At 38.9% G+C, this 72,089-nt stretch overlaps 1 protein-coding gene across 1 annotated transcript; it reads left to right on the forward strand.

Annotated features, from left to right (window-relative positions):
- The first annotated feature begins 15,118 nt into the window (after positions 1 to 15,118).
- Positions 15,119 to 47,850, forward strand: LOC103677335 (T-cell receptor-associated transmembrane adapter 1). Its single transcript, XM_008706606.2, has 6 exons — positions 15,119 to 15,319; positions 26,621 to 26,731; positions 33,531 to 33,567; positions 40,589 to 40,650; positions 42,692 to 42,780; positions 46,028 to 47,850. Exons 1-6 carry the CDS (start codon positions 15,313 to 15,315, stop codon positions 46,283 to 46,285), a joined length of 564 nt encoding a protein of 187 aa, XP_008704828.1. The 5' UTR covers positions 15,119 to 15,312; the 3' UTR covers positions 46,286 to 47,850.
- Positions 47,851 to 72,089: the final 24,239 nt, after the last annotated feature.

Raw genomic sequence — 72,089 nt, forward strand, 5'->3', positions numbered from 1 at the left:
GTAGCATGGAACTCCTGCCTTACTCTAGTGAAAAACCACGCAAATGCTGTCGGTGCATTCATTGTAGATGAAATCACAGGGAAAATCCCTTCTCTCGAACTGTACTTGCTATTCAATCTAGAAAATGTGTAAGAGAATACAGTGTGAAAACTTTGAGCTGGGCACACTGAGAGGTACAAAGACAAATAAGGGAAGACCTGCGAGGTGTGGCCAAGGCTAAAGAGAAGGCAGTGGCAGCGGGACATGGCGCAACTGGCATAATGTAGACAAATTATGGTTTTGCTTTTTTCTCCACCCCTCTCCTTAGTGAACAGATGACATTTTGTCTAGTTCCACAAATACCCAGTGACCACACGGTCCACAACTCTCTACTACGGAGCCACATCCAAGCCCAGTAACACTGAGCTCCAGAAAAGTCCTTCATCTCCAACTGCTCCTCTTTCTCCATCACTAACAAGACTCCTAATCATTGCAAGAAACACCAGTTACTTTAACCCAGCTTATAGAATGCTTCAGCAGCATCTATCAATCCAGGCCGAGCTCTACAGAACAGTTTCCACTGGGTCTTGGAAGGCCTTATGCTGACTACTTTCACCCTGGGGTTAACAGCAAAATTCTTGCTGAGTCTTCCAAGGCGGTCGTTCCTGATGAGTAGGGTAACAGGTTGGGGAAATCTCAGAATGGTGTCTCTTTAACTTTCAAGGTCTCTTAGTCAAATTAAGACAATGATAATCACTTCTGCCTAATGGCCAAGCCTATTAAATCCTGTCTCTCCCCACCCTTCCCTCAGATGGCAATCACTAAATATTTGTTCAATGAATAAATGCATGAATGAATGAATACAAAATGCAACTGTACCACCTCTCGGAGTGGCAGTCGTAATACCTATTGTTATCCTCTCATGCATTCTAGGCGGTATTGAAGGGAAAATTTCCTGTGGGAAATTTTTACTGGATGTCAAACTAAATGAGGACTGTCATTCAGGGAAGTTGGTTAATAACAGTTACTTTTTAAAATCGACAAATATTTGCTGAGCGCTTACTGTGTGCAGTCGCTTTCTAGACATTGGGGAAGCAGTGCTGAAGAAGACAGACATGGGGCCTGACTTCCTGGAGCTTAGAGTCTTGTGGAGGAAAGTAGACCATACAGAAAAACATAAGCAAAGTCATTTCCATTCTAATGTGTTACACAGGAAATGGGATATAATAGAGTAGGGTGCACCTGGGGAGAGGAGCGCCCTACTTCAGTCAGAGTTCTAAAGGAAGGCTGTGCTGAATATTTAAATTTGAGCTGGGCCACTGAGGAGGAGATCAAAGAAGCTTTACAAGGAAACATTTTACCCTCTCCAAGCAGGGCAAAGGCTGGAGGTGATAAAGATCTTATCTTGATCAAGCGGGTAAAAAAAGGCTACTGAGGCTCCAGAGGAGGGGTTGGCACATTTTTTCTCAAACTTGACAGTGACTATTTTAGGCTTTTCAGGTCAGGTGTTCTCTGTGGAAACTACTCAACTCTGCTTTGCGCACAAAAGCCGCCATAGATGTCCATAAATGATTGAGTGTGGCTGTGTTCTAACGAAACTTTATCTGCAAAAACAGGTGATGGGGGGATTTGCCCCATGGGTTGTAATTTGCTCTGCTCTAGACAATAGAGCAAAAGGAAAAACGTTACATGTTGAAGTACGAACACTGCGCACAGCCCAGACCCTGCGGGGCCTGAGGGCACAGTAAAGAGTTGGAATTTTATTCTTAGTGCAACATAAAGCCATTGAGAGCATCCATGAAGCAAGGGAGTGACTTGTTCTAATTCAGTTTTTAAAATATTATTCTGGGGGCGCCTGGGTGGCTCAGTCGTTACACGTCTGCCTTCGGTTCAGGGCGTGATCCCGGCGTTCTGGGATCGAGCCCCGCATCGGGCTCCTTCGCTGGGAGCCTACTTCTCCCTCTCCCACTCCCCCTGCTTGTGTTCCCTCTCTCAATGGCTGTCTCTCTCTCTCAGTCAAATAAATAAAATAAAATCTTTAATAAAAAAAGAAAAAAGAAAATGGATTGGGTGTGAGGGGAGTGGGGCCATGCCAAGGCAGCAAGGAGGAATTCTAGGTTTCTGGGTGATGATAGTGCTGTTATCAAAATGGGGCAGATGGAGAAGGAATCAAAAGTTCAGTTTTAGAACATTTTAGTTTGGCATGTCTGTGAGACATTAAGTCATCCCTCAGAAGAGGAATGACCGAGTAACTACAAGATGGACCATTTTGAAGCAGGTCAAAGAGAAGCAAGGTGGGTCCCCAGTCAGTCCCGCTAGAACGACTTTGGGGGGAGTGTCCACAGCCCTTTCTATAGGGGCTGGCGTGAGAAACGACACGAGCGAGCAAGCGCAACTCAGGACATTTGTTGAAGTGGCCACAACCCTGACTTCCTGTGTCAAAACAAAGGACGCCGTCCTTCAGCATAGGATGCCGGGTGTCTCCACACTGTGTCTGTTTCCGCACTAAGCAAGCCTACCTGAGTGAAAGGGGGCTGATTGCAGGCAGATAAAAATAATTAGCGCACAGACACAGGATGTTAGTTGTGACCAACAAACAAAGTTTGCAGCTTGGTTGTGACCTGCAAATGTGCTGCCACACGTGTTTCTCTGCTAAGCTTCGACCACATCCTAAAACACAGACATGTCAGTATCTCACAGCTAGTTTGTTTGAGTGATCCAGTCATAAGCACAAGAGGAAAAAAGTCACCATGTTTGACTGCTTTTGCTTAATTCAACTTGAACTGGATGCTCCTGAGAATGCTGCTGCAGAGAGATGCCTGGGAGGCTCAGTCGGCTGGCCATCTGCCTTAGGCTCAGGTCATGATCCCAGGGTCATGGGATCGAGCCCTACATCGGGCTCCCTGCTTAGCGGGGAGAGTGCTTCTCCCTTTCCCTCTGCCTGCCGCTCCCCCTACTTGTGCTCTGTCTCTCTCTGTCTCTCTCTCTGTCAAATGAATAAATAAAATCTCTAAGGAAAGAAAAATACTGCTGCAGAAAATAATCACAGAAATAAGGAGCAGGGTAGTGAACCAGGGGTCAGAACTCGTGCTACCTGATTCCTAATCCATTCCACAGAAGTCGGTGAAGGGATTTTATTACGTATTTTTTGGTCAAATACGTGTAAGAAGGATAAACATTGGAAGAGATATATGGCAGAACAGCATAACACTAATAATATCACTCTTGCTAATATGCAGGATGCAACCCCCGAAGGAAAATACCGTACTACGGTGTTTCCAAACTTAACTGAAAATACACAATTTGGTAAACACACACGTACATTAGATCTATCCATTCTAGCTTTTCAATAGAGTCATGATCCCATCTTACAGCTCAACACATTTTCGATTACGCTTTGTTACCAGTGACAGAATATCCAATTTTAGCTACTTAAACAATTAGGGCTTGTTTTTATTAAAGAGCAAGAAACCCAGAGGTAGGTTTGTGGCTTTATTCAGTGGTTCATAAATGTCAGAACAAACTCATAAAAATTCTCTTGACCTTTTCCTCTCAGTTGCAAGGTAACTTCAACAACAGCTACAAGTACCACAGCCGAGTATGAGAAAAGGAAGAGGGAACTGGGAGGTCATGAGGGGACATCAGCATCATTCTTTCCTTTTAACAACGAAAACAAATATTTTTCAGAATTCCTGTAGCAGACATTTCCTTGAGTCTCATTATCTTATCATCGTCAGGCTATTTGACCACATCTAACCGCGGCAGAGGGTGGGAGAGCAGGTGAAACTCTAGGAAAGCAGAGAAGAGGATTCTTAGAATTGGTTTAGACACGCGTGTCATTTCCCTTGGCCTCGGCGCATCGTTGCTTCAAACAAATTAGACCACAGGAGAATCTTGCAGCTTCTTGGCTGGGCAACTAAGAGTGTCTGCTGTCCAAGACTGTGTTACAAGACACACCGTGCACGTCATTTGTCACTTTCAAATCGCAAGGGCGCACTGTAATATACCGTCCAGGTTGATCACCTGCTGCTAGGAGGCTTGCTCCGAGGAAGACAGGCCTCGCTATCAGCTCCCTTCAGGTATCGCCCCAACTGAAGGAGTCACCTCACCAAGGCCTCACCCCCTTCCCGAGGCCATCTTCATCCACGTGCGCCTGCAGGGGTGCTACTCGCTCCTCCTCCCCTTCACGCCCCCACCCCCTTCTCCTACCTTTTCCCGCTCTCTCCCACGGTTCTTCCCACACTCAGAACAGCCCTGGAAGGTCATCTCCTCTTCGGAGCGGTGGTCGGCTGAAGCTTCAGCGGAGACCGCACTGCGGCTCCGCCCTCCCGTCTGCCCGATCCTGCTTGGGCAGGTGCGCTCAACGCGCGGCGCACCGTGGCTGAACCTCCCGCCTGCCAGCGTCCGTCTCCGCGTCTCCTCCCGGGACGGCCCGACCTGCTGCAAAAAATGAAACGGGAAATTAAATGTACTCAAAACATGTTCCTTTCTCTATTTTAGTTTTAACGCCTCTATGGAAGTTTTTAAAGATGTAATTTTTAAAATCAGAGTTAATGAAGTGAAAATGTAATATGTAAGACTACCACATGCCAATGAAATTCTGTGTCATTTCGGCAAGGAACGGCAAACATGAAAATATTTGCCGTCGGCACCGACTGTTCATTTCCCCAATTGAACAGACATGTGATTTTGTTTACAAAAATTTTTGGAAATAGCTTTATTTTTCTGAATATAAAATGAATCACTGCTCATTGTGAAATTACAAAAACAAGTAAAAATATAAATAAAAAAGAAATCACCTATAACCTTATCACATATCTGGTATTAACCTTTGAGCGATCTCTGTCCAGACTTTTAAAAGGAGTTAAGGTAACTGGGCGATGGGCGTTAAGGAGGGCACGTGATGTAATGAGCACTGGCTGCTATAGAAGACTGATAAATCACTGACCTCTACCTCTGAAACCAATAATACATTATATGTTAATAATTGAATTTAAATAAAAAAATAAAGAGAAAAACAACTCATTTAAAAGAAGGAGTTAACAGCTGTTTCTTTGACATTTCCTTTAGTCTCAAGGAAAGTCTGATGATCTGAGCCGTGTTCAACCCTCCCTGCAATATTAACTGAAGTAATTTTTAAGAATTTAACTAGAGCAGATCTGTATTTAAAAAGAATCTGACCAAGGACTAGGTACAGGACCAAATCCCACCTCCTTGTGCCGACCAAGTAACAAATCATTGGTATTTATGAGGCAGAGCTGTCCCGGAGACTTGGGGCTGGTTGCACACACCAGAGAAAGCGGGCTGACTAAATCAGGAATAAAAGCTTAAAGGATCCGGAGCTAACGAGTCCCCGAGCTGTGGCGGCATGCACATTTTCAGCTTCATTTCTTATGACCATGCGTGCTCTCTAAGCAGCGTGGCAGGAACATCGCAAGCCGCGCCTGGGAGGTACAAGGCCATGGCTGTGTTGTTTCGCATGCTGCATCTATCCTGTTTGCTTTTTTAAAACGACATACATATGGTGCTGGGTCAAGCCTAATGTGTGCTCAGCTGAAATGTAAAACAACTACAGCCAGCAGAAACAGACGTTTTCATTATCACATAAACAACTGGGGACTATATTCTCCTTGTAAAAGCTTCAAATAATATATAGAATTTTGCAAAGTGAACTCTACACTGCAATTTCCCTCCTCTTGTTTTGAATCACTAATTTGCCTTCTTTACTTTGCAGAGATCTATTCAGATTTTCCATTACTTCTCAGGTCAGTTTTGGTAATTTGTATCACTCTAGGAATTTATCTATTTCTTCTAAGTGTTAAATTTGTAGGCATGTAAAGTTGTTTATATTTCCTTATGATTCTTGCAATTCCTGTAAGGTGTGTACTCGAGTCTATCAATTTTATGGATCTTTACAAAGAACCAGCTTGGGCTTCCACTGATATTTTCTCATGTTTTCCTTTCTTATTCTGTTGGTTTCTGCTCTGGTCTTTATTATTTCCTTCTTTCTACTTTGAGTTTGATTTCTTCCTTCTTGCTTGTCAAGGTAGAAAATAAGTTTTGATTTAGATTTTTCATTTTTAACTGTCTAAGCATTTTATGACCTACATTTCCTCCTAAGCATTGCTTTAGCCACATCTCATACATTTTGATATATTGTATTTTTATTTTTATTGATTTTAAAGTATTGTACAATTTCCCTTGTAAGTTCTTCTTTAACTATCAGGATTTTTTGGAAGTCTGTGGTTTATTTTCCAAATATTTAGGCATTTTCGAATAGCTTTCTCCTTTATATTTCTAATTTAATTCTGTTACAACAAAAAATACTTGTATTATTTCAGTCCTTTTAATTTTTTTAAGACTTGCCTTATGGAATAGCATATAGTCTATCCTGAAGATTGTTCCGTGTGTGATTGAAAATATGTATTTTGTCTTTGCCATCTGGAGAGTATTCTTTATAGTAATATTTTTTTATTATATTATGTCACCATACAGTACATCCCCAGTTTTTGATGTAAAGTTCCATGATTCATTACTTGCGTATAACACCCGGTGCACCATGCTATATGTGCCCTCCTTACTACCCATCACCAGCCTATCCCATTCCCCCACCCCCTCCCCTCTGAAGCCCTCAGTTTGTTTCCCAGAGTCCACAGTCTCTCATGGTTCATTCCCCCTTCTGTTTACACCCCCATTCTTCTTCCCTTTCTTCTCCTACCGATCTTCCTACTTCTTAGAGTATTCTTTAAATGTCAATTAGATCCTTTTGGTTAATAGTGTTCAATGCTTCCCTATTCTTACTCATTTTCTCTCTGCTTTTACCAATTACAGGGATAGGAGTAGCTAAATCTCCAACTATGGCTGTTGTATTTTCTATTTCTCCTTAATTCTGTCAGGTTTTGCTTCATTTGTTTTCGGACTTTGTTGTTATTAACATATATACTTAATATATCTCTCTCATGTTTTGACCCATTTATCACTATGAAATGTTAGGAACAAAACCATCTCTAGTAATAATCTTTGTACTGAGGTCTATTTTATCTCATGTAAATATAGTCACTCTAACTCTGTTATGATTACTGTAGGCAGGCATTTTTTCCCATACTTTTACCCTCACTTATTAGTATCTTTGAATTTTAAGTATTTCTTTTGTAGACAGAGAGTAAGATTTTGCTTCTAGCTTTTTTTGTTTGTTTTTTTATCCATTCCACCTCTGCCTTTTGAGTAGAGTGCTCAGCTCACTCACATTTAATGTAATTATTGATGTAGTTGATTTCTATCTGCCGTTTTCCTATTTATTTTCTATATATCTCATTTCTTTTCCGTTCCTCTATTCCTCCACTGTCTTTTGTATTAAACAAAACTTTTTGGATACCATTTTAATTTCCTAATACTTTAGATGTATTGTTTGAGATTTTTTTTGCTGTTAGATGCCTCTAGGGGTTAAATATTCCTCTTTAACTTTCACAATTCACTTGAAGCTAACACACGCTTGGTTTCAGTAAAATAAGGCATACCAGCACAGCTCCATTTCCTCTCTCCGCATTCCCTTTTGTTACTCACACACATAAAACCTTCATGCATATTATAAACCTAATAATACTGTGTTAGAATTACGGCTTTAAACAATCTTCTGACGTCAAAGAAATTAAGGGAGGAAAAGGAAATATCATACATGCGCACACATAATCTTCATTTGCTCACATATTTCTGGTGACCTCTACTGCTTCCTGCAGATTGGAGTTACTGTCTGGTGTCATTTCCTTTGGCTTGAAAGACTGCCCGAGTTTTTCCCTGTAAGTCAGGTCTGCCAGCAATTAATTCTACCCATTTGTGTTTCTCTGGGAATGTCTTTATTTTGCTTTTTTTTTTTTTTAGATTAATTTCACTAGGCTATAGAATTCTTGGTTGCCTTTTTTCTTTCAGCACTTTAAATATGTCATTCTTCTTCCTTGTGGCCTCCACTGTTTCTTATGAGAAGTTAACCATTAACCACATTGTTGTCCCCTTCTATACAATGAGTTGTTTTTCTCTTGCTGCTTTCGGGATCTTTTCTTTTCTTTGGCTTTCAGGAATTTGAATATAACGTGTCTAGTTGCATTTTCTTTAATGTGTGTATCTACTTGATATTCATTGAGCTTCTTGAGTCTGGAAATAAATGTTTTTCATCAAGAGGGGGAAGTTTTCAGTCATTACACACACACACACACACACACACACACACACACACACATTTAAAGACTTATTTATTTATTTTAGAGGAGGAGGGCAGAGGCAGAAAGAGAGAATCTTAAGCAGGCTTCATGCCCAGCGCGGAGCCCGACACAGAGCTCAATCCCATGACCCTGAGATCATGACCTGAGCCAAAATCAAGAGTCCGTCACTCAACCAGCTGAGCCACCCAGGCGCCCCTCAGCCATTATATTTTACAATAATTTTCTGCCCGTTTCTTTCCTTTTTATGAGTCCCAATAAATAGATGCTGGAATTCTTGAAATTGTCCTCCAGATCTCTTTTTTTTAATCTCTTTTATTTTTATCCTCTGGATTAGATCATTTCTATTGATCTGTCTTTTAATCCACTAAGGTTTCTGCTATTTTAAATCTGCAATTGACGCCACCCGGTGAATTCTTTATTTCAGTTGTTATACTTTTCAACTTTAGAATTTCCATTTGGTTCTTTCATCTGGGTTTCCAAAAGTCAGTTTCTATTGATTGCTTTTGCTCTGTTTTGTTTCTCTTGAGTATGGGTTGCACTCTTCTGTTTCTTGGCAATCTTGCAATGGTTATGTGAAAATAAAACTTCTAGAGAACATATTGTAGCACCTGTGCGTTCTGTGTCATTTTTCTAAGGCTCCCCATATTGTGGGCTTTTGTTGTTGTTGTTTCTTTCTTCCTTTGTTTTAGTAACTTGCCTGGATTTAACTTGCAGACTTTCTCCTCTTCTGAACCAACAATGTGTCTGCTCAGTTTTGCTGTTTTTTTTTTTTTAATTCTTAGCATTCCTTCCTAGTACCCTGCCCCCCATGGCCTGTCTACATAGTTTAGTAGTCAACCAATGATTTGAGCAGACATCTGAATTTTCTAGGGCTTCTCTGCTTGAGGTATGTGTGTGTTGAAGAACACCCTCAGAGTTGCAACCCATCTCTCACAGCTACCTTGGCTTTCATTTTTCCCAGGTCCTTCTTAGGTCTCCCCAACACCATTCATCGTTAAGTGGCAGGCTGGGATGAGTGGAGAGTTTCTCTCAGCACTGGTATGGCTCTCACTATTAAATTTTGTCTAGAAGCTCATTGTCCTAAGCCAGGCCTGCAACCTTGGACTAGCAATGTTGTGGTCTTTCCCCATTTATTCTGAAATGACACTCTACTTTTAGCCAGCAATGTTGGGGTTTTCACACCTATCCTTCCCCCTTGCTCTTTTCCTCCCCACCCCAATCAAGTCTGCCGCCTCTGGTTTTAAAGCTGTTGGTTTTTTTGCCATTTTTAGGCTAATAAGCTACCAAACAACAAAGGGTGAAGGAGAAGACAGAGGATGAGAGCGTTCGAGGCCAGAAGACCACGGGCTGCTGCCATTCTTATCTGAAACTGTAGCCATGTTCCAGGAAGAGGCATTTCTTCATTTTCAGATGGTGGTTTTAGGCATTTTCCCCCTTTATACTTGCTTGTATACTTAAATTTTATCCTTAGTTTTGTTTTACTATGGCAGAACCAACTTAGTATTATTTAGGGTATCTCAAGTGTTATATTGGGGTCAAGAAAATTGCCCTGATGAATATAGTGAAAAATCTCAAAATTAATTGCTCTTATTTACTCTTCTGCGCTCTGGAGAATAAGTCGACTTATAAAATTAGAAAGTGCACGTCTGGCAGGACAGGAAGTACCTGTCTAAAATTAAGTTCATTCTCAGCACCGCGTCTTCGCCCATTCATCACTCCAGCTCCATTCTCTGTTCTCCACCTGCTCTGTGGCCCATGGGAGGCTGACTTCTATGGACCGCATCATGACTTCCCTCTGACTTTGTTGGGCGTGACTAATGAGGAAAATGGGTGGAAGACTGGAGGACAGAGAAGAACAAAATTGGCATGTTTTCCCATCACTCCCTTCTTGCCTGGTCCCAACTGGCGATGGCTGTGTTTTTTGTTTTGTTTTGTTTTGTTAACTGAAAGCCAAAGTTCTTGTCCAGCAGCCCCCTCTCACAGCTATTTATCTCACCAGGTTCCAGTGGCGGACATTCCTCTAATACCTTCAAGCCTAGGAGTTGTCAGGGCTCCGTCTGTAGTTAATCTGGAAGGGCTTCACCATCCCTTGTTCTTCCCATTAGCCCAGGGTGCGCCTCTCTAAACAGTCCCTTCTTTAAACTCATTCAACTCACCCTTTTGTCTGTTGCATCTGTTTCCAGCCAGGACCCCAACGGGTGCATCCCTTTTTGGTGTTCCTGGTCCCATTCTATGTTTCTAGTCCCTGCGGTCCGGCAACTAGAGCTTGCCTTCTAAAAATGTCCTAGTCCCAAATCTCGTTCTGATCAAAATTTAGTCTACCATATGTCTTATTTGGTGGCAAATCCATGAGAACTAGTCTCACTGGAAAGGCTACTCTGAGGACGCTGATTGTGTTACCTGTCCCGGGACATCTGAATTTTAAGGGCTCATCCCTTTACAATCTCAGGCAAAACATTCCTAGAGATGGAAATTCATATATAGGCGGTAAAGTTGACAGTTCCTGTGGTGACCATCAGGTAAGCCAGGCCCCAAATGTGGGAGGAGATCCGAAGAGCCGGTTCCACTGGAAGAAAAGTCGCTTGATCCAGTGTTTTGTGAAACACACACATCAGAGTGGTAGTCCTGCAAAGGCTTTGAAAAATAATACGGGAATGTTTCTCTTGTGAAATAATTTTTAGGAATACTGAATATATCCTCCTCTTGAAAAGAGGAATTGTATATCAGCTTACTAAAGCTAGGAGAAGTTCTATGACAAATAAACTGGATTTACTTTGAACCAGTTGTGTTTCAAATAAGATCAAAATTTTTCAGAATGCTTTGACTTTACTAATAGCACTCTCTCTGGGGCATTACATAGACATTAGGAGACAAATTGTTTTCTCCTAGAAAATTTGAATACTTAACACCTTTCACACGTAGGAAGATGGACTGTATCTACTATTAGCCATTACTCTCCCTTGTTTCTGAATTTTACCTACTCTTTTATTTTAGTATTTGATTTTCCAAGAATTCTGATCCTAAAAAGTTATAATAAGTATAATAAAAAGAGCTGAGAATCTTATGCCAAATCCATGCATTGTTCTATTACTTTTAACTTGCTTTTTCTTTTCTACTTGAATAATTATGTCTTCTGGAGGATCTTGTGGCATAAACTCAATGAAAATATGAATCATCAATATAGTCTAATCAGATGTAATTGTAACACCATAATTAATTTTGAATAATTTCCTATTTTAAAACCACATAATTGGAAGCACAGGGTCCCTCCCCTCCTGTCTTTCATAAAGTTGTTTGCATACCCGCTTCGGTCTTACTAAAGAATGATTTACCAGAATAAAGAAAAATCACACACAGATCAGTTCTGCTTCTATAAAACAAAGGTACTCCAAAGATCCTTTAAAATAAGGAGGCATCTTTGGTGCCTGGGTGGCTCAGTCAGTTAAGTGTCCGACTCTTGCTCAGGGTCCTGAGATCAAGCCCTGCATCGGGCTCCACGCTCAATGTGGAGTCTGCTCCTTCCCCCACTCCCTGGAATAAATAAATACAATCTTTAAAAAAAATAAGGAGGCATCTTTTATTCCAACTATTTTATTTAGTGCATGTTATTGAAAATAATTTAAACAATGGACAAATTTATAAAGTGTAAAGCCAAAGCTTAAGGTAACCCCAGTAACTACTGTTAATGCTATGAAACCCCTTGAACTTTACAATACATATTTATATATATGTGTATGTCGTATATATATTTGTGTGATATATACAGATATAAATAAATATACTATGGTGATAAGGATTAAAATAAAAATAAGAGATGACCATCAAAAAAGAGACTTGAAAATTGGGCTTCTTTCTATAAACTATGACCCATTTTTCTGAGTGTGGAAGCTTGGCATGGTGGCTGCCATTTTGTTATACTTTTCATTTTCTTTTGGCAACAAAGCCTCAAGTTTGTTGGCCTTAAAATTCTCATTTCTTGACAGGTGTCCATCAGAACCACACACCTTCCCCCAAATTTCCTATATCTTTAACGGCTTCAGGCTTGTCAGCACAGATCTGCTTAGTCCAGCCATCTGCTAAACTTCATTTTGATAACTCAACTCATTAAAAAGTACTACAGAAGACTCATGTTTATTTATTATTTTGAACATGACTCACGAAGCCGTCATTCAAATCCCCAACTGTACTCACTAGTGTATTTCATAACAAAAATAAATCCATAGGCTTTTTTATATTCTGATAATGTCTCCATGTGCCCAGCCACCTATATTTAATGAAAAGCTATTTTTTTTCTCCCCCTGGCAAATTTCAAACGTATGTGGAGCTCTCCAGGGCACGGGCGCAGACTTTCTGTGTGACCTTGGACAATCTTGCTCTATCTCTATTTTCTAAATCTACAGAATGGGGAACATTGTCATGCAGCTCACTTTTCAAAAGTATTATAATAATTAGAAATTGTGAAGTGGTTCAGACCTCTCAGCCGAAGTTTTACCATTTTCGAAATGCCGATCATGCGTCATGTTCAGTAAGTGAGTGAAGCCATTAAGTAATCATTCAGCACAAACCACAGGCCACCTTCCTGACCTGAAGGAGTAGCATATACCCTTTCTCGGTCCCTGCCTGTCTCCTCTGCTCTTGCCTTCCCCGGATTTCTGCAGACTGCTACGTGTCACACAGACCTGACGCAGGGAAGCCCTCGGGTAGCTTTGGGCACTGGCCCAATTGGTTCACTTGGTTTGAGTCTATGTCCCTGTTGGGCTGTCCTGAAACATACATATCTTGGGCTAACAATAGGATTCCTGCATTTTCACCTGAATTATTCTCACTAAAGCTGACCTTCTCCGTAACCAAAGCCAACCACTGAAAACCCTTGTTTCTATGGATCAACCAGGGCATCCTTGTTCCTTCTTTCCCCATCCTCTCCACTATTTTCGCTCAAACAGGGGATGCCTGCACAGAAATCTGCAGTCCTGAGACCCCTTCTCTCTCCCATGTCCTCTGTAGGCCCCAGCCGATATAAACAGGCCTCTACATTGCCCATGTTTCATGGTTCCATGGTCCCACTTAGGCAATCTATGTGGTTTCCTTTTAAGCCCGGGGCTTCTATTTTCCTTGCTAGGTATCCTTTTTAGGTCCAAAGCTCAACCCCTCACAACTGCCCCACAGCTGGGCCCTCTCCTCCTGAATAGATCTCCATTCCTGTGTCCTACCTAATTGCTGGATGGATCCTTCTAATTCTTTGCTGTCCTCTGGTCCCTACGTGCACCTGAGACTTCTATTCCCTTGAGCTCCAGGCCTGCTTCCTCCAACCTGTTACCCTGCTAACGGATGGTGCTGAACAAAAAGTTCCCTGGCCAAATAGGTTTAGGAAAAGCTCTGTTAAAATAGTTATTCAGGTTTACTTTTTGCAGGACTTACCTAAGCTTTTAATATACTTATATGCATCCATGAAGGTGAAAATAATAGTTTTTCCAAATATATCTGTTGATGGAGCATTTATCCCCAAATTTCCTTTATGGCCTAGTATTCTATGAAATGTATTATGAAAATGCCTTTTTAGAAGATTAGGGAATCTCCATGGTCTCTTCCCGTTTTATAGATTCTGATTCAATGATTCACAAGAAATATTTGGGGGGAAAGCGATTGAAGTGGAAAAATCTATTAGTGTTTAGTCAACTTCATTCAAAGAATAAAGAAGCACTGTATTTTGGCTACTAGGAAGTTGTTTTCTATAATGGAGCAAAGAGAAAGCAGAAGATTAACATTGTTTTATTTTTTTGATCACTGTGAGACTATTTCTTGAGACCTACAGCGTGCCAGGCATTAGTGTAGACGCTGGGGTTTTCATGATGGATAAGATCATTACTCTGCCTGCCCCAAGAATCTTAGAGAAGTCAGCAAGAGGAGGATATCCTGCAAGGCATTTAATATTTTTATTCTGAGTCTGTGCATCAAAAGTCTCATTTTTAAGTTTTCCCTAAAGTTGAAGTTCTTCAAGTTTATGTGCATCCCCTTCTGTAGGAAGCCGGACTCAGGTTTGTCATTGCTCTATAACTAAAGAAAACTGGTGGAATCCGTAATCAAATATCCATCGGCACACAATACGCAGCAGATGTGTGTACACGAGCACGTCCAAACCGTATACACAGATACCGCCCAGATCTTTATCTGACTAATGCTAAAAAGAAACTCTACCACTGACATATACATGAGTTTTTCACAGCAAGATCGAGAACACTTATATTTTAAAATAACCAGGGGCACTTGTGAAAAATGCAGATTCCTGGACTCTGCTCCAAATATTCGGATTCAGCAGGGCTCAGGAATATGCGTGTCAAACAGTGCCGCATAGCATTCTCAGGCACATGTTCCTAACATTTAGGAACCTCTGGTTACTGAGACACTGGAGTGTGCATTGAGCGCTGGAGCTCTTTGCCAAGTGGCCCTAGATTGGACAGACGGCCTCGCATTGGCTGCAGTGAAAGCTGCCGGGAAAGGAGGCAGCCACCGAGTCCCCCAAGGGGACCAGGTCAAGAAGACACCTGATACATAGCAGAGTTCCAAAAGCATCAATCCCCTTTCCTGCATTGTGCCGCAAGGAAAACACAACCAACAGCTGAGCACACCTGCGGGCTTCTCACTGTTTCCTCCCCAGCTTAATATATTTTAGTTTGTTTCCATGTGAACTTGCTTGTAAGGAGATCCTGGATTCTCTCCAGGGGGATGGGAGATCCCTCCTGGGCTAATTCATACTTTACTTTCGTTATTATTTTTAAATTAGATTCAGGTATTGGTAAAAATCCGAATACCAGAGTACAGAGGCTTGTGGGATTTTTCTTCTCACGTAACGCAAAAATGTAAGAGTGTACTGGTTTCAGATCAAAACTCTAGAAGCCTCCATCACCACATTTCCTGTTTGTAACTGAACAAAGTAGACACAAAAGATTTCAAGACACAGAAGAGAGAAAACTGAGGTACGGGTAACGACACGTTTTACTGGCACCCTGCTTCTAAAGTACCCGAGCAACTTTACTTAGAAAAAGAGAAGTTTGTGGGGGCAGTTTTAATCCGTATATTTGCCTTATGGCTACATAAGGATTTCTCTGACAGAGGAAGCATGTCAGGTAAGTGGCATTTTTAATTCTTTTGTTCTATTCCTATGCCTTAAAATTCACCAAATGATTTCCACATCTCCAACCAAAAAAAAAAAAAAACCAAAACAACAACAACAACAAAAAACCACTTAAGATTTAGGAAGTAAATTAGCTTACATACTATTTTAAAAATGTGAGATAACCTTTATTACGATTTAGAACATACTTGGAAATAATGAGTATAAGGTGATTGTTCTCTCTTAAAAGAAAAAAATGGGAAGTTTCGTAAGATAAAGCTAGCTGTAGCTGTTTAGTAAGTGTTCACTGATAATGATGCCATTTACAGTATTGGTTATTTTTAAAGAGACTTTTCTTGATTTTGCGTATTCTTCTTTAGTGTAGTTATAAAGCAGGTTAGTAGTAACCACATTCTAATTCCTTTGAGTTTAGGAATTGTATGATATCCCAGATATTAATGCAATTGTCGATATCAGAGAGATGATTACTCTGCAAAGGCCAGTGAAAATTCGATCTCCGTGGCATGGATCACAAGGCTTGAATCCCCTCAATTAACCAAGTGTCTGTTCCACGTTGATGGTTCATTCCTCTTTTAATGTTTTATGTACGTTTTATTTCTTTAATAAACATCTTTTTGTTGTAAAAGAAAAGGCACATTCTATACAAAGTAGGAGGACTGATATATAAAAAGAAAAAAATTTAAATAGTTCCCATCACCCTAAAAAAACACAAGATATTATGTTGTATTTCCTTCCTACTTTTATTTCAATACATTCTACTTGGTTTGCTTTTCATACCTGAAATAATAATGAACATAAAATCCTATATCCAGGTTTTTGCTAACATTAGAAATAAGTATTTCCCTTTTTATGATAACTTCTGCCTAATCACTTTGGATGAATGTAGACAATGACATCCATTGGGTTATTTATAGTTTCCTTAGCTATTTCTTTATTGTTGGACATTTATGTTGTATCCAGTGTATTATATTTCAAATGACAGAAAGATGAACATCTCTATACTTTTCCCATAGTAAGGGTTATTTTCTTAGGAAAAATTTCTAGAATTGGCATTACTAAGAGGTTATGCACACTATAAATCTCATTATTATCAAGTTGCTTTTCCAAGAGTAATGTCAGTCCACTCTCATCCTAGCGTGTTTCTCCTGAACAGGCTGGTACCACCTAAAAAAATCTTTACCAATAAAAGCGCAATATGCTAGCCCATTGTTGATAATGCATTACTTTGATTATAATGAAGCCGCACATTGTTGCATGGGTTTTTAAACTGTTTATCATACAATTTGCACATTGTCTGATTCTATCTTTTGCTTATTGTGTTTATAGTACTTTTAATATCAACTTGTGTGAGATATTATATATAATTTCTGTGAATTTGTTTCCCAGTATTTTGTTTGTTGGATTTTAAGTGAATTGATTGGATTAACCACACAGGGAACATAAGCCTGACATATGATTTGCATACCTGTCTTTAATTTTTCCAGGTTCATAAATTAGCAAAGAACAAAAACAACGGTTCTAGTTTTGCTAGGGCCCTGCAAAAACTAGACATGGCAATATTATGAACAGTTGCCATGAGCTGGTGGTGTTGGGGAACTCCGGAAGGGTGGGAAGGCCAAAGGCAGTGAATAGACATTCAACTATTTCCAGGATTAATTAATTCTAATTTTATGAGAGTTATGATAAAATTTCTTCCATACCATTTTGTAGTTTAGATGTTCCCTTGAGAGGTAATACAAGAGTTCCTCTAGTGTCAGTTGAGACCTTCTACAATGCCACAGGAGAGATAAAAAGATCACGTTTGCCGTTAAAGACTCATAGATCTTAAAAGGAGGGGAAAAAACTTTAATGTGAGAGACAATAGTATTTTTTACATTTAGACAGGTGAAGTTAAAAAGAAAATTAGTGTGAAAAAGCGAAATTATTCCTAGTTAAGTAAAGCAACATAAGAAAAGAAAAACCCAAGTCTTTCCTTTTCTCCTGCCTAAATGCCTTGCACTCACTGCATCAGTAAGTGGGCCAATATCATAATTCCTACCGTGTTTCTGCGTGCAATCAATATCAGCAGAATCAACTGGTGAGAACAACTCCTGTGAGCTACCGTTAATTTAGTTTACAGAGTGACCCGCAACCTAGTTACACATTGTTGTTTTCCAAAAAAAAAAAAAAAGAAAGGATTTTCATTGTCTTTACTCAGTTTTCTCTTCCCTTGAGCCTCAATCACCTTTCCGAGAACCATGAGTCCTTCCTTTAGAGATGAGGTAGGACTAATTTATGAATCATCTTTTAAACTTAGGTGTTCTTTAAATTAAAGATGGGTCAAACACAATGTGTTTCATCATTTCATTTAGGTAATGTGGGCAGTGATTTTAAGGAAAGTCAATCCAGGAAAGATTGTGAACATCATTACTGGTCACAGTTCCAAGCATTTTGAATTTTATTTCATTCTCTCAGTTTTCCAGAACTAGAAAGAAGAGAGAAAAAACGTAACAGGCCTTCCTTCTTAAAACAATAAAGAAACACAGTAGTTAAAATTCTGTCGGATGAAGATTTCCCGCACACCCAGGACAGCCTAGGAGGATCTCGCCAAGGTGCTTCTCCAACAGAAAACAATAAGTGCATCTATAAAATGAAGTGGCAAACACAGATAAGGAAAGGCTCGGCAACGGCAGGGATTTGGGCAGCACCGAAGTGAAATCCCAGTAGGATTTCTCAAGTTGACCAATCCCAGTTAAAGTTTAATTATAAAAGTGACAAGTAGTCCAGTACTGGGGGAATTATAACATACTGTCTTAAAATCTCCCCCCACCTCCCTCCACATGTTTGTTCCCTTTAACAAATTCAGTTAAGTGTTGGTTAAGAGCAACTATGAGGTACTAGAAAGATGTCACACAGATGGGGATCTGAAGTCCAGCTTTACAACTGGCTTAGTGAGGTTCAGTGAGACGCAAAGAGTCACACAGCTAGGAAGTGCCTGCACTCACTCTTCCTCTGCACTTTGAAGCAGACATTCCAGTGCCCCATACTGCTGCAGCCCCTCTCCCCATCACCGTCCTTCCCCAACATACACCATCCATTCAAATTATCCTCTGTTCATAACAGACCCTTATTTAAGGTTGACAGATATCAAATTCTGCATTTAAAACAATATCTTATTTACTCAAAAGCCTGGGAGTGGATTTGAGAATTCCTTCCACCGCTTCTATCTATGACTCCAATGCCTTTTATTGGGTGATGGCGATGGACAGTGGTGGGGTGGGGGGCTGTGCGGATACTGACAACGTGCTACAAAGAGTCAACAAGAACGCACCTACTTCCACCAAGCTGTCACCACAGTAAGAAAAACTCTTCTGCATAGGATCCATGGGGATTGCTATATCAGAACTTTTTCTTTGAACTTTCTGGGGCGCCTAAAGTAGATATACATATTCATGGAAAGCAACAAGGAGATGGTCAGTGCTCCGACAGAATTTGCAAGCCAAGGAAGAGAAACCATCATGAAGAGTCATATGCTCTATACTATAAACTCATACAATTGTCTCGGTTACAGACTCCCTGAAGGAAAAAACAATTAAGGGATTATATGTATTGCTTTTCTATTGTTAGTTAAGCGAAGGCTTCTGTATGAATCAAACCCATCAGCAGAAAAACGATACATTTGCTTAGCTGGTTTCCCTCCAGAGCACATGCAAATGTGAATTCCAGATACAGTGCCTGCCAAATACTGTTGGCATTAAAGGAGTCAGAGGTCTTAGAATTAAAGCTACTACGATTAGCCCCTGGCAGTTGAAAGCTAGACAGAAACTTAAATCATGGTTTTCCTAGCTGTCGTTGCCTCACTAATAACTTCTTGAGGCCTTTGGCTTTTTAACAGTGTGAAGAGCTAAACTCAAATTGTGTGGGAGTTTTTTTTAAATTGATAAAAGCTTTTTAAGCGAAAGTAATTACAATTATGGAATAATGATACTAAAGATTACATTAGTTGGGCAAGAACTTTTGAGCACTTTGTGCATCTAATAGCATAAGAAGAATTATCTATGCTGAATAGATACCCACATGGGTCTGGAGATACTCATACTGTATATGGGAAATAACTGGGTGAATGGAGGTGTGAAAGCGTGTGTGTGTGTGTGTGTGTGTGTGTGTGAACACTTATATAGATCTGTCATTCAAGTTGAAAATCTCTACCTTTTTGTTTTTCTCATCTGTGTAAGTTTTTTGTTTTTCAGAATGGGGGCATTAAAAATTAGGAAAGCTGAGGCACCCAGCTGGCTCGGTCGGTGCAGCATGTGACTCTTGATCTCAGGGTCACGAGTTCGACCCCATGTTGGGTGTAGGGATTACTTAAAAATAAAATCTTTTTTATTTATTTATTTATTTATTTATTTTTTTAAAAGATTTTATTTATTTATTTGACAGAGAGAGACAGCCAGTGAGAGAGGGAACAGAAGCAGGGGGAGTGGGAGAGGAAGAAGCAGGCTCCCAGCGGAGGAGCCTGATGTGGGGCTCGATCCCAGGACTCTGGGATCACGCCCTGAGTGGAAGGCAGACGCTTAACGACTGCGCTACCCAGGCGCCCCAATAAAATCTTTTTTAAAAAATTATGAAAGCTATCAAGAATGTCATGAAATACAAAGTTTCCCAATGAAAACCTTCCTGTTTAAAACTCGTATCACATTACACAAGGAAAAAATCTTGGAAAACAGAAGGAGGTCAGATGGGAGTTGGAGACTCCCGAAATCAGAGGAAAACCAGAGACCATGCTAAACCAACCCCACACTTTAGAATTTGGCCTGTGCTTTCAAAGGCCTCCAGTTGGTTATGTGAAACCAATTTATCGTTACAGTAAATGGCAAAACCGAGCCCTAGAAGAATGCACAGTGTGGTCTAAGTTCTTGCCTTACCGTTGTTAACATATTTCATGAAAATTACTAGGACTTTCCTTCAGGCCTTTATGTAAAATGTAGGCTCATGCCATTGATTTGGTTGTTTCCTTGTAGTTGAGAGCAAATTGTCTTCTTGTCCCAATTAATGGACTGATACAACTTTTTTAGTGCTCCTTTTAATTAAAAAGATAAAGGGAAACTTCTAATTGAAATATAATTTGTGCAAATGATAGGATATTTTATAGCTAGAATCAGTGTAATTACAAAAATAAGATGAGGGGTTTTGCCTTGAAGTATGCCTTTTTATACAGTGCTCTATTTTATTTACCCAGGCCACAACTATTTATTGAATATATACTAAATACTAGATGCTATGAGAACTAGAAAGAAAAAAAACACTAAGTACGAAGTAAATTGTTACTTCTCTCAAGGATAAGTTCCAGATATATATTTATATATAAATAAAATACCACCTCTTCTTTATCCATTCATCACTTGATGGAAATTTAGGCTCTTTCCATAATTTGGCTATTGTTGACGATGCTGTTATAAACATCGGGGTACATGTACCCTTTGAATTACTATTTTTGTATCTTCTGGGTAAATACCTAGTAGTGCAATTGCTGGTAGCTCTATTTTCAACTTTTTGAGGAACCTCCATACTATTTTCCAGAGTGGCTGTACCAGCTTGCATTCCTACCAACAGTGTAAAAGGGTTCCCTTTTCTCCACATCCTTGCCAACATCTGTTGTTTCCTGTGTTGTTAAGTTTAGTTCTTCTGACAGGTGTGAGGTGATATCTCACTGTGGTTTGATTTGTATTTCCCTGATGATGAGTGATGTTGAGCATCTTTTCATGTGTCTGTTGGCCATCTGTATGTCTTCTTTGGGAAAATTAGATTCAACTACTTCTAATGTAAGATTACAAGTCACCCAATTTGGCCAAAGGTAAATCATTAATACATTTATCAAATGCTTCATTGGAAACAAAGCAACTTTCTGGCCAACTCTATAAAAAATTAGCTGTGATATGCGTTCTTGAGTAAGCTATACTGTATTATACCATATTATGGTGATATAATTACTAGGCTGAAAAAAAATAATGGATATTTGCTAAAACAATAATTTTAAGTAGCTACACATTATCCATTCTTTCTCTAACAATAACCAGAAAGAACAATTATTTCATGAGGCCACTCTTGATTTATGATAACCATGTTATCAGCATATAGGAAAACCCTTATTTTTCTCTTCTCATAGTAGGAGAGTACACATTTAATAAGTAAAAATAAGGACATTGGTCTTTAAGGTAAAAACTGAAGAGAGTGACAGCACATCCCACTTCATGTCTCTGAAAGTTATCGTGGATATAATGACTCTTACATCATTAACATCCCAGGTTTACGCAGGCGTAGATTTCCTAGGGTTGCATCTGACTCATACGCTTACCTCAACTAGTAGTATTTTCTAAATTCCTCTTGCCAAAGATTTCACTGACCCTAACCAAACTCTCCAAAGACTGATTTCTAAACAAGAAAATAAAATTTTATATTTATAGTGGTGGGCACCCCATAAATTTAATCAGATGATTAGCTGTTAGCACCAACTTCCTTGTATCAAGTTTCCTGGAAAAAAATGTAATAATCTGTAGGTTCTTCGGTATAGATTCAGGGCAGGAAGAATTAGGATGCTGTCAATGAGCACATACACCAAGATTACAGTGGCCTCATGTGCTACTCCCTTTCTCACAGAGATCTCTTCCCTAGCTGCTGAGGTAGGTCCTTTTTCAATAGTACGAGAGACAAATGTAATAGAATCTTCATCTTGTCTTTCCAAGGTTGTGGGTGTGTTTAGACCTCATAGGTGCTCAGAACCTTTCTATTGGCCCCAGTCATCACACTACCCACCTTCATTCCACTCATCTTCTACGTAGTTAGTTGACACATGTTTAGTGAGAACCTACTTTGTACTGAATAGTTTGCAGAAATAAAATAGCAGTCTTACTAGTAGTAAGATAAGAATAAGAATAACAATAGTTTCCAGTTATATATTGAAGAAGTCATTGGACTAAAAGGTACAACATAGAAAATACAGTCAATGGTATTGTAAAAGTGTTGTATGGGGACAGAAGGTAGCTACACTTGAGGTGAGCATAGCATAACACGTAGAAATGTTGTACATCTGAAACTAAAGTGACATTGTGTGTCAGCCATGCTCAAATAAAACATTTTTAGAAGAAGAAGAACAGCTAACTTTTATTGAACATCTTATGAGTGAGGAATACTCTTCTATAAATCTCAATTCCCACAAAAACAGGTACAACGAGGAAACTGAGGCATGAAGACCAAGATGAATATGACCTTTTTTCTGTCCTTTGAGAAGTTCACAGTCAAGTAGATTTTTTTTTAAAAGATTTTATTTATTTATTTGACAGAGATAGAGACAGCCAGCGAGAGAGGGAACAGAAGCAGGGGGAGTGGGAGAGGAAGAAGCAGGCTCATAGCAGAGGAGCCTGATGTGGGGCTCGATCCCAGAACGCCGGGATCACGCCCTGAGCCGAAGGCAGACGCTTAACTGCTGTGCCACCCAGGCGCCCCGAGAGAGATTTTTATACATAAATGATTACCTCAACAAATATTACTTCAATATGTGTTGAAATGTAGAGAGACATAAAAGATATCACTTGGTGGGGGATAGGCAGCACAGAGTGAATGCCTCAAAGAAAAAGTAGTCTTGAAGGATGACTAGGAATCTGTCAAAGAGCTAAGGGGGAAGGCATTTCAGGCAAAGGGGAAAATATACAGAGACATAAGGACATGAAATGGTAAGTATGGTATCTGTTGCGAATCTTAAGTGCTTCAGAATGATTGGAGCACGGTATAATATTGGGCAGGCATAGCAGATAAGTCCTAAAAGATAGGAAACCTAAGGTAACATTTTGTGGAAATGGTTCATGGTAAGAAAAGAAAAGTGCGGTGTTCTCTATGCTTAGGGCAGAGATAGGAGCAAGCACCTTCCCACAACACAGGTTCCAGAGAAAAGACGAAGGAACAACTTCCTTCAAAAATCACAAAGGAGGGGACTGTATGAGACAGTGTGTGGAAAGATAGTAGCTACCAGGAATGGCGGCTGATGAACCAGAAGAGCCATAAACATACAGTCAGGGCCAATTGAAATAATAGGAACCGAGGCTAGACCGATCTGAAAAGGGTCTGCTTAATATTGTGTTTTAAAACCTGAGCCATCATTATATCAAAATCCTTTCAGATGTGTATATCCTTTGATCTAGCAAATGAATTTTTATGTGAAAAAAATTCAGGTTGGATATACAGTTTTAGCTACAGATACTCATCACAACATTGCTTATATAACTAAAAATCACAAGCAACTTCAAGGTCTAACAATAAGGGATTGTTTAAATTATGGAAAATTCGTTCCATGGAATATAGGGCAGCTAAACGAAATGAAAGCATATTTTATTTATAGGAAAAGAAACACACTATAAGTTATTAGAGTGAAAGTAGATAACAGTATAGTCAGTATAATTGAATCTTGTGTTTTTGTCCATAACAATTTCTACACAGAGAAAAATAACTGGAAGTATATGAACCAAGGTGTTCACGGCGATTGTCTCTTGATCAGAAGATTATGGTTGATTCTTCGCTGTTTTTGCTAGTCTGAGCTTACTAATTGTTTTTAATATTGAACATGGATGATATATAAAGCAAGTCTGGACTCTGTGTAGCGACTAAAGTTCATTTATTTGTCACCAAATACTGTGACTGTAGAGCGTGAGTGATTAGAGTCTACTCGACAGACTGAATATCCCGAACTGGTAATTGTCATCTATCTCGGTAGAAAATAAAGTATGAGCCCTCAAATTGCCTTAAGATGTGGAAGAACCTAGAACTGCATCTAGACTGTGGGTCCATAAGTGACAAATACAAGAAGAAGAAAAGAAGTCTTTAATAACAGAATTCATGGATTTAACCATTAGTTTGATCATTGAAAGCATAAATTAATACCTTCATATTGCGATAGCAGAGCGGGAAACTGAGACCCACCCGGCAAGTGAGACAGCTTGCTGGCCCCATTTGTTCACAATTATAGTTACGTTAATCACCTGAAAGGACTATTATCAATGGGAAATGGGGAACAAGCTCTCTTTGAGAGCATGCCTTAAAAATTCCCTTCGATCCAGCAATTGCATTCCCAGGAGCCTCTTTCTACAGATAAGCCCACATATGCACAAAATGCCTGTCCAATAGAAGTTCGTTGCATTATTGTTTGTAAGAGAAAACGTTTTAAAAAATCAGAATGTCCATCTTAGAGAAATGGGTAGATGAATTATACTACAGAGACATTGTTTAATGCCATGCAGCTGCTAAAAATAACATAATAACATGGTAAAAATTCCCTAGACACACTGATTGGTTTTTTTTTAAAGGCTAATTAGTATAATATTAGTGACCCATTTATGCTCTAATAGAGAATCTTACATGTTATTCTAGGATTTGCTAGGATTTTTGATATTGCTAGGATTTTTAAAATGTATACTCGTCAGGCACTTGTGTTTTTTTCATAAACATAAAAATCAAAGAAATAATTCTAGGAATATAGGCAGTACCATGCAATACCTAGAATTTCTGGTATATTTTAAGTATTTAATGATTACTATGTTGTAGAATCCTCATAAATATTTATGGGATTATGTTCATGATGAAAAAATAAGACTCTTCTAAACCTTTGTGTTTTTAACCAAATTAATTGGTAGGTCTATTGGAGAATTAAAGACTATTCAATTCTTCGCAATTTCCTTTTACATCATGAAACATAAAAATTCCCTTAAAAGAAAATAAAACCACACCTTTCACTACCATTATCAGTTAACTTTCCCATTTATTAACTCATTCTTTAAAAATCTTTATAAACCAAGTGTATTATGTCTGGCCCTGCAGAGCAGAAGGCAGAAATGGTCCTATTCTCTGTGGAGTATACGGTATTTTGAACACCTAAATAACATGGTATGAAATTAAAGAGGAGGTAGCTGATATTAGTAGACAGATTCATTGGTGTTTAAAGAGCCACAGACTAGTTCAAACAAAAGCAAAGTATATGTAAATAAGCAATATGCAAATTATATGCATATATGTAGATGTCTATATCACAAATGCATATATATTCTATATAATCATCTATATACCTAACTATGTTGAAAGTAAATGGTGCCAAGAAAAGAAGGAAGGAAGGAAGGAAGGGAGGGAGTAAGGGAGGGAGGGAGGAACAAACAAACAGACCTCCTCTGATACACAGGACCGCTGAGGGCAATTCAACAACCACACTCTGATGTCAGTAAGTACTCAAAACAAACAAACAAACAAACAAAACAACAATTCAAACGTCACATGTGAGATATAGAAAATAAGTAAAAGAGGGCAGCACAAAGGACACTTTGGTCTAAGGATTCTTTATTTGCTGGTTTAAAGACAGGATAGGGAACAAGGCGAATTTCCCTCCTGTTAAGGGTTTGCCTGTTCTGTTTATTTATCTAACATTATGCTGTTTAGATTTCTTTGAAAGGGCCGAGCACGGTGTCTGATTCGGGGCAGTCCTACGGGAGCTGAGACTGGGAAGGAACATAAGCTCTGTGCTGCTGCTGTCACATGGCACTTCTGCTTGTCGTTACACAGCTGCGTCCCTAACTAGACAGTGCCTTGAGGGCCAAGATACATAAAATCAGGGTAATTATCTTAGAAATCACTCGTATGCATGTAAAGATTGCCATAAATAATCAGGGGCAACTGATAGGCAGTATCCCACAAAACCCTCTATGGCTCAGGAATGAAAAAAGAATCTCTTCACAAGGGCAAAGAGAAGCATAATCGACTCTCCAGCATCCACTCATGGGTCTCTAAGCAGTATGAGAAAAATACCTTGTGGCCAGTCTTGACAAAACTAGGTTATGATGATGCCAGAATTACTGTTTTACTACTGGGCTTTATAGAAAGGGATAGGTGGTTTTCCATAACTGAAGAGAAGAAAGGGGGAAAGTATGGCAAATTATGATTCTGGATAATTTGGATGTTCTTGATTTCGAACCAAAGTTTTTATAATTAGTCACCAGTTGTCAAATTTTAGCAGCTAGACTAAAAATGTCTTTCATTTCATCAACACTGAGAATGTGGGAAGCTTGCTTCCTTCTGTCTACGCTGAATGCAGGGACTTCCCACCAATACCCACCTGAATTCTGTAAGGAGCCTTTGTCCGTCAACGGTAATGAATTTCCTGGCAGAGGATTTGTTCTTCATTATGAATAAAGACTATGGTTTTCATGGTGGGAATACTCAATTCAAAACAAATTGGTAAGCAGCTATTATATTATAGGTATGTCTGTTTTTTCCCCCCCAGGAAACTCGGAATGCCAGTTTTATGTCTGGATAATTGTAGCCTTTCTGGGGTTGGCTCTGGTTGTATCACTGATCTTCAATATTTCCCACTATGTGGAAAAGCTGCGACAAGGTAAGACATTTTGAGAAGTCCCAGCTTGAATGGAGACAAGTCACTGGAAAACCTACAGAAGAAATGTCATTTCATGAAACGTCATGCAATAGGATATTTTTATCTGTAGGAAATCTATTTGATACTTTTTTTTCATCCTTAGGATTCTCTTAATTTAAAAATGCAATCAATTAGAATATAAACAGACTCCCAATCTCGGCTTTCTCGCCGCCTTAACATATAGAGCAGGAAGGAATTGTGCCGGTGGAATGTAGTTTTCCTCCTCCAACTCAACAGCTCACGAAATTATAGCCTATTCTGCAGCGGCCGTAAAGGTTCTCACTAATACCTGATGGGAGGAGTGGAGACTAACTCCTCGAGCTTCCACTCAAGCCTACTCAAAGCCCTCAGCATCGGTGAGAGCCGCTAAAGTACAGTTAGCTGGACTGGGATCAGAAGAGAACTAGAAAAGCAGCAGGCTGGCCCACAGGCTTATTATGTAACACTCCTGGCCTCAGCTTTTCCTTTCAATAAACTGGTCCACAGTTTTAACCATGTGGCTTTCACCCTCCTGGACATGATTGAAATAGTGCAACGCCCAGCAACTGGCACAATCTTTGCACACTACTGGCATAAACACAAGTGTGTTGGGTGGGTGGATGGATGGCTATGAAAGTCCAGCTATTTCTGGAGGCAGGACATTTCAGTGGTAATAATAAACAGAAAAGAAATTTTCAATGTATTTTAACAGTTGAAAAGAAATAAAACAAAGTTAATAAAATTGCATTAGACACGTGACCAAGAAAAACTGCATGAAGCTAACTTAGAACAATGGTCAGGTTCTGGGGAGAGTCCTTGATCCTCTTAGGAGTGTCTTCTTCAGTGTTGATAACACAAATACAAAATATGAGGATGGTGTTACTGTCATGCCTCTCAAAAAAGAGGAGAGGCACTAGAAAGTGAGGTGGCATAGCTGAGGTCACATGTCTACTCAACAGCAAAGTCAAGGGTAAGGGCCCTAATTCTCTGTCCAAAATGGTTTCCACTAGCACGTGCTGTTTTTACATTGTTGACCAAATGTCCTTGGCCAGAAACCCAACATTCTTTTGGATCTCTATTATATCATCTCTAAGCCTGAAATGCCAGGCAGGCAATGCTTTTTCATTAGCAATGATTTCAGTAATTCTTTTTTAAATCAAATGTTTTTTGAAACAAACTTCATAAGTCAGATGCATGAATGACCCATCATCTAGCATCTTTGAAAAGGGCTTCCATCATAGAAAAAAATGAGCTAAGAGTTGCACTTTTCTTTATATAATAGATTAAAATGACTATATTTTAATTTCTCCATTAAGATATTTTATGAATGCAGGGGGCGCCTGGGTGGCACAGCGGTTAAGTGTCTGCCTTCGGCTCAGGGCGTGATCCCGGTGTTATGGGATCGAGCCCCACATCAGGCTCCTCCGCTATGAGCCTGCTTCTTCCTCTCCCACTCCCTCTGCTTGTGTTCCCTTTCTCGCTGGCTATCTCTATCTCTGTCGAATAAATAAATAAAATCTTTAAAAAAAAAAGATATTTTATGAATGCAGATAATATTGTCACTTGTATTAGGAAAAGGTGAATTGAGGGACGCTTGGGTGGCTTAGTTGGTTAAAGGTCTGCCTTCGGCTCAGGTCATGATCCCAGGATCCTGGGATTGAGCCCCACATCGAGCTCCCTGCTCCAGGGGCGCCTGCTTCCCCCTCTCCCCCCCACCCACTCCTGCCCTCTCTCTCTCTCTCAAACAAATAAATAAATAAAATCCTTAAAAAAAGAAAAAAGAAAAAGGTGAATTGAGAGCTATAGAGTTGAAACAACTTAAGACGGAAGCCAGGACAAGAATAACCATGTGGACCAGTACTTCACTCTGCTGATCCCAGTGGCAGTTCTCAGAGATCTACATGGGGCCAGGGAACAAGTGTCCTTTTCAGTTCTCATTTTTGGTAGTTTGTACATTGGAATTTATTTATCCATATTCATACCATTTGCCACCATATCAACTCCTTTTGGAAGTTGCTTTCTTATAATGGTTAGTTGACCACTACTAAAAGACACCAGACAAACTTTTTAAGAAAGAAAAGAAGGAAGAAAGGAAGGAAGGAAGGGAAANAGAAAGGCTTTTTCTTAAAAAAAAAAAAAAGAAAGAAAGAAAGAAAGAAAGAAAGAAGAAAGAAAAAAAACCCAACAGATTTTTTTTTTCCATTTCAATTGTACAAACCCTAACTGCCCCAGGCATGCCATAAATTACTTTGTCTAAAAGCAGTATGGTGGGAAATAACATTTTTTAAATAACAGGAAAGAGTAAATTACATTCATTGTTGTATTTTTAAAAATCAATTTCAGTTCTCTCAATTTGTTTTTAACATCATGGTTTTTGAAGTCAACCTGTCATGAATTAGAACCCTGCTTTCAGTATTTACCTGGGAGATCTCTTGTACAAGAAACGTAACTTCTCATAGTTTCAGTTGCCTTGTCTACAAAATGTGGAAAATACCATCCAGACCAAGGGTCCTTGTGAGAATTCCATAGATCCCTCAGCACAGTGCTGGGGACTGAGGTCAGTCTTGCACAGGACTCAGCCCACATCACCACTCTTGGTGGCTGTGGTGCTTCCTTCCCTCTTTCCAAAGTATGTGTGAAGGGCTTGCTATGACCACATCTTATCCCATTTGATTTTAGTGTCGGGTATTTCCGGGAACGTTAGCTCCTCTGGCTCCTCACGGCTCCCAGCATCACTGTATTCTCTAGGTCCTCTCCAGCTGCCATGTCACTTCCTGCCCATCGCTATATCGCTTAACATGTCTATGCAATAACCTCAGCTTCAGCAATCACTGCTGTGACTATTTAAGTCATATACGGGTGCATTTTCTAGTGTTTTCCGTAGGCTTTCAGAGGATCGGTTCTAACCATCAGCCTACTGCAAATTATATTTGAGCCATAACATGCCCTCCTTACGTGGAGCACGCAACCCTGGGTCTTGCCCTTTATTAGCATGCAGACCTCAGATTAGCCTTGCAGCAGTGCTCGCTGTTGCCAGAATGCCCTTCGTTCTCATCCCACCTCCCCATTTTCTCTCTGCAACCCTCTCCCAACCGCCCCGGCTTCTCCGGACGTCTTTCCCCCGCATCAGTAATAACCGCCCCCCTTGCTAGTCCACATGAGCAAATACAGCACTGTCTGCTTTCTCACGCAGAGGCTACAGGTGGCTCTGGGATTAGCTCTGCAAGCGGACTTCTGTCCGGTCCTGCTAAGGGCTCCTCCCGGCTTTGTTTCTCCTAGACAGACCAGAGGAGATTCAACTATATTAGCCAGCTTTTCTGCCACTCGGTCTGTGAACACAATGTCCCCGTATCTGGCCTCATGGAACTTTTTATTTTTTGCATCTTTGTGCTATTCTTTGTGGCTAAGAAACTTGCAAGCTCTGACTCCACCTGTGGCGAACAGTTGGTGAGTAAGTTGTGCTGGTGTATTAAGTAGCGTTCAAAAGAAAATCTCCATCCCAGCAACAATACAGTATCTCCACATTCAATCAGATAGACACGATAAGCCTCTCCTTGATGTTTTCCGTAGCCGTGCTAGGTAAAAGCTTTGTAATGGAGTTCTCCCTTCCCCCTAAAATAAACCTTACATTTTTAGGTGAGTCTTTGTCTGTTCTTTAGGAGGATTATACTTATTTCTTTTTCTGCTAGGAAGGTATTAGTTTTGTCCTCCTTTAAATCCCCAAAATTTTCTTTATCCAACCTTTCTTCTCTCTTTTGAGAAGATGGATAAATACATGTATGGTTTCCTTATACATCAAAGTCTTATCAGTATCTCTTCTACTCACTAGAAAATTATGGCACATTTTTCACATTTTCACATTAAGAATGTATCAAAAAATGTTATTATGGAGTTTGAGCCATGTGCTGTTGTTTCTTGTTGTTATGCATTGCGCATGGAAGAGTGAACACTATAAAGGAGGAAACATCAAAGCAAATATTTGCTTACATGCTCTCAACCATGAACCTGACCGCAAGTTGTCTGTATCTGAATCACAGAGAGGATTGTGAAAACCTGCCCAGCTCTTCTCACACAGAATCTTGCAAATGTAACTGCTTCATAGCAACATAAAAACTGCTTTGTGTTTTACTAAAGATCGTTGAGATGATAAAGTAGCTTCTAAATCATGCCGTTTATTTTTAAATAAACTTATAAGCCTTTATGACAGAGCCAACTCTTTTCAGGAGCCGGAGCTTGCTGACCTTTCTCCTCAGCCTCAACCTCTAAACTTTTGATTACCACTCCTCTATTTAAAGAAATCATATGCTATCACACTTCTTACTGTAAGAAGGAACTTACTAAAACCACACGAGTACAGATCGTCCAGCTTCAGATCAGACATTTAAATTCTAAGAGGAGTGCAGAAGGTGGTGACCTTGAACGTTTTAAGGACCCTTTCAGGGTGCTGCTTCAATATGATTGGTCTTGATGTATAATGTCCTTTTCCCAATACTTATTTTCTTCCTCACACTGTTTTAGTTTCTTTTCCTTCCATGTAAGTTTCACATCATTATATCGTATCCTTCATATAGTTGCTTCTGCATCCTCCCCCCTTCCCCACTGCAAAGCTTTTGGGTCCAAACCTTGTTTTGCTTCTCTCTACTGATAACACATCGAACAACATTTTCTTTCCATAAAGCTATCCTTTTACACACACATTAGTGTACCTTCCAGACACCAACACTCACACTCCAAGCACTTCTACCTGGAAAATCCACATTATCTTTTAAAAATATTAGTCTGTGTGTGGAAACATTGGACCCCATGCCTATTTTTTCTTATTCTCTATAAGTAATGTCATTATTTTTGTTTTTGAATTCTTTCTTTATTTTTTATCTTTTCTTTTAACAATCCTCTTGCCAGAAGTGAGATTTGGTCATTTCACTACAAATCAAGCTTTACTTATAAATCTTGTAAGTAGCATTTTAATTATATCAGCTTGTTTTCAGCTAATCCATTTAATGAAGAGACTCAATTCCAATCAGCACAATTCAGCTGTGACTGACAATATGATTGGATTTAGAATGTATAATATTGAAAATCAACTTTGTCATTTTCTAAAATGTTTTTAACAAAAATTATTTCATTTATCTTCCACATCTACTCATATGCTATAGGCATTATTATCTCTACTTTATGGATAAAGTGAGAATCAGAGTTTTAAAGTGATTTGCATATTGTCACATGGCAAATGCATTGGAGAGCTGCTACCCAAATCCAAAGTCTTCTGATTTCTCACCGTGAATTTCTTCCATAATACATCAGGCGACCGTTTGACTAAATTCTTGTAAATGTATTTTAATTCTTCTGATAACACTGACATGTGACATGTCCATTTCGTCCTCCAACATGATGATTTTAATAATTTGTTCCAACAATGTTTCTCTAACAGTTAGTGATGTTTCTGGAGAATACTTCGACTTTGTCACATATAAATCTAACTAAAAAGAATCTTTCTAGTTGTTTGGTGACTTATTCAGTCATATGAAATATTTTTGCTAGTTCTTTACCGACATGGTATTTTTTATATGTGAAAACTGAAAGATCGTCGTTTGGTTACTATTTTCTCTATGTTACTGCCAGAGACTTAGATAAATATGGGCTTCATTTTTTATAGAAATAGCTTTTGCAAGATTTTGCTACTCAACACCACGTTGACTAATACACAAGATTTAATCAAAAGAGAATAAATATCATAGTATACACATCCATTCAATTCACTAAGAAAATTTATTGATGAACAGATAACACAGACTTCTTCATAATATGGATCTTAGTTATTAAAACTGTGCTCTAAATTTCCCCTATCTTCTCTCATTAATTCATTATGAATCTATTACTTTTCACTAAAAAAATTCTTAAAACTATTTTTTCAAGTTTGAATACATATATTTAATTTGAAGCAAGAATACTTTCTTTTATTTGCCTTTAAATCACCATCTTCGAGGTTCAACAGTGGCTTACTTTCTGAGACTTGGTACAGAATTTTCTCATGGTTTTACGATCCTACATCAGATCTCCAGTGAATATTGTTACTGCAGACCAGTATACTGTTCCTTTTAAAAGCCAATCTGTGCTTTATTTTTAGACTGTGTTCCCTACTTTTCCCAGATCTCTTCTCCTAGAATCCCCACCTCTCCTTACTTCTATTTGCCCCATGTAGATGAAACAGAGTCACAACAAACTTCCTGAACATAATTTTGATGTTGTTGTTCACATGACAACAGTGTTCATAGACACTTCAAAAATAGGTAATTAAGTCTTCGAGGATTTGTTTTGTTTTGTGCTTTGTTTTCATTCATTCGTTTGTTTGGGTAAGGAAGAAAAGCTTATTCAAATCAGCAAGAGCAACCAGGGAAATCTGACAGAAGGAAGCAGAAGTGTTTGATGAAACGTGAACACAGAAGGGACAGCAAGCCCACCCACGACGGACTGCCCCACAGCAAAGGCACCAGCAGAGGTCCCCACGTTCATAGCTTGGTGTTTCCCGTCCATAAAACGCCCACACATCCGGGCCCCACATCACTTCCAAGCTGCACTTGTATTTCCTTCTCAAATTACCAAGAGAGAATATATGATTGGCCCAAATCAGAGAAGATCTTTATGACTGGTGGTCGTGGCCAAGTGTCTTGATTTATGATATTAACTGACACTGAGGCTAAGCTCCCCTCACAACATTCTCTAGAAGGTTTAAATGTATGTCAACATTTCTTTTAATTTGTCTATTTTTAATATCTTTCAGATAACATGTACAGGTACTCTGAAGACTACATTCCCAGGTATGTAGAAAATAAGTTATGTATTATAACTCCCAAGTAATAAAGGGGCATAACAAATGCTATATTTCTTATAGGTTTGGCTCAGGGATGTCACATTTGGGTAAAAATAAAACGAAAAGTCATTTTTAGTTACTTTTACTCCTCCGTGAAGATCAAAAGCTATAATATTATCTTCCCTCGTTACTTACTCATCCTGAGTCAATAAGAGAGCTGGTTAAGGGACAAAATGAGACACTAACCAGGTATCTACAGAATTCTTGTCAATTTCAGATGGATATACCCTAGATTATGGTTCAGATCAGATTGTAAGAATGCAGTCTAATTATATATGGAATTGTGGGGCCCTTAAGAAACCAAGGTGGAAAAGAAATCTGGCAATACCTAATAAAATTTAAGATATATAGACATACTTAGATAAGGATGCTTTGTGGTGTGCTGCTTTTAAGAGCAATGTCAATCAATGGGGAAATGTGATAAATCAACCCTAAAATAATATATGGTTACAGATATAATGTATTCTCGTTGATACCTGTTGACCTAATTGCAGAGAAATTTGTATGATTTTTTTTTAACAAAGGAGTTTTATAGCATATATCATAGCAAAGAATTTTCATTTTCTTGTGTGGTATATTCTGAGCCAAATGTGTTATTAGATTGGAGATTTCTCCTTTAGGATAAAAAAATCTAAATATAGAGCATTTCCTAGAGGACTCTTCAAGACCTTTCTGAAATTGTAGACTGAAAGGCAGAAAGGTCTTTCACAAACACAGAGCTTTCTCACTGGGTAGGATAAGATTATAAGCTTTCTGTTAGCTTCTAAAAGGTCTTTTTAAAATTTTTCTCCATGTGGAAATAACTCTGACAAATTCAGGATGTAGGCTGCAGGCACATTCATACAAAGAAGAAAATCTTTATTTTTATGATTTACCATTGGATTCTATAACAGGAGATAAATTTCAATGCATTATCTCATATCAAGAGAGATTTGCTGATTTGGTTACAACACACAACGTGACAAAGAAAATCCTATATGGATTTTCCATGTGGAAGTTAATCTCTTGGACAATTGATTTGATACTTGTCATTTGAAAGGCAATTAAGATGCCATGTGATAGAAAGTCCAGTGATTTGATCATTGTGCTAAAGACTGGGTTGGTACTCTTAGATTGGGATGTTAAGAGTCAGAAGGGAAAACTGATAAAATACCCATCTTATAGTAAGCAGGCTCTTACCTATAGGGCCAGTGTGAAAAAGAGGTTGGTTCTTTTATAACATTCATTCATTCATTCAATAAATATTCATTCAACAAATAGGAGTTGTGCTAGACAAGAGATGCAAAGATGGAAAAATGCAGATTGTCCCTCGTGGATCTAGTAATCTGTTATCTATTGAAATAAATCTCAAGTCAGGCATAATTTGACTATACAAGGCAGATTTTATCTATACCAAGTGGCTGGCATGTTAATTATGTATGTACTTCACAGCTTGTCTATTTCTGATTACGTAGCTTGGGAGCCCAAATCACCTTTGTAGGAAGGGCATGGAGCTCCAGGAAAAAAACAAGCCAGGGTGAAACTATTTCCAACCATTAAAACTTCAACATTTAAACAGCTATAAAGTGGAAATAAAGGCTATCTTTCTTAGGTAGAAATAAAATTAGGGATGCCCCTCAGTTCTTAGATGGTTTGAGGTTAGGGCTCCCCATTGAACGCTCACTCTGCCCCTACTCAACATCGGTTTAGGCGGGAAGCCATGCTTCTGGGATCTGATCTTCCTGCTTCCCCAAATCCCTGCCTTCCTGCACTGTAGGTCCAAAATGTGATCACTTTAAGGACAATGTAGCACCGCTGTGTAACAGAAAGTCTGGTACACACTTCCTGGTATTTACCCCGGGCCACTTTACTTTTCCTTTAAAACATAATTCTAGGGGCATCCGGGTGGCTCAGTTGGTTAAGCATCTGTCTTCTGCTCAGGTCATGATCCCAGGGTCCGGGATCGAACCCCATGATAGGCTCTCTGCTCAGCGGCGAGTCTGCTACTCCCTCTCTCTCTGCCCCTGCTTGTGCTCTCTCTCTGTGTCAAATAAATAAAATCTTTTTAAAAAATTCTTTACAACATAATTCTACACAATTCTGGTTTTTTTATCTGTGTTAGGGGGATAATACGGTGGGCATATCATGGATTTGAGATCTAGAGAAGTCTGGGTCTTAACCAAACTCTTATAATCGCTAGGCTTGTAGTCTCAGCAAAATGGGCACTGGTGACTTCAGCTGCATCAGCTGGACAATACAGAGTGTAATGGGCACTTCCCTACGAAGCATAGTGGGTTAAAAATAAGATACTGCTTTATAGGGTGAAAATTAAGGTCTAAGAAAATTCCTGCGCATTTGCCATGTATTTATCCTCTCATTTGGGAAATCAGTTCAGGTGTACAACTACTTTAAAAGACAAAACAAAACAAAACAAAAAACCAACTACTTTAAATGTATCGTGACTCCTCAGATTCAGAGTCTCTCTCAAAAACCTTAGGACAGATTCTCAGCAGCTTTCGCGTGCTCTGCTCGTGATGGCACTGAAAGGTGCTTTTATGACAGAACATGTCTCATCCCAGCCATTGTCCTACCTTAAGATGATTTTTGGATTTCTGGAGCCCTGCAAGCTCCTTTCACTTCCCTCTTTACTAAATACACTAACCTAGTGCCCTGGACCAGACTTTTGGTCTCAGCTGTCCTCCTCGCCTGAGAAAATTTATGACAAGAGAACTTTTTAAGATTTTATTTATTTATTTATTTATTTATTTATTTATTTATTTATTTAATTTGAGAGAGAATGAGCACAAGCAGGAGGAAGGGCAGAGGGAGAGGAAGAAACAGACTCCCCCCTGAGCAGGGAGCCCACGCGGGGCTCCATCCTAGAACTGTGGGATGATGACCTGAGCTGAAGGCAGACGCTTAACCGACTGAGCCACTCAGGCATCCCCAACAAGAGAACTTCTGGGTAGCCTTCCTAGACCTCTGAGCCTTCCAAGTGGATGTGCGGATGAAGTCCTCACTGTGATCACTGCCATGCTTGTAACCAAAATAGCTCCAAGTTTTCCAGGCTTCTGTTTATTTGTTTTAATGTACAAATAAGCCAAGTTCCGCCCCTGTGTGACTGCAAAAAAGTCCAGTCCCTTCTTAAGCATTTCTTCTTAAGAATCCTTGAGAAGTATGGATAGGTTCCAAAAACCTTATTCTCAATTGTCTTTGTGTCACCCCCAGCTCTGTGTCTCTGCTTTCAGTGTCTTTGCCTGTAATTTTAGAATTCTTCATGCTGGCAGATCTTTCCAGTCTCCTTTCCCCAAAACTTTGGCAAAAGACCCTTCTTTGTAAGTATTCCAAAGCACTGGCAATATAAGTGCCTTGTGTTTAATGGACTTTACAAAGAAATGGATATACTAGAAGAAAACTGGAACACTGATCAAGAGAATAAAATTTAGTATGAAGCAGTATTCGGTATCATTGCTCTGAGATCCCCCTCCCAGGGAACACCAGTGGATTCACTTCTTAATCTCCAACCACACAAAGCCAGTGCTGAGGTCCCCAAGACCAGGGGTCTATATTTGGTCCTTGCACCCCAAGTTCAAGATACCCACACCCATGGCATTGTCCCTACCAAAGAAAGCAAAAATTCAGTGAGCATGTACTCAGAAACACGTCCCTCCAGCAACCTTCCATTTTCTCTCCTGCATCATTGCTTTTTCTGCTCCTTTTGCATTATTCTCATCAATATATAATAAAATTGTTTCAGAAAGAAAGAAAGAAAAAGTCTTCTTGATACTAGATCGCCTACAGCTACCTCTACTTTGCTCTGTATCCTTTGTAGCAAAACATGAACGTTCCATCTACATTCTGTCCATATTTGCTTGCTTCTCCTCTTCTCTTTTTCTTCTTGAACCTACTCTATTCAATTTTCTGCCTTCAATAATCTGCCAGTTCAGCTCTTGTCAAGGTCACCGATGAAATCCACATGTCCAAATCCTAGTGTCTTTGTACGCAGTCCATCTATAGCATGTGACACATTGACACTCTCTCCTTCTTGAAACACTTATTTCTCCAGGCTCTGGGTCCTCTCCTCTATCATTTCCCTCCTCACCATTGACTCCTTGTCCTTTGCTGACTCCTGAACCTTTGACATCAGAGTGCTCAGGGCTCATCTAATGAACCTCTTCTCTAACTATACTCATTCCAGAAAGTAGTTTTATCTTTTCTTATGGCTTTAAATAACATTTATACACCAGTGGAGCCCAAGCATATATATACCTGCCAATTTAAAGAAAAACCTATTAAGCAAATCAAGGTAACACCAAAACCAATTTCTAACAGACCTCTAAGCTTGCTTTTTCCTCAATCTGACAACTTTCCAGCCCCTTAAAATAGTTTTATTCAGTTTTACAGAAATATCTTTAATTTTTCCTTGAATATTAGAACACTACATTTATATTATAGAATTTCAGAGTTGAAAAGAACAATAGTGACTAAATAGTTCAATAAACTTGTTTTATAAATAAGGAAATTGAAACTCAGAGAATTGATGTCCAAAGTCACTCAGATAGAAGTAATGTTTTTTAAAAATTGAATTTACTTATTTAATCTACTTAGATAATGAAGTCTTTAAGCATTTTTCTAAAAGGACTTCACAATAAAATAACGATGAAATTAAAACTTCTAAAGAAAAGGGGGAGTAAACAGAAGTAGGAATGAACCATGAGAGACCGTGGACTCTGGGAAACAAACTGAGGGCTTCAGAGGGGAGGGGGGTGGGGGAGGGACTGTCTCGATGATGGGTATTAAGGAGGGCACGTATTGCATGGAGCACTGGGTGTTATACTCAAACAATGAATCATGGAACACTACATCAAAAACTAATGATGTACTGTATGGTGACCAACATAAGATAGTAAAAATTTTAAATTAAAAAAATGCAAAAAAAAAAAAAAGAAATGGAAAAAAATAGGGACTGAGGAAAATATATGTGAAAGTAGAAAATAGTAAAAGATACAATTAATATTATTTCAAATTTTGGAGTGTTAGTAAATGTGCTTATTGGTCAGAGGGTCATTTCAGGCATGTTCGGAGCAATGCACTTGTCCCTGGGATATGGGCTTATTTATTAATCTATTTTTAATAGTAGTTGATCTTCCATATAAAACACTACCAAACATTTATGCTTAAAGTTTATTAGGTATTTATAATACGCTGAAGCTATTTGGCATTGTTAAGTAAAAATATATGTTTTAATTTGTTGGTTAGGCAATTATTCCTTTATAATAGTTTACTTGGGATGATTAATCATTTGAAACCTGCCTGTAGACACAGGGCACTGGATTATAAATCACATCTTATTTTCATTCATAGGGAATGAAATGATATTCATTTTTTGGACATGATTTATCATTTGCAGGTTGTATCTGTTATCTATGCGAGCTAGGAAAATGGATGGATTGTCTTATTAAAAATTCTTCACCTTTTGCTATTATATTCTTTGCATAGCCAGAGAAAAACCATGAACAGGGACAATTCCATATCCCAGTATTAAGCTGTACTGAATTTCTGATGGAAGGAAAGGTTACAGATGAGTTCCTTTGTTATCAGATAAGAGAAATACATGCCAGCATCTGGACTTTTCAAGCCATTTCGTAGAAGTATCATTTGATCTGTTTTTTTTAAGGACACCTACTTACTATTTACATATGCTGTGTCTTCTTTCAAAAGCATAGGGAGTACTATAGGTGTTATGCCTTGAGATAAGCGTTCATTTTTCTTCTCATGCAATTCCCTCCAGCTCTTGATGATCTGTAATCTCAAAGTTAAAGCAGTTGCTACTATTTTATGAAATGCCACTCTCACTGCCTGATATGTTCCTCTGTTCCCAGCCTGCCATTGTGAAAGCTGGTCCCCAGGGCCATTGTCGTGGTCTGGTGAAAATGATAGGATGTCTACTCTAATCCTAAAAGGACTTCTCAGATGAAGCCGTAAGGAAATTGAATCAAACATCAAGAGCAGATATTCAGGGCTTTTGCACCAGACTTGCATTACGATCCTAGCACTGCAAGTTTCTACCTTTGTCTTTGCACAGTGTAACTCTAGGGGTTGCAGAGTCCGCATATGCACGGCGGGGATTTAAATATATATCTATCTCGGAGTTGTTCTGAGGGCTAAGTGAGCACTGGCATAAAGGAAAGCTTTCAGAATTGGTACTTACTGCAGGCATTACACATAAGGCTAGGGAAAATATGTTAATCTCTCTGACTCTCAGACTTCCCATCTATAAAGTGGGAAATACTATTTTTGCAAAATTTCCCTAGGACGTTGGTATACTGTATATAAAACATTTAGCACAGCATCTGGATATAACAGGTGAGCAATCATTTTACATCTGGACATCTGCCAAGCTGATTCTACAGTATCTCTTTGGCCTTGTATTTTTTAAGCATCATTGTTGATTCGTATTTACTTAGTAAACATCGTTTTAGAGGATTATTCAGAGTGATACTGTGGGCAAGTAAACTGGCAGTACAATGTACAGTTAAGAGTACAGATAACCTCGGTTCTAGTCCCAGCTCTGCCACTTACTAGTCTTCTGACCTTCAAATTATATGACCTCTCTGTGCCTCAAATTTCTTATCTATAAAATGGGGGTGTGATAGTGCCTGTCTGGTCTGGATTGTTGTTAGAATAGAATAAATGAATATAGAAAATGCAGTTCAAGTAGCATCTGACAAACGGAAGTGTTAAATCAGTATTTGCTATTGTTATTTCCTGAAAGATCCAAAAAACACCTGTTCCGATGTATACACACACACACGCCCGTGGGCATTCATGCACTTCCGCATCCATTCACTTGTACATAAATATATCTACCTTGGTTGGCTGAGGATAAACAAGAACACGCAATCATATATTGAATTTAGCCGAGAAAGTAGCTAAGAACTATGTATGAAGTAGATTCTAATAAGATAAATTATTTTTCACTATTATAGGGACGATGAGTATTATACTGAAGACGCACCAATTTATGGTAACTTAGATGACATAGTCCCAGGTAAGTTTTATTTTTCCAGAAATTATATTTATCTATAAATTAATACCCTCCCCTTAATTCCACAGCATTTGAGGTGGCTTATTTTTGGTTGCAATCACATTTAAATATCCTGAAGGTAACCATAGATTCAATAACGTCTAGCATATTATTTAGTATATATTTCCAAAGCTGCATATTATAAATTGTATTGCAACATCCTGTTTTTCTATATTCTCTTCATTTTACTGCAGTAGAAATGTGAATACAGGGGACTCTATTACCATGAATTTTGGCACACACGATTCTATGAAATAAAGCTATTTCTAGAACAGAAAATGGCTCAGGGAAACAGAGCTTTGCTCTCGGTCTACAAAAGCAAATCTACAGTGAATAATCTGGAACAAGGAGCATGTTCTCTGGTTTCCCTTGCTTTAACTGCTCATGTTAAGCAGAGAATCTAGGGCTACAATGATGGCAAGTGGGGAGACAGAAGAGCTAAATCACCACTGACTAGGTTATACATTGTTTGTTCTTAGGTAACAAGTACTTCTCAATTCCTAGCATCCCTTATTGCTTGAAACATCCCAACCACCCCTAAACAAAATGCCACTAAACTCCTTAAAGCAGATAATCATGATATGATCCCAGAGCTCTGATGAGAGAAGCCATGAGGCTAAATGCTAGCATTTAACCCCATCCTTGCACCCGCAAGCACTTCACTTCACTCATGATTTGGGGGTTAACAAAGATTTCCAGAAATGGACTAAACTATCTGAATCTCTGATTATCCAATCTAAGCCATCTAAATCTCTGTATATGAAATTCTCCTAAGTTAGGAATGTGAGAATATTAAAGGATTCAAAATTTTATTTAATTTTTTAAAAATGTATTTAATCTTTGTCTTTTCCTTCCTTTTAAAGTATCTTCTAATCTCTAATCTCTATACTCTGAGAAATCAGAAATATTTTTTAGGACTATCCTGTTAAAAATAATTTGCCCTCCTGTTTCACTTTGCAGAATCATCGTGCCCATCTGTAATATTTGAGATTTCAATTCTTCTGTACCTGGTGGTGCAAAGCCCACCATACCTGCAATTGCCATATCTAAGGGAGCATAGGTGCCACCCCACACATTCTGATTTAGTGATGTTGAGGAATAAGGTTTAGGAATTTGCTAGTTGAAAAATTTCCAGCTAAGTCCAATGCATGTTTTCCATAGACCATGCTTCGAGAAATATCATTCCTCTGTGTTGCTTTTCAGAAAGGATTGAATGATTGATTATAAGATAACTTGCATTGTAGTAAATATATCTTTTTTTTATGGGATCAATTCAGTTCAATCCACATTTCCGCTAGGCGACTGGCCATTCGACAAGTCACTTTCTCTCTTTCTTCTCCCTTTCAAACAGGCATATCTGGGGGAAGAAAGGGATGGATGGTTTAATAAGCATGTCCCTATGGGATGAAATGACTGCAGGTCTGCCGGCTATTGGACACTGCACAAAAACTCCAAATACTTAGGAGCACCATTACAGAGCTCCAGGCCCCCCAAACAGCCTGGCTGTGCTGCCACTAATTCATGGGACAAAAAACATAATCTAAACATTCCTTTTCAAAAATAAGACATAGGTGTTTAAATGCCTCTGAGTAAAACTTCTTACTCACGGGAAAAATGACGAAATTGCAATCATGAGCGCAGGTGCCCTGTGCTGTGCCGCCGTGCACCATTTGCAATCACCCAAATGGAAGCGAACACATGGGATCTCTTAAGTTGAGCCCATCATGTCCTGCAATGGCATAAATTAATATGATCTAGTCTTTATCCCAAGTGAGCTTCTTTTGTCTTATTACTAACTCTGTGGGGTTAAAGACTTCTTCACATTCTGATCTGCAGAAAATGGTTTATGCTTCCTTACTTTTTTGCATCTCCACAAAAAAAGACAAGCTGAATGATTCTTGGGGGTTTCACATGTACAGCTAAGTGTGGTTTGGGTCAAGTATTTGTATTTGTGCCAGCATTTTTCATTTTTCCATTGTAAATCATGATCTTTTCAACTCCCAAGAACCAGTGGATGAAAACTGCTATGAACAAATGAAAGCTCGACCAGAGAGATGTACAAATAAACTGCAAGAAGCCACCCCGCCTGCACAGGTGAGTTTTGTTGTCCGTATTAAGGGTCGAACTCGCCTAGATCCGAGCACAGCTGCATGTGTCAAGAATATAAGAGCACCACATTCTGACTCACATGTGAAGCAGTCTGAGATTTTACAGGCCAAATCAGTGTCAAGTTCTGGGACCTGAGCTCTAAGGGAACCTCAAAGGCAAGTAAACAGCACTCAGAACCTCACTCGAAAAGTCAAAATTATGTACCATTACAGAGTCAATAGGTTGAAGGAAAAAGTGGATTCTCTTCTTAATCAATTAAGCTTGTTCTTTCGGATTGAAAAAAGTTAGGTACATCACAAAGATAAACATTAAAGTTGACACATATATAATCCTTATAAGACAGATGGGGGGAGGGGAGAGAAAAGGAGAGAGAGAGAGAGGAGAGGGAGTGGGGGGGGCGCAGAGAGAGAGAGAGAGAGAGCTTTAGTTAAGAGATAAATTAGCTGGATATAAAAGACCATACTTCTATTTTATAAGGCAAATGAGTGTAAATTTTAACACAAGTTCTATGGCTGTAGGTTGATGTCAAGAGATTTTCACACAGCTTGTGTAGGGTCAGATAGGACATAAACGCAAGCAGAAACATATGAAAACCCAAGAAGAAATGGATAGCTTTTCCTTTTCCTACCACCATCAGTTCAACCTCCTCAGGCCACTTACAATTCTTAGTCTACATGCTGTTGAAATGTTACACATTTCAGTTTAAAGAGTTCTTCTTCCTTTCCCTCCTAGATCTTGTCCCTTCAATTATGTGTTCTCTTGCTACTCCCTAGAAAGTCAGAGGGCCAGCCAGAATTTCCTATGCAGTCGTTATGTGACGGGCCTTGTCATATGTGCTTTACATGTATTATCATCGTAGAGTTTTATGAGGGAAACAGCATTATTTCTCCCATTTGACAGAGGATTGAGAAGGATGAAAAACTTGCCCTAAAGCACTCAGGTACTAAGTAGAAAGAGAATCTGAACTTAGTCCTGTCTAACAGAAAATAGTCTCCTTCCTAAGATGGGTCACATCTTGAAAACTTCCCATTAAGATAGAATTTTTCTCTTTTCCTCTCTATGAATCCACCAAGAAATCAGAATTCTTGAAGTTTTAAAAAAACCAAGATGTGGTAAGGTTTAAGCAGACCATGAAGTCACTTTCTGATGCACAAATCTGTCATCTGATGTTTGATTAATGGTAAAAAAATTTTTTAGATAAAAGGTATGAAAACCTGCATGTTCTAATATGACCTGCTAAATCCATGATAATAAAGAAAAAACCCTTAGAGAAGGCTAAAATATAACCACACCATCTGAAATGTAGATTCACAACACCTTAATTGTAAAAGAGCTGAAAATTCGTAACAAAAGTTGCTATTTAGGACATAGGAATTGTGGTGCATCTGGTTTTTACTCGAATGGAAATTGTGCAGAGCTTAAAATGTCTTTAAAAGCCTGCTATCTTATAAACTATTTATTTAAAGATACTCCTAAGGAGATCAGCCTTTATGCTATTATACCTTTCTCACATATTTGATTTCACAAATTAAATGTAATTTCTTTATATTTGCCCAATTCCACTTCATTAGAACGATCGTGAGCATCAAAATCGCTACCCAGTTTGCTACTACAAACTACTACAACACTTACTTTGGTCAATTACAAAGGCAGTCTACAATATTATGCAGAAAGCTTTATGGATAAAGTATCTGCTGGAAAAGAAAAATCTCCTTGCCCTTTAAAAATGATGTGCATGGTTCAGAAGTTGTGATTTCAATATCTACATCTACCATTAACTAGGAAGAGTTCATCGGGAAACCTAATAATAAAATGAGTCCACAGAGTTCCTATATCATAAAACAAAGAGAGGGACACAAGTGTGAGCTTGTTCCTCTCCTCTTTGTGTCCCCGTCCCCCACCGACCTTGCCTTTCCCTCCTAGGTCAGAAGTACCCACTCTCCCTTCCTAAGCCGATACCAATTTATGCTCCTGATCATTTGCTCTATTGCTTTCAAGATCTTGCATCTTCAAGTATTTAATTAGTCTCCATTTTCCATTTTTTCTTTCAAGAATCATTACTATTTACCTACCAATATGCACGAATCACCCCAATATTTAAAAACAAAAACAAACAAGACAACAGAATTAGCCTTCTACCTGTGTGTCTCTCTAATTCTTAAACTGATTCTTACTTTCCTCTACTGTTTCCATAGATACACATTCTTTTACTTCTGGCCATATTTTTTCCACCCATACACTCAACTGAAACCATTCTCTGGAAGTCTCAAGTGACTCTTAATGTGCAATCTGTGATCCTTTCTCAGGACTCACATTCTTGGAATTCTGCAGCGCTTGATAAAGTTGACCAACTGTTGACCAAACATACATTATTTAAAATGCTTTCAGTTGTAAGTACAGAAATAGAGATCTCCAAGCCTGGCCTGAAATGAGCTCAAAGGGAACCTGGGGCCAGGCAGGCAAGAAGGAAATAATGGGGGGAGATGGAAAACTGTAATTCTGGCCAGATGCCAGTCACGGAAATGGATACTGTCATCTTTGTACTTCTGAATCTTTACATTTTATACTTTTGAATCTCAAAAAGGTAGGAAAAGTGGGGACCTTTGTGGGGACCTCAAATGACCAGTTATTAAACATATGCAAAGTAGATTTTGAGATTCATTAAATTCCTTCCTATCATGCTCGTTCCCAGTTTAACAAATTGGAGCATTGTCACTTGGTCAAGGCAACACAGGGCAAGAGCTACCTAAGGTGAAGGCAGGGGAGAGGCACATGAGAGTCCATCTAAAATGTTCACGTACGGGGCACCTGGGTGGCTCAGTCGGTTGAGTGTCTACCTTCAGCTCAGGTCATGATCCCAGGGCCCTGGGATCAAGTCCCATGTTGGGCTCCTTGCAGGGAGCCTGCCTGTGCATGCACACACACACTCTCTCTCTCTAATAAATAAATAAATAGATAAAATCTTCAAAAAAATAAAATGTTCATGTATATTTTGTGTATAAGAAAGAAATAAAAATACATACACAAAAGTTTCATCTAAGCATTTTTCTACTCAAAAGTCTTGAGTTGACTATTGTTTTTGTTGTCATCCTACCTGACCAATTTGGCAAAACAAGGTAGCCAAGGCCCAGAAAACAAGCTGCTTGTTTTTCATGGATCTTAGAAATTTCCAGAAGTCGTCAAAGTTAAAGAATGAGATAACAACGAAAAATTAACATGCCTTTCTTTTTAGGCAACCGAGGAACCACAGATGTTCTACGCCTCACTGGATCACAGCTGTGAGGGGAAGCACAGAAAGCCCAAGAAAGAGAATACTTATTTGTTAGACAAGGATGAAGATGGGCAGTTACGTGCAGTGGATGCCAGCCTTTCTCAGAGCACTTCGGTAGACAATTTCCCACTTGAGAGCCAGGAAACAGAGGAAAATGTTCATGATGATCCCATCAGACTGTTTGGATTGATTCGTGCAAAGAAAGAATCTATAAACTAGCTGGACTATGACCTAGCTCAATAACCCAGCTCTTACTGGAGATGTTAAAGAAAACAAAATCCCTATAGGACGCAACATGATTTGGGAGAGTGACAATCTAAACCATTTGTTAGTGGGATGGTGGCTTACCACTTATCAGAGTCTATGTTCTTGTACACCAAATGTAATGCCATGAACATTAGCTATTTGAATTTGCTTAACAAATGCCTGGTAGCGGAATGTAAAGTAAAATCAAGTTGAAAGAAAAATAAAAGCCACCTTTTAAAAAATATTTTTCCTTTTTCACCCCTTAATTGAAAGAAATTTCTGATTGAAAGACATGGGACATTAAATATATTCCTACGAGAAGTGGAAGAGTCTTCTTAAGAAGTATTGTTTCCAAATGGAAGTATCCTTATTGCTTTTTAAAATTATAAAGTTAATTCATGCTCCTTGTAACAGTAAACACATATAGAAAAGAATTTGGATATTCCACTAGCCAGAGATAATCACGATGAACAACTTTCCATATGTACATACATCAGTTGTCTCTCTTTCTTTCTTACCAAGAAAAGGGAGTGATTATCTTACACATATTATTTTAACGTTTTCCACTTAATATATTGGGGGTTTATTTTCCTTGTTTTTTTAACTAAATGCAGTTACATATTATCATTTTAATGCCTGTATAGCATCTCATTGATGACAACATTAGAATTTATTCAAGTAATTTGAAAGTACATTTAGCTCATTTCCAAGTTCTGTTTCTCACCTTTACAAATACTATTGCAATAAGAACGCGTCTCCACACGTGTTTAAGGTCTTACCTGACTTCTCGAGGCTAAATGCCTAGGAAAAGAATTGCTGCTTTAAAAAGTGTCCACAGTGAGTCTCCATAGAATATATGTCTAAAAGGTCAAGAGTTTGGTCAAGGTATGTGCCCAATTTAAATTCCTAAACTGCCCTCCAAATAGTTATTTTAAAAAAATCTTTCTATTATCTTTCTCCATTTGGAATAGGAGTTTAATTGGGTCTCAAGTCATCACTGATCAAGGAAAGTGTATATGTGAGCTGTCAGTCCTGCCCTCTAACCGGAGCTTAGTGGATTTTATTCATTCTTTCTTCAGTTCTTTGTTGAGCTCCTAGGGCAGTGTAGGCCCTAAGTCGTGTACAGTGAGGGCAGCAGATGTAAAACAGGGTAGGCCCTGCCTCCAGGGAACTATAAATGTGTAGAAAAGATGAGTATCAGGTTAATAAAGTATCCGTACTAATAAAAAAAATACAATGAAGAATACTGGAGAATGAGAAATAATAATGGAGAGAAGGGCATCCCTGAAGAGAAGATTCTAATTCTGAGAACTGAACAAGGAGGAGCACCCATGTACAAAGAGAGGAATCTACATCATTGAATGATAGTATTTACTTAGCTCCTGAAGATATTTGAATTTTTTGCCTCTGGTTTATATCATTTGAATTCCACTCAATATTTTGAGTTTTATGTATCAAATGTACTTGATGACTTCTAATTTGGAAGGTTTTTAATGACAAATTTATATTCCTTAATAAATAAAAGACTCTTCAAGTTACCTATGTCCTGTTGAGTGAACGTGGTAGTTTGTGTCTTTTGAGAAATGTGTCCCTCTCATTAAGTTGTTAAATATATTGGCATGAAGTTGTTCAAAATATTCCCATATTGCCCTTTAAATATCTGTAGAATCTAGTGATTTAACTTCTCTCTGATACTGGGAATTTTCTTCTCCCCCCCCATCTGTCTAATTAGAGATTTATCAACTTTTTTATTTCCTCAAAGAACCAGTTACCATTCACATAATTTTTCTATTGTTTTTATATTTTCTGTTTCATCGATTTGCCATCTGATCTATATTTTTTTCCTGTTTATTGTGTTTTCATCTGTTCTTTTTTTAGCTTCTGAAGGTGGAAACTGAGGTCAGTAATGAGACTTTTCTTCTTGTCTAAAATAGGCATTTGGTTTCATAAATCTACCAGAAATTTTGATATTGTGTTATTTTTATTTCAAATATTTCTAATTTCCCTTTGATTCCTTCTTTGGCCTATTGGTTATTCAGAAGTGTGTTATTTGGCTTCCAAGTATTCGAAGAGTTTCCAGATCTCTTTTTGTTATTGATTTCTAATTTAACTCCATTGTGGTAAGAAAACATATGGCTTGAATCCTTTTAAATTTATTGAGCCTTCCTTTAATGCCCAGAATATAGTCTATCTTGGTGAATGATGATGTGTACTTGAAAAGAATACATAGTCTATTTTTGTTAGATAGAATATTCTCTAAATACCAATTAGGTTATCTTGGTTGATAGAGCTTTTCAAGTCTCCTATATCCTCTCTATTTAAAATGTATTTTTATAGGCAGCATATAGTTTATTTTCCTTTTTAATCCAATCTGATAATCTCTGCCATTTAATTGGGGTATTTAGACCATTCTCATTTAATGCAGTTATTGATATGGTTGGGTTCAAAGCAATACTCTTGATCTCTGTTTTCTATTTGTCTCCTCTATTCTTCATTCATCTTTTTCCTCTTTTTAAGACATCTTCTATATTACAATTGACACTTGAACAATACAAGGGTTAGAGGCACAATCCCCCACACAGTCAAAAACCCACATAAAACTTTTGACTCCCCCAAAACTTAACCACTAATAGCCTCCTGTTGACTGGAAAGCCTTACCAAATAAACATAAACAGTCAATTAACACATATTTTGTACGTTGTATTATATACTGTATTCTTACAATAAAATAAATGAAAGAAAATATTAAGAAAAATCACGAGGAAGAGAAAATACATTTACAATACTGTATTTATATAAAAAAATCTGCATATAATCAATCCCATGCAGTTCAAAACCATGTTGTTCAAGGGCCAATTGTACATTGGTATTTTTTAATGACTCTATTTTATCTTTATTGATGGATTATTAGTTAGAAGTCTGTTGTGTCATTTTAGTGATTGCTTAGGGTTTATAATAAACATCTTTTTTAAAAAAATTTTATTTTTATTTATGGAGAGAGAGATAGTAAGAGAGAGCAGGGAGGAGAGGGAGAAGCAGGCTCCCCACTGAGGAGGGAGCCCCATGCAGAGCTCCATCCCAGGACTCTGAGATCATAACCTGAACCAAAGGCAGACACTTAACTGACTTAGCCACCCAGGCGCCCCTACAATAAACATCTTTAACTCATCACGGTCTACATTCAAATGATATACTACTACTTTGGTATAGTATAAGAAGCTTAAAACAGTGTACTTCTCTTTCTTCTGACTTTTGTGCTCTGGGTTCTATTTTACACGTTGTTATTACTTTCCCTTAGTAAGGAATTATCCTTGTTATTTCCTTTAATAAGGCCAATTCTCTTTTTAAAAAGATTTAAATAATAATAAATGTTGTCATGTTTATCCCTGTAGTTAACATTTCCAGAACTCTTCAATCCTTTGTGTAGATCCAGGCTTCTACCTAGTAGCATTATTCCTCAGCTTAAAGGACTTTCTTAAACATTTTTTTAGAACAGGTCTGCTGGTGATGAATTCCTCCAGCTCTTATGTATTTGAAAAAGTCTCTACTTGCCTTCATTTTTGAAAGCTATTTTCTCTGGGTAAAAAAATTTATGGTTGAGTTGACTATATATTTCTTCCAGTAATTTAAAGATCCTGCTTTACTGCTTTCTCAGTTACATTTTTCTGAAGAAAAAAATCTAGTGTCATATTTGTCTTTGTCCTTCTGTTATTTCTTATTTTCTCCGATTATTTTAAGATTTTCCTTCTCACTGGTTTTAAACAATATGCCTTAGAGTAGTTTTGTTTGATTTTTATGTGTCTTGTGTTAGGAAACTGTTGAGCATCTTGAATCTGTGTATTTATAGTTTTCATCACATATGGAGAAAAAAGTGACCAATATTTCTTTAAATACTTTTCCTGTCCCCCCTACCCATTTTCAAGTTATTTTATCACTTGCAAATTCTCCCACATTTCACTGATATGTTTATTGCAGTCTTTTCTCTGTGTTTCATTTTGGATAGTTTCTTTTGCTGTGTCTTCAAGGTCACTAACCTTTGCTTCTAAAATGTTCATCTGCCAATCCAAGATAGATACTTTTTAATCTCAGTTTGTTTTTATCTCTATACATTCAACTTGAGTAATTTTTTTTCAGTTTTCACATCTCTATCATACATGTCTAACCTTCCTTCTCACTTCTTGAACATATTGCATGTAGCTGTAACAACTGTTACAATGTTTTTATCTACTAATTCTATCATCTCTGTCATTCTGAGTTTCAACTGACTGATTTTCCTCAGTATGGGTTATATTTGCCCACATTTTAGAATTCCTAGTATTTTTTTTAAGACAGGGTACTTTATTATGTAACTTAAAAGTCTGTGTAAAAGCTACAAATAATGCACCAATTAATATTATACATCTATAGTATGTACAATACAGAATATATATACGATAAATAGTAAGGTAAAAATTCCTAGGCCTGCAGGGGTGCCTGGGTGGCTCAGTTGGTTAAGCAACTGCCTTCAGCTCAGATCATGATCCCGGAGTCCCAGGATCAAGTCTCACATCAGGATCCCTGCTCAGTAGGGAGTCTGCTTCTCCCTGCTTCTCCCTCTGACCCTCTCTCCTCTCATGCTCTCACTCTCTCTCTCTCAAATAAAGAAATAAAATCTTTAAAAAAAAATGCCAGGCCTACAGACAAATTTAATAAAAAGTTATAATTGGACATTTTAATATACTGTTTGAAAAACTCGATGGGTCAAGTAAGCAAATAATAATCTCATAATACAGAGGATTAAGTAATACAATCAACGTGGTCAGTTTAATAGGTATGTTTAGAATTTTTAACATCAGAAATAAAGAACATACATCCTTTTCATATGCCTCTGGAAAGTTTACCAATTTAGTCATGTATTAGCCACAGTGGAAACTCATAAATTATAAAAAGCAGAGATTTCGCAAACAACATATGCTCATCATAGGCCAATGAAACTAGAAATCAGTAAGATTGACCCCAAAATTCCCTCAACTATCTGAAAATTATGAACCTTTTTTTTTTTAAGATTTTATTTATTTATGTGACAGAGAGAGCAAGCACAAGCAGGGGGAGTGGCAGAGGGAGCGGGAGAAGCATGCTCCCCAGTGAGCAGTGAGTCCAATGCGGGACCTGATCCCAGGACCCTGGGATCATGACCTGAGCTGAAGGCAGACACTTAACCGACTGAGCCACCCAGGTGTCCCTATGAAACATTTTTCTAACATAACTTCTAGATCAATGAGAAAATTGCAATTACAATAACAGATTTTCTAGAAAACAATGAAGTAATGAATACATCCAAAAACCAATGCAGTATAGTGAAGATGTACTCAAAGGAAACATTTTGACCTCAAATTCTTTTTTGTTAAATATTATTTATTATTTAAATTCAATTACTTAACATATAGTGTATAATTAGTTTCAGAGGTAGAGTTCAGTGATTCATCAGTCTTATATAACACCCAGTGCTCATTACATCTATTTTTTAAAGATTTGTTTACTTATTTGAGGGAGAGAAAGAGTGTGTGTGTGTGTGTGTGTGTGTGTGCACACGTGAGTGAGGGGACTGGCGAAGGGACAGGGAGAGAGAATCTCAAGTGGGCTCTGTGATGAGCATGGAGCCTGACTCAGGACTTGATCTCAAGACCATGAGATCATGACGAGCTGAAATCAGAAGCTGGACGCTTAACTGAGCCCCCTGTAGAGTCTTGCTTTTAAACTCTGTCAGACAGGTTCACAGGAGGGTCTTGCCTCAGCAGTAGGCTTAATTTAACATAGTTTTAAAACTGCTCTGGCCCTCATGAATTATGAGGTGTTCCACTCTGGCTGTGGAAAACAGGTACTCTGCCCAGTCTTCTGTGAGTCATGGGCACTGTTTTCTCTCATCTTTTTTAGGTGGGTCTTTTCCCCAAGCTTTTGGTAGCTTTCTTACATGCGTGCACTAATCAGTATTCAGCTAACTACTCGAGGGGGACTCTTTGCACCTCTTCAGAGTTCTATGTACAGTTCTCTTCCCTCCAGTACTCCACCTTCTTGGCTTCTCTTGACATGAAGCTTCATTTTCTCAGTTCTGGCGATCAGTGGACAATACCCACAACCCCTCTACCCGCTCTAGAGCCTGAAAACTTTCTCTAGACAATGAGATATGGCAACAGTAGAGTTCACCTCATTTCCCATCTTTCAGAGATCATTGTCCTTCTTTGCCTGACGTTCAATGTCTTGAGTGCCATTGTCTCATATATTTCGCCTGGATTGTAGTTGTTTGAGGTGGGAGGGTGTATGCACCCAAGTGAGAGGGTAAATCCAACATGTAATTTCATGTTGACCAGGAGCAAAACTCCAAGTACCTCATAGCACTTGAGTGTAATTCTACAATATATTTTTAGTGTAATTTGGTGTAATTCTATAACTGAACTTGTGGTCTTTTAAATGTTAATTAGTACGCTATGAATTACTGATCATTATGCAATTATTAAGGGAATATATATACTTTACCTGTGGCAGTTCTCAGGGCTTATGTCCCAGAGGAGTCTCATTACAAGCTTTCACATTTCAACTAAGAAAAAAATGTACAGACATGAATAAAGAGAAAATCTGTGACTAGAAAACAGATGAATTCCAAACTCTCGAGATTTTCACTGAGAATGCTAAAGCTCCGAAAAGTTCAATTCAAATCTCAAGAATAAGAGGAATAACTCATTTCCCTTTGGTATTCAAGGGCTTATTTCTGGCAAAGTAAAAGTAGGGTGATTAGTTTTGAAATATGCTTTAAATCTCTCTCTGAGGTTTTGCCTTCACTTGATTAACAGAACAATTTATATTAAGACACTAAAAACAGGAAACACCAAAACTTAGAGAAGGGAACAAGAAAGAATACATATCGAGTAGAGGTGCTCTCTTAATGCTGCTTGTCATTCCTTTAACCTGTTCTGTGGGAAAACACCCTACCCACTCGCAGTTCCACCACCGAAGAAGTCATGGCTGCCCGGACCAGAGGTGGATACCTGAGTCAAGACAGTTAACTCACCTTCTGAACCAGTGTGTATACAGGAGATTGAACAGTGATTACTGAAGGCAGAGCCGTAAGGACGCCATACGGGAGAAATGGGGCCTTGGGAAGCAAGGCACAATTACAAAAGACAGAAACTAAGAATAAACACAAGATGATAGTTACTAGAAAGTAGGGTTCAAGACTCCATGACTAATCAGTCTAATCAGATAACCACAACAACAGATACTACAACTAATATTAAAAACTTGCTAAGTGCAAGACACTTGGCTAAGTGCTTACTAGCATAATTTAGTCACATAAAACCCTAAAAGATGGATGCTATTAAATTCTAATGTTACAGATGAGAAAACCAAGACCGATGAAGACTAACTTGCCTAATGTTGCACAAACAGATTGGAGGTTCAAGATTTGAACACACAGGCTAAGTCCGGAGCTGGCTCTGCAGAGTAGTGATCTCTTAGTGATCTCTCCAGTTGGTTCCAAGCACTTCGAGCCCTGTTTTTGGATTGCCTTATGTCCCACCTATTTGGTCATAATTAATCTCGCTCTACTTCAAATAGACTGGGTTTCTATTATTTAAAGTCAAAATTATTATTAAAACAGATTTTTTAAAACATTTCTTTAAAATGTTGAAAAATAATGACCACTTATGGTAGCTTTCACACACTAAGAGCCTCTCCACTTTAGGACAAATCCAAATATAAGTCCACTTAAATAACAGTCTGGCACTCTCAATAAACACTAAGTCATCTACCACAAAACGTTCATATCGAAGTGTTTCTACAGACAAATATTTTATCAACGATCTTGCTTTTAAATACCTTGAAAGATGGAAGTCATCATTTTTGGTGATTTCGGATACAAAATTCATGCTCATGCCCCATAAAAGACAAAACTTAAAACTAACCTACAAAAAAAAAACATTCCAATATTAAAGCTAAAACCTTATTTTGTGCTCAATTTTGTCTATTTTATCTGCAGGGGATTAAAGTTATCTCATCTAAAATTAGATAAATCTTTGTTATTTAAACTAAAATGAAAAATGAATGAGCATTTCAAATAGTAGTGTCGTTGGCCACCTCTGATGCAAAGAACAACTCTCTTCGTCAAAAAACTGGAAAGTTAGTAGAGCTTTTATTTTGTTCTGTTTTCACCCCAATTGGTCAAAGCAGTAATTAGTGGATTAATTTTTTTTTAGATTTTATTTATTTATTAGACAGAGATAGAGACAGCCAGCAAGAGAGGGAACACAAGCAGGGGGAGTGGGAGAGGAAGAAGCAGGCTCACAGCGGAGGAGCCCGATGTGGAGCTCGATCCCATAACGCCGGGATCACGCCCTGAGCCGAAGGCAGATGCTCAACTGCTGTGTCACCCAGGCACCCCTGGTGGATTAATTTTTAAAATTAACACTGAATAAAAGTACCATAAACATTTTTTTAAAAGATTTTATTTATTTATTTACTTATTCGACAGAGATAGAGACAGCCAGCGAGAGAGGGAACACAAGCAGGGGGAGTGGGAGAGGAAGAAGCAGGCTCACAGCGGAGGAGCCCGATGTGGGGCTCGATCCCATAACGCCGGGATCACGTCCCGAGCCGAAGGCAGACGCCCAACCGCTGAGCCACCCAGGCGCCCCTGGTGGATTAATTTTTAAAATTAACTGCTGAATAATTAAAAGTACCATAAACATTTTAACCTCAAATGTATAAGCTTTTCTTTATTAACCTTTTGACATAGGGCCAAGGCTTTTTCTTGAGAACATCTATGATGGGATTTCCATGCCATATTTTTTTATATAAATCTCACTGACTGTAAAACACTGTCTATAGCCCCAGTTTTAGTTTCTTTAAAGTGAAATAAAAGTTTAAAACATTTGTGATGAGGGGCGCCTGGGTAGCGCTCGTTAAAGCGTCTGCCTTCGGCTCAGGGCGTGATCCCAGCGTTCCGGGTTCGAGTCCCACATCAGGCTCCTCTGCTGGGAGCCTGCTTCTTCCTCTCCCACTCCCCCTGCTTGTGTTCCCTCTCTCGCTGGCTGTCTCTATCTCTGTCAAATAAATAAATAAACTCTTTAAAAAAAAAAAACATTTGTGATGAAATCTAAGTGCAGAATCTCTCCAGATTTTTGGCCTTTTTTCTAAGACTTTTGTAAGTATTGCTATACCATTTAAATTGGCAGCAATTTTTAAGCAAGTCCTGTTTATTGCTTCTTTGTAAGGCACCAAACTGATTATCAAAGAAAATGCCCCATCCACACCCATATTTCATTGGGAAACATAACCACTAATTATCTTACATAACTACAATAACAAGTATAACTAGGACAATCAACTTCAGGAAGGAACGCCACTGACTCCTGGAAAGCATACGACGCTGCGGGTGGAGGGAATTCAGCAGGTTATAAGAGAATATCTACTGGCCTGAGTGTTTTTCATGCTGTGGCCAAAAGGCAGTCTGTTGAGGGAAGGAGGAGGGAGTAGCTCACATACGTGGAGGTCACTTAACAAATGTTCTACTTCACAAATACAACTCAACTTTACGGAATGAATTTTTAGAACACTGGCAGGGGTCCCCACATCCACAAAATCTTTATCACACAAGTCATAGTAGTACAAGAAACTCTACCAATAAAATTAATTATTGAATTAAACATTACTGTGTTTTGTAATTTTTCTTCAAGTAACTGAGAGAAAAAACTATTAAGTCAACTGGGGCAAATTGCTAGTTGTCCTTCAATTTCCATTCTCCCATTCTTCCTTAGTACAGAATCTTGATTTTTAACTGGTCACCATGGGGGCCTTAATATTTTCCTCAGCTTGACAAACCTAAGCAGATTTCTTCCCGACTATAGACCCCTGATCTCCCTTTTCCTGGAGTATTTCCTTCAAAACAGTCGTAATTGCAAATTATTCCTCTGCCTCCTTTGAAATATATACAAATTCCTTAAAAGCCTCTTGGCAGTTTGATGACCCAAGGACCTGGGAACCATCTCTTTGCAATGTGAACATCAAAAGAAGATAGTGCCACTATTTCCCAGTGTCCATGGGAGGATAGAAGCTTAATTTCAGTGGGTACCTTTCTCCAAGTTGTAAAACTACCCCCTGCCACAAAGATAGGAGAAAGTTGACTTTTCCTTTGGGTAAGGCCAATTAGTAAATACAGGTGGCCTAAGGTTACCGCCACCCAGCTTTTAAAATCTCCCCAGTGTTTTGGTTCAGTAGAGTGGAGTTCAGTTTCCCTCCTTTATTGCAATAGTCTTGAATAAAGTCTTCATTGTCTGTTTAACTTTGTTCAGAGCAATGGATGCTGAATGCATGGCTGCAGGAACAACGTTCCCCCTATAGCTTGGTATGGCCTTCTTGGGCCCTCATTTCCTCTAGCTGGAAGAAAGATACGGTGACTGAATTTAAGCAGCCATATTAGATCACGGGAAAGAAGCCATAGGCTGGGGATGGCAGAAAACAAGAAAAGTCTAACTCCCTCCTTTGTGGAACACCACACCGACTTTGGACCACCTATCTCCAGCTTTTCAATGTGAGAGAGAAGTTTCCGTTTTATTTAAGCCATTGTTATTTGAGCTTTGTGTTACTTGTGGGTGGACCTAATCTAGCTAATATACCCACAAATATGTTGGTTTCAGTTCTTAGTTAACTTTTCCCCAAGAGGTAAGAAGGCATGCTAACATGATGTCATGTGGGGTGCGGTGGGTGTGGCAGGGTGGGGTCCACGGCGGTTTTCTTCACAGACTGAATCTATTCCACAGTCCTCAGAATATTCTTAGAGATATTTAAAAAGCCAGCTTTCAGGAAGATGAATATTAAAATTCCTCATAAACACATAAACTTGCTCCTCACCATTAAAATTTAGAATACTTTCTATATGACGATGGAAACTAAATTTGTGTAGTTGTTAATTATTATGTTCACCATTCAGAGAACATACAATCAAAATAATGAAATTGTGCCTTAAGGAGATCCCTTAAAAGAAAATATTTGGCAAGACACTTACAGATACTTTACATAAATATGAAACAACCTATTTTTAAAAGACCAACAATTAATCCCTTGGTTATTTATACCTCATTCACTTTTTAAATTTTACTATCAAATCGTTAAGGACAATATCACTTGCCGGAGTTTCGACTATCCAGTTGATATTAGTCTGACCCAATTCACTCAACCTAGCAGGCCCTGGAAGACACGTTTCCAGCCAAGATATAAATCAAGTGGCCTGCAGAGTTCAACTCCGATACAGGTGAGAGGAAAGGCAGGGAGAAGTGGGACAGTCAGGTCCTAACCAGGAGTCAGGTCTGCAGCCTCCTGTTGTAGGGACTTGGGTGAACAAAGAAATGAGCCCCTCCCACCAAGAGTGCTGCTGCGTCCCCTGCTCTGTAAGTTTTAAACCTTGGATTACTTTAAGAAGGAAATAAATAAATAAATAAATAAATAAATAAATAAATACCTTCCTTTTCTGGTTGATTTTGTCATTCTTGCAGTCATTGCATTCAATGAGAAACAGCACATTCCTCATCTGTAAAATCAGAACGTGCAAGGCTAATGCTAGATGCACCTTCTTTCACTGTTAATAAGTAAAATCCTATTCATCCTTTATTCCACCTCTGCAAATAAAAATGAGAACTTAGGTGTGGTTTTGACTTCCTGTGTTAAGTAATGAAATTAACAGAGTTTCACCTAAAAAAGAGTATAAGTCTTCACAATTAACAAAAAGAGTCTAAAAGAGATAGAGAGATATCCCCTCTCTCCTGAAGTTACAGAGAGAGAGACCTTTCTGCATCATAAAACACATTCAAGGAGTGTGATCTGATAACGTATTAAATTGAGAACGTTCACAAGAATATCAATCTTATTTCCTCCGTAACAAGGAGACTTGTGTGAATATTCATAACTGTTACGAACTTGTACTTTTCTTCCTATTAATATAAATTTGTCCTTGGAAGTATCAGAAAAGATTCTTGTAACAATTTGAAGACTTTAGAGATTATTGCCATGCCCTGTAACAATACCAAAAGAAACTTACAATTCTGATTGGTTATCTTACTTGACCTGGTAATATTATTATAACCGCTATCTCAGTGCTTTTAAACAATATAAATACTCAGAAGATTAGCAGGTCGTATCAGAAAAGAATTGCTGGCATGATGGAAAAAGTTAAAGCCTATGACTGTAACTTTCTTGTTTTAATAGGAGATGAGTCTATTAACTTCTCAGGAACAATATTTCACAAATATTGTGAAAATGGAGGAATAGTTGACCTGCCTGCTGCCTAACAGTAGTATATCTAAAATATAAGGATATGAAAGTTGAAAACAAAAGGATGAAAAGAATATAATAAGCAAATACCATAAGACAAAGGTGGCATAGTTATACTAATGTTAGGCAAATGGCCATAAAAACAGAAAGAAATACCAGAGGCAAAAGGGTCACTGCAATTAATGAAATTATCATTTACTAGGACTATGTAAGAATTCAAATTTGTATGTACCTAATACCATCTATAAAGCCAAAATTTACAGAACTACGGAGAGAAAGTACAATAAATCATAGACTTAAATACAACTTTCTCTGTAATTAGATTAATACACAAAAGAATCAGTAAGGCTTTGAAAGATTTAGAAAATATAGTCAATATTGACTTAATGCAAAACTTGTAAGCCGCTGTGCTCTAGCAAACCGTTATACTGTGAAAGGATCACAAGTCAGACCAGACCTTGCTGCCTCTGTTCTAGGGAGAGCTGACAGCCCGCTGGGTGCCTTCACCCTTACAGATCTGTCTCATCTGACCCCGTGACCAACCTCGTTCATTTAGCCCAGTAAGACATGACCAGAAAATGTTTGTGAAGCACTGGGATAAAGGGCTTGTATAGAAGACTGGACGTTACATTCAAGAACACATGGAACCTTTATGAAAATTACTGACCACATCCTAAGCCATAAATAAGTCTCAATATACGTCAAAGCATCAGACTTACACAGACATATTCCTTGACAATGGAACTAAGTTAGAAATCAATTTTTTTAAATAAGAAAAATCCATAAATTTGGAAATTACAAAAACATATTTTTAAGTAACCCGTGGATAAAAGACGAAATAATTAAAGTCAAAACTGAAAGCTAAAACCAAACTATAATTCTACTTCTTGTGGACTATAGGTTAATGTAGAGCCTTGAATGCTTAGGTTAGGAAAAAAAAAAACAAACAAACAGGGTGAAAACTGAAGGGTAAAATATCAATTGTAAAAAGTTGGAAAATAGGGGCGCCTGGGTGGCACAGCGGTTAAGCATCTGCCTTCGGCTCAGGGCGTGATCCCGGCGTTCTGGGATCGAGCCCCACATCAGGCTCCTCTGCTATGAGCCTGCTTCTTCCTCTCCCACTCCCCCTGCTTGTGTTCCTGCTCCCGCTGGCTGTCTCTATCTCTGTCTAATAAATAAATAAAATCTTTAAAAAAAAAAAAGTTGGAAAATAAACATCAGTCTAAACAGAAAGAAAACATACAAAGGTAAGAAGAGCAGCAAAAAGGAAAAATGGAATTAACAAAACCAAAGTTCATTCTTCAAGAAGGCCTAATACTGCCAATCTTCTAGGTCAGTGGTTTGCCACTAAGAGCGGTTTTGCTCGCACCCACACCCTCCCAGATTTTCCTTCTCAGGGGTCATTTGGCGAAGTGTGCAGACAGAATGTAATTGGAAATACAACCTGGGGTGGGGGTCGTTACCGGCATGTACTGGGTCCTGGCGGGAGAAGCCACCAACCACCCTACTGTGCACGGGACAACCCCCAAAGCAAAGAGTCGTCGGACCCAACACGTCAAGGTTGAGAAGCCCTGGCTAGCTGGATGGATGAAGAATAGAGAGAAGCCATGAGTAAACGATATCGGGAATGCAAAGGACATTCTCGTGTGTGCAAATACAGAAAGATATTTAAAAGGGTAATGAGAACAACCATATGCAAACATGGGCAGACGTTTAGACAAAATGCAGACATTCATAGAAAAATACAAATTATCGGAAGTAACTCAAGAAAAAAAAAAAACGAAAAGTAAAAGGTTTTCTATGACGGTGGAAGAAATTCCCTGAATAGTTTCCAATGCCCCTGCGGAGAGCGGGCACTCTCCCACAGCGCTGCGGGGGGCGGGGCAACTCTTACAAGAATTACAAGTGCATTTGCTCTTTGACACAGGACTCTGATTTTTAAGAATCGGTTCTGTGGATACATTGGTATGTACACAGTATTTCCACACAGCATACACTGGGGCATTATCCGCAGTCATGAATGTTTCAAAACAATAGGGGTCTCGTTCGAGGAACCCTGGGACCGCCACCGAATGGAATACCGCGAGGGCTCTCACGAGGAATAAGGACACGCTCTGCACATTGGTGTGGAAATGTTAACATTTTTTAAAAAGCTCGGTGTATAAGAGTGCATAAAGTATACTGCCTTTTGCGTAAGAAAGTCAGGGCAAAGACATAAGAATATACGTATATTTGCATTTACCCGTATTTGCATGAGTATGAATATGAAAGACTCCCTCTAGGTGGGTGGAGGGGCCTCCCCGAACATACTCAGGATTGAATTTCACACAACCTTGACAAGCAGAGGCATGAAGCCAGAATTAATTTGATTTACACGAATAAAGCAATATACCTTTTCTTGTCCCAGAGTGTTGGAGAACAAATTCATCCCTTCTCTACCACAACAGTACATTGGTGTTTTCAATAATTGATTGCTTTTGCATCGTCTTATTTGAAGACCAGCCCTCCTTCAGAGTATGCCAATAAAAAACTGAAGAGTGAAAGAGGTTCATATTTTATCCAAGATCATGTAGTTACTACAACTAGGAAAGACCTCCAGTTAGACCATCGGATCTACTCAGAAACATCAACCCTAATGAATAGGGCTTCTCACACAAATACATCACACCATGTACTTTCTTCCAACTGCCCTCTTTTCCAGCACTCCAATTCTATCCTAGAGAGTTGACATAAAGTAAACCTTTCTTGATGTAGGAAAGGCGTCAAAAGAGAAGACTGAGGTTATAATATAGAATAAGAAATAGAATTCATTCCTACATGTATTCACTTCGACCAAAACTGAATTGTTTGATGCAATGTGACAGGCACCGTCGTAGGCACTGGGGTTATGAAGAGGGAGGAGTCCCACACTGTCTGCCCCCCCCAGAAGCTCCAGGCCAGCACGTACCATCAACTCTGCATTGCTAACTACGGCGAAGCCTCGGGTGCTTGGTTGACAGAAGGGGGCAGAGTTGCATTCTTCTCTCGCTCTGTCTGCTGGGCAACTTGGTATTTCATTTCTCAGGAATTTATAGCCTCGAGATATTATTAGAGCCAGAGGGAAGGGGAAAAGGCAAAAATATGGAGCACGACCTCTTTCAAGGCTTTGTTTAACGATTGCCCCAGATTCACTATCCCTCTGCCGGCTCTCCCAGTCCGTGTGCTACATATTAACAAAGCAACATAATAAAACTTTCTAAATGTTGACATTGTTGTGTCCTGATTATTTTATTTGGCTGCTGTTTATCAATATAAGCTGTACTAAAATGATACAAATTTCTGTCTTGAAAATTTTATTGGCCTCATTTTCTAGCGAGGATAATTAAACAAGTAAAGATAATTGGACAAATAAAGATGAGAAAAGCATGGCAATCGCTTGTCATTCTATTCTCATCAGCAGATAATTCATCTAGCTCCGACATGCTGCTATTTAATCTCTCTCCTTTCAATTTGGGTAATGTTGCACTCTAATCAGGGGAATTAAAAGCACACTCAATTATAAAGGAATGTTCCATAAGGTAGAACAGAAAAAGCCAAAGCTATCTGTATGTGCATTTAGCTTAACGGCACCTGTTTATGTTTGGCAAAAGGCAAACTCTTCAACTCTACTTTTGGAGGGGTTCGATGAAAAGTGAATAAATGTTTAATAATCAATACATTGTGTTCAATAAGGAAGAGGGAAAGATTCTGAAAAAAAAAGTGAAAACAAAAGCTTCTATTGAAATTTGAAATTGGTCCCATTTCTCCAAAATTAAATATACTCATATTAAAACATTCCACTGGTTCTTTGGGCTTTAGTAATTTCATCACGGTTTATCCATAATAGCTTTTTCCTTTCATCTCTAGATATGGGGGGGAAAAAACCCCAAACAACATAATAACAAGCAGCTGTTGGATGTGATAGGAATTTTCTAGGGAAGAAAATATGCTTAATATTTTTTTCATCTTTTTTTGTGTGTGTTTTGACAGCTGCTTGTCACAGAACAATTTGTTTATAATGTGTTTATCATGTTATATGAAAAATGAGAGATTACACAATGAGTCCAATCATGCCCTGTAAATTGGAAACAGTTTTTCCTTGAGTTGGGCCAGAAAAGAATTCCTACAAAAAGTCCAAAATCCATACTGATTCCAAACGGCCGTCCCTTACCTGTCATGCTGGGCAGCCGTTGGTTCTGATGTTTCTCTTTGTTTTTGTTCTCTGCAAGAGAGCTCAGAAAAGCACCGTAGTGGAGCCATAATATGAGACACAGCACCCAAGAACTTGCAAGGGTTTGTGGAGTCCCTCCAAGATATGCAGCAAAGCAAAGGGTTTTGTCTCTTTTCTGCCAACATAGAAATCTAAGAGGAAAAGCCTTTCTGTTTGTCTGGATTGAAATTCAATTTCATTTCAAAAATAAAGTTGAGTTAAATGAAGCTATTTGCTATTTCTTGCATAGATTCTTATGTCTTCGAGGAGCTCAGTCCTCTACTGGACAGAAAGTCAAAAAGGTCAGGGATCCCTTTGATAAATGGCGAGTCATGATTTTGTTTCCACTTTTCTAAGGTGTAGGCTGGATAGCTTGTATACAGATATAATAGTCAAAAAAAAAAAAAAAGAATTGGAGGATTTTATATTTAAATCTATAAAAATTTTTGCAAATCTACAGAGTTGCATAGCCTATTAGAGAAGAATCTACTCCTGTCTGGGCCTCTGCCTTATCCACTTGCTGCTTTTGAGAAAACTGTCTTAGGTGATCGACCCCGTAGAGGTAGTCGTGCACTACACCCCTTGACCCACGGCTGACCCAAGGTGTTCCATAACTGCTGGCCTCCAATGTGATCTGTTGTAAGGATTTTGCCAAGGCATGATGACAATTCACTGGACCAATCAGATTCAATCTTGTCATTTTTTTAGAAATAGAGAAAACCATATAATTGGTAATGAGTCTAGAATGGGAGAGGCAGAAAGACACAGAGGGACAGAGAATATCAAAGAAATAGGGATGCAGCACAGAGATCCATGTATCAATGCATCTAAAGGAACATCTACTGGAATTTACCTTGTGTCACCAGAGCTGCTGTCAGTCAGACCATCAGAGCTACTGCTGTCATGAAGCTGTTCCTGCCTCAATAAAGCCTGGATATGCAGGTAATTTCTTCATGGAACAGATGTGTATGGAGAAGTTAGTATGTGCCAGGCACTGTTGGTGATGTAGAAAACAGCATGAAATAGCAAAATGAGACACCACGTCCCTTGTGGGGTCGACATTTTAATAAAGAGAGACAGAACATAAACTAAATAAAGAACTAAATTATATGGCAGAAGAGAAGGAAAATTGCTATGGAGAAAATAAAGCAAGAGAGGAGGACATGCGGGGTTGAGGGAGTGATGGATAGCTGCAGTTTTATTCTTTTTCTTATCTGAGTATAGATGACACGCAATGTTGCATTAGTTTTAGGTGTCAAGCTTAGTGATTCACCAAGTTTATACGGTAGGCTGTGTTCACAGGCGTGGCTACCATCTGTCCCATTACATCGCTACTATCACGTCGTTCACCATATTCCTTATGCTGGGCCTTGTATTCCCGTGACTTACGTTCTCCATGATTAGAAGCCTGTATCTTCTACTCACCTTCACCCATTTTGCCCAACCCTCCAACCCCTCCCCTCTGGCAACCATCAGTTTGTTCTCTGTATTTATAGGACTGATTCTGCTTTTGTTTGTTAATACATCTGGTTTTCGTTGTTGTTGTTGAAGGCTCCATTTATGAATGGGATCATCTCGTATTTGCCTTTCTCAGTCTGACTTATCTCACTTAGCATAATACCCTCTAGTTCCATTCATGTTGTCTCAAATGGCACGATCTCATCTTTTTTATGGCTGTATGATATTCCATATATATATACACACACATCTTCCCTATCTTGACTATTGTAAATAATGCTGCAATAAACATAGAGATGCATATATCTTTCTGAATTAGTGTTTTCATTTTCTTCGGGTGAATACTCGATAGGGAAATTATTGGATCATATGGCATTTCTATTTTTTAAATTTTTTGAGGAACCTCCATACTGTTTTCCACAGTGGTTGCACCAGTTTACATCCCCACCAGCGATGCACAAGGCTTCCTTTTTCTCGGCATCCTCACCAACACTTGTTATTTCCTGTCATTTTGATTTTAGCCATTCTAGCTGATGTAAGGTGACATTTCATTGTGGTTTTGATTTCTATTTCCCTGTTGTTGAGTGATGTTGAGCATCTTTTCATGTGCCTATTGGCCACCTGCATGTCTTTTTTGGAAAAATGGCTATTTAGGACTTTGGCCCATTTTTTAATTGAATATTTTTTGGTATTGAGTTATATAAGTTTTTTATATATTTTGGACATTAACCCTTTATTGAATATGTCATTACCAAATATTTTCTCCCATTCTGTAGGTTGCCTTTTTTGTCTTGGTGGTGGTTTCCTTTGCTGTACAAAAGGGTTTTATTTTGATGTAGCCCCAATAGATTACTTTTGCTTTTGTTTCCCTTGCCTCAGGAGACACATCTAGGAGAGTGTTGCTATGGCTGATGTCAGAGAAATTACTGACTGCGCTCTCATTATGGTTTCAGATCTCACAATTATGTCTTTAATCCATTTTCAGTCTATTTTTGCATATGATCTTAGAAAGTGGTCCAGTTTCACTCTTTTACATTTTCCCAACACCATTTATTGAAGAAACTGTCTTTTCCCCATAGTTGCAGTTTTTTTTTTTTTTTTAAGATTTTATTTATTTATTCGACAGAGATAGAGGCAGCCAGTGAGAGAGGGAACACAAGCAGGGGTAGTGGGAGAGGAAGAAGCAGGCTCATAGCGGAGGAGCCTGATGTGGGGCTCGATCCCATAACGCCGGGATCACGCCCTGAGCTGAAGGCAGACACTTAATTGCTGTGCCACCCAGGCGCTCCCATAGTTGCAGTTTTAAACATGGTAATCAGGGAAGACCTGAGGAGGTACCATTTGAGATAAGATTCACAGAAAGAGCAAAGCTATCCATGAGGATATCCAAGGCAAGAATGTTCCAGATGAAGGAAACAGCAACTGCAGTAGTCCAGAGTGGAAATGTGCCCAACCCGTGAGAACAGCACAGGGGCCACCCTGGCTGCATCAGTGTGAGGGGGAAACAGGAGGAAATGAGTCAACAGAGGTAAAGGGATACAGAATGCATAGGGCTTTGTTGGCCATTGTGTGGATTTGGGCTCCAGTGATGCAGAGCCCTTGAAAGATTTTGAGCACAGTGATCAAGCTACAGTTTTAATACAGGCACTCTGGCCACTGTAATTATAAGTAGTAGGCACCAAGAGGAGAAGCAATTGTAAGATGACTGCAATACTTCATGTGGGAGATGGTTAGTTTGGACCACGGTGGTAGCAGTGATTAGATGAAAAGTGTTTGGATTCTGGGTATAGATTTTGAGCGTGCCCATGTTCCTTTCTGAGTTATTTAGACTCTTCAAGAAGAGAGAATATGAATAAAAATACATTAATCAAAAAATGTATTGACTTCTGCTTCTCGGAAGATGGAGCAGACATCCTTTCCCCTGTTCCTGCACTAAGTACAGCTAACCTCTAGGCATTATACGTAAGACAAACATAAGAAGATGTGAACAGTGGAGAGAAGAAACAGGCCAGCTAGGGACCGAGGGTCCCAAGAAACAACCAAGTAGTGAGTTCCCTGGGTTTTCTTTTCACCTCATATATCCCATACTTGGAAATGAAGAAGCCAGCAACCTGTAAATGCCAGCAAGCCAGATTTTTTTTTTTAAAGGTGGCGGGGGGCGGGGGGGGGAGAAAAGAAAAGAAAAGAAAAGAAAAGGTCTGTTTTCTTTAGCCAAAAGACCAGGAAAAGTTCACCCTTGGGGCACAGAAAACGTTTAGACAATAACTGCTCAAGTCCAGTCTAATTCCATAGAGAAAACTGTGGCCCATCTCCACTCATGCAATCAAAAGTTGAGCGAGAAGTCTAGATTTCTATACTCACGAGGCTGTAAGAGTCCCCCAACCCCCATCAAAGTACTGTCAAAAAAAGCCAAGTAGGGAGCTAGGATTTTGTCTCCCTACCGCCCCAGCTGGTGATGAGGTCCACCTCTCTATCCCATGGTGTCAATGACGACCACATGGGGAACCTGGACTTCTATCTCTCACCCAGTCCTAATGAAGCATTCTTCCCCCTCACCGCTTGGGGGAGGTGGGTGTCTGAGTTGGCCTGGCAGAGATTCACGACATTCAGTGTCACCCAGCAGTAATGAGACCAAACTCACTCTAGTATCAGTGGAGACCCCAAGGGGAGCCAAACCTCTCACTTAACCCAGCAGTGACAAGGGCTCTCCACCCCACCCTCAGGTGTCAATGGAGGCCAAGTGGAGAACCTAGACTTCTACGCCCACCTAGTGGTAATCAGACAATGCCCCCCCAGCCCTTGCCAGAGCACAGAGAGAGAAAACCAGTTAAACAGAAGGTCGAAACAAGATCCAGATTTTCATACCATGATACAAAAGTGTCCAGGTTTCATTAAAAAATCATCATACCAAGAGCCAGGATGATTTCAATTGAATGAAGTAAGACAAGCAATGGATGTCATCACTGAGATCACAGTTTTTAAAGAACTGGCCATACTGTTTCCCAAAGTAGCTATACCATGTTACACCTCAATGACTCCACCGAGAATTTTGCGGAGTTTAAAAAACCAATCCAAAAAGTTCATGTGGTATGATTCCATTTGCATAACATTCTTGTAATGGCAAAATTGTGGGAATGGAGAACAGGTTAGTGGTTGCCAAGGGTTAAGGAAGAGGTAGCGGTACGTGGAAAGTGGGTGGAGCTATAATTGGGCAAGATGAGAGATCTTATGGTAGCATAAATACTCTATAGCATGACTGTATCAATGTCAGTGTCCTGGTTGTGATGTTGTATTATAGTTTTGCAGGATATGACCATTAGGGAAACTGGCTAAAGGGTATTTTTCTTACAATTTCTTACAATTCCATGTGAATCGACCATGATCTCAAAATAAAACTGTTAAATTAATAAAAAACAAGTACTATGTGAATATCAATACAGAAAAAGAAATGAAGTGGTGGGTGGTATTCACAATGACTCCAAGGTTTGAGAAGTTGTGCTGTGCCCAACAAAATTGTAATCAATTAAAAATTAAAATTCAAATGTTTTCTTTCCCAAAATTTTAATTTTATTCCAGACAGCAGCAAATTTACATAATCCCACTTCCTTGTGCTTTTGCACCAATTCAATCACGCAGCCTTCACAGAAACAAGGACAAGGACATATACCCTTTCCAAGATCTCAAAACGTATTCTGAAAGTGTCCAATGTTCTTCATGGGCACGAAACAAGTAATAATTTAAATTACCATTTTTTATAAAATCCTGAGCTGAACTGGCCTTCCTCTCTTTCACATTCTTTGTCAAGGGTTACAATTTTATACTCATAATGTAATTTATTTGGTTAACAAGTCCCACTGGGCTTGTAAACTCCAAGAGCGCATGCTCTCTGTCTGTCTTACTAACTTTGCCTCCTCAGTGTCTGTCTCAGAGTCTGGCAGATAGTAGGTCCTCAATAGACACTTAATGAATTTTAAAAAATTAATGAATGACTGTCTCTGCCCATTTCACCAATTCCACTTTTCTGGCAGCACAGAGCTTCATGGACTCATCTGTCCGCCTAGAGAATTCCCTGGACAGTAGTCTCGGGGCAGGCTATGGTTAGAGAGATGAGGATTCCTCTTTCTCACTTTGTTTCCGTTCCTAAGTGTAAGGGGTATCCAGCTATCCCGGAGGTGACGGCTGCTGCCACTGCCTCCTATTCCTGCTAGAAGTGGTTTTAAAAAATGAAACGAAGGGGGGGGGGGGGAATTTAGTATCCACTCAGCGGGAGATAATGCAATTGTGCAAAATAACTTTGTGCCCTAGTTCATGTAATTTAGATTTGGTTAGAGATTTCCTTTTCTTTGAGGCTGCAAGGCCATTAGTCTGGTTTTCCTTAGGACTCCTTCAGTCAAAAGGTCAGCCTAACAAATCACAGAGAAAATAACTGATCTTCTACTATGGTACCCGCATTTTAATGTTTCATGATCCCAAACAAGTCACACATTCCATTTTTCTCACTTGATATGACCTTAGCATTTTAAATTGCTATTCAGTCAGTAGACAATGTATACTAGCTATGACCACGCTAGCTTTGTTGAAACGTGTTTCTGCCTTAAAAAATGTAGCTGGAAATACTAAATAATTTTCAAAAATAGAAGTCAAGCAGAGAGTGTGTGTTTTAATGGGCAATCTTGACCTATACAGAAAAAAATGATAGATTTCCTAACTTCACTCAGAACAGGGGGCAGTGTGCAGAGCTACTTACTGTCATTTGTATAGACACCAATTATTTTACAGAGAGGTCTTTGGACTATCCAAAATACATTAATTATGCTGGGCAGTCACTGCTAAGGCACAAATTTCACTTTTTGTTTCAAAACAGGGAATGTGAAAGCAAACAACAGGGAGAAACAACAGCAATCTAGTTTTGAATGCAGGCATTGCATTTCTTATGCAACCAGCTTGTCATTGTCCCCTCCAACCTTTCCACTGCTCCCCCCCAAAAGCCCACTCTCCTACTTCTGGGTCTTCACCTTGATTACCTGTTCTAACTTACCTCATAATGAACTGGAGGATAGAGTTTTTTTTTTTTTTTCTTAAAGGGATGCAGTTCGTTTAGGCCCTCAGAATTCATGACGGGATCACAAACTGCCTTTACAGATTACTTCAAGAGAAACCCCAGTGAGAGAAACAGTATTTCAAAGTCACACTGTTTTGCTTTCAACAGTATCCTTCCCAAATCAGCGCTGAACAAAATCACTGAACAAACTGCCATTGCTTCTTTAGGTTTCATAGTTTTTTGCTTAACAAAAATAGAGACCATCAAAATGGACTTTCCTTCAAATAAACAGTATTGGAAAAAGATTAAAGCGACCGATCCTTCAGATGCTGGTTTTATGCCTTTTCAATGTGTTTGGTGTAACTGAATTGTTCGGTGTTCCATCTCCATACTGGTATGTGGATTCTTGGTCACACAGATTGTGTTATCATAAATAAAATGCCTGTATCATAAATCTCTGCCTCGTTTATTTTTTTGTTCAGTTTCAAATAAACTTGTTTTTAAAACTTAGTCATCTTCCTATAAATGTTTATTTCTTGCCTTTACCATATTTAATTATAGCAAACTGTTCCTATCCAAATTGCCATCATTTTTCAAGCTTAAATTTGTTTTGTTTCATTTTTGTGACCAATATAACAAGATTAGCATTTAAAATGGTGCCAAGTGAATGTCTAATCATACCTTCCTAAAGAGGCAACTGGTCTGAATAAATATTTCCTGAATATTAGCTCTTGGTAGGGTTTCTAAATGTGTTGTGGAAAAAAAAATTATACTGGAAAAATACCACCACTTATAAAAATATAATCGAGAATTGGTTTAAGCCTGCCTTCGATGTTCATATTGCTGTATCTGATTTCCATGAAAAATGAAGATCTATTTCTGCAGTGTTTTATGTAACTTAGTGGGCTGCATCTGAAGGGAAGTTGTAAATTAAGGGATCTGTAACGACATCTAATCTGAAGTACGCTACATTTTAGATAGAGAATATGAACAAGAGCAGAGTTTGTTATTATAAACTTTAAAAAAAAAAAAAAGGAACTTCCAAACCAAAAAAAAAAAAAAAAAAAAAAGACTATTTGAGAGAAAGAGAGTGCAAGAGAGAACACAAGGGGGGGGTGGGGGAGTGGCAGAGAGAGAGGGAGAAGCCGACTCCCCACTGAGCTGGGAAGCTTACATGGCGCTGGACCCCGGGATCATGCCCTGAGCTGAAGGCAGACCATTAACCTACTGAGCCACCCAGGCGCCCTTGTTATTATAAACTTTTTGAGAACCTTTCCTCCATTAATTGGTGGAATGAATGACAAGATATATTGTAAATATTACAAAGCAGTAAGAGTGACATTTGGGAAAAAAAGTTGTCACTGGATTTCTTTCATTCCCACATCACCCCGTCTTTTTTTCTGCAACCCCTCTGCTGCAATCACTCACTCAAACCCTGGGAAATAGCCTTTCCCTGCAGATTCCTGTTGCTCATTAAACAAGGTCTGGCTGACTCCATAGAATCATCGGAACCACAGCCTATAATTGGTCTTAAGGAAAAAACACACAGATTTAACCATCTATTTGATTCTGGTGCTTGCTGGAAGCAGGCACTGCAATTAAAAAGGAAAAGGAAACGTGGAGATAAAAAGAGGCAGGAGAGAGGAGAGAAAGTCCTGCTAAGTAAGTGGGTCCATACATACAGGTATGGACTTCTCATTCATTCATTCATTCAGAAACTGTGTGCCTGAAACTAATAATATACTAAATGTTAACTAAACTGAATTTAAATAAAAAATTTTTTAAAAATGATTTCTGCAGCCCTACCATGTGCCAGCTGGATGGTAAACCATAAGGACAGAATAAGGGAAATTAATAATCATACAAATAAGTGTAAATCAGTGACTCCAAAAGCAAACAAAACAAGAAACAAAGGTTCTCCCCAAGGAAGCTTCCCAAGGACAGATCATTTGAGCTAAAATCTGAAGGCGGTAATACTGGGTAAAGAGGAGAAGAAAAATATTTTCTAGGAGGGCGCATAGCAGCACGAAGGCCTAGGTCACAGGGAAGCATGGTGAGTGAAGAGAACTCGAAAAGACAAAGTGTCCAGGATGCTGAGAGCACAGGGGAAGTCCAGCGTGAATGAGGCTCGAGCCGCAGACAGAGCTGGACCACGTTGGGCTCACGGAGCCATGACCTGTGTAGAGTTTCCAATTCCAAAGTCCAACATATTACCGCTCGCCAGCATATGCCCCTGGGCTGGGAATCCCTTCCTGGGCAGAGAAAGCATGCTGATCAAAAGCTGCTTGCCCGGACTGCCAATCAGGAGTTCTGGCAGGGATTTGGACGGCAGGAGAGCTACACAAGATGCTGTGGTTCCCAAGAGCCAACTTCTACGTAATGGCGTGTGGTCCCGCCTTCAGGTGACTAAGGGGGTGAACAAAACAGAGTATCTGAAAGGAGGCCTGGAGAGAAGTGATAACACAGGAGTACCTGGTTGTTTTCTTTCCTCTTTATCTTAATATTCTTAGGAAAGTTACACAGAGACAGATTTCAGACCATTATAACAAAGAATTTCCTGACCGTGTGGCCCCAAGCTGGTGGGCCCTCAAGAGGAAGACTGTTCTTGTGCTCGAGAGGTCCGTGTATGGACCTGACAGACGGGTCAGAAGCCTCAGGCATCCACAGACGGCGGATATTTAAATATACAGCAGCAGTCAGTTTGCCATTCTTGATATATATATATATATTTTTTTAACCAGAACATTTATTGC

Source organism: Ursus maritimus, unplaced genomic scaffold (assembly GCF_017311325.1).
Source record: "Ursus maritimus isolate PB19 unplaced genomic scaffold, ASM1731132v1 scaffold_4, whole genome shotgun sequence".
Taxonomy (NCBI): Eukaryota; Metazoa; Chordata; class Mammalia; order Carnivora; family Ursidae; genus Ursus; species Ursus maritimus.

Coding starts and splice junctions, on each gene's coding strand:
- LOC103677335 (XM_008706606.2), top strand. Junction 40,651..42,691: donor CTTAGATGACATAGTCCCAG/GTAAGTTTTATT, acceptor TCAACTCCCAAG/AACCAGTGGATGAAAACTGC. Junction 42,781..46,027: donor AAGCCACCCCGCCTGCACAG/GTGAGTTTTGTT, acceptor CTTTCTTTTTAG/GCAACCGAGGAACCACAGAT.